Raw genomic sequence first — 72,089 nt, forward strand, 5'->3', positions numbered from 1 at the left:
TGTCTAAATCTGAGCATGAAACACGCTGATGATTGGACGACGAACATTTTATGGTCTTAGACAATATATATATATATATATATATATATATATATATATATATATATATATATATATATATATACACACACATTTAGATCACTTAACTTTTCCTGATAGCAATTACGAAGATTGCTATCAGGATGTGAAGAGACTTTCAACTAGCGTAACAAAAAAATGTTTTTGGAACAAATCGCCTACCCTGCCTTTAAAATAGTAATCCATGTGGTTTAACCTCAATTTTATGAAGCAACGCGAGTGCTTTTGTTTGCAAAAAAACCACATAATTTACCACTTAATATACAAAATATTAGCCTAATCTCTACGAGCTGTAGTATACATTTTCTTTAAGTAACGACACAAGAAATATTATCAATATTAGGCTATATTTGTGTGTGCCAACACACCGTTACACTGGCTACACTAGTCTGAACGAGTTAATCTCCTATTATATTTCACTCTTCTACTCCGGTGTGTCAGTGTGTGTGTGAGAGAGAGAGAGAACACAGATTGACGTCAGCGGTGGGCGTGTACCTGGGCGAGTAAAGTCAGTTCAACAGTTTGCGGTTCAGTCTACACTTTTCAAGCGTTTGTTCACTCGCGTGAAGCTCACGTCCGTGAAATTTGCCAGCGTGAGCGAGGACGCGTTACATCATCAGCTCACCTTTACCGCAGGTGACACAGAACACCCGGAAGAACGCGCGCATCGAATATCATACGAGTCGCTTCAGTTTCCATAAAGCCCAGAAGAGCTCAACAGATCACAGTCATGCCAGACTCAGAGCTGAAGAAGAACAAGCTGTTTATTGTGCTGATGGATGTTGTGTGTGTGCTCGTGGGTAAGTCTGATCTTTTATTACATATGCATTTCTGTCTAACATGTTCTAAGCCGAAGATTGTGAAATCCAGCCTGAGTTCACCAAAGTTCACCTGCCACCTTTAACTTCTTTTTCTTCCCATAGGATACAAGCACATCTCACACAACACATTATATCTGGGTCAGTGACATGACCATTGTCTGACATAAAAAGTTTTATGTCCCATTTGTTAATACAATATGCCCAGTGCCCAGTTATTAATATATAATATCAGTTTTTATTTGGGTTTCATGCATTTTTTTTTAAAAGTTCACACTGTTTCCTACACTTACTTACATTTACTTTATCAAAACATTCCCAAATCAGGATAATTAAAGTGTGTATATTGCAAATTCTCATGGCTACTCAATTTGACCTGAAAAAAAATATCCTTTTTAATGGAAAGGTCAAAAATAGCGAATGACTTTGTTTCCAGAAATTAAAAACATATTCATAATAGAATAATTATTTGGTATAAATTGCATTTTTAATTGCATTTTAAATGCGTCAATGACTAATACATTATTTTCTTTTTTATGAGCATAGGACTTCATCTTTCTAATTTACCTTTATTTAAGTGGCTGGTTTATACAAGGTAAATGTTGAGCAATTTAAAATCTGAAGTGTTACATTTATTTGTCTGGTGTTTAACATAAGTGATAATTATGTATTTCATGCCACTTAAAGCAAAACTACGGGAACATACCAAGGATGTAACCAAATTCTCAAGATTGGGGGGACCAAACGTAAAGTAGAAATCTGACATTGAAAATAATTCTGAATATTGTGTCTCCCTCAATAATGTACATAATGATTTACATCCTATATAATACTGGGTCTTGTTTGGTGGTATTTACGTGGCAGTACAGTCTTAATACCATCATACAATAATATGATAATACCTTCTTTTGTAATTAAATACTAACATTTTCATTACAATTAAATTATGACATGAACAAAACCTGATGATCATGTTCTCCAGCATGGTTTGAGATGTTGAGCGTCACTGGAAGAACATCTGCCCATCCATACAAAGAGTCACATGATCAATGTCACTAGTTTGCATTTGGTTAGTAACCTACAAATACGTGTATAAAACGTGATATTTTGTAGGACACTGTTTTCCAAAAAAATGAAGTCTCCATCAATCCATAGTTTTACCATCTGATAAAGAAATGATGTATCATTGCACCGTGGTACTTATTGTAACTTCTGAGCTTGTTCACACATGCAGTGCTTTATTTGAATGAATCAATCTTATGTTACAAAAGGACTGATACTCTTCATTTCCATAATTATTAGTTCAGATGCAGCAATCATAATAACTGTTGGTGACATGTTCCCTTTACTCTTCCTGCTTCTCATATGGTTTCTTTGCTACTGTAACTTTGATGTGAGATTCTGCTTTGTATTTTACCACTAACTATTATTTGAGGCAGCACATAATAACACCTGTAATATTACACCGGTAAAATGAAATGTGCAAGCATTATCTGATGCGCTCCTCTATTGAAGCATATAGGCTATATCACAGTAACAATGCTGACCTTTAGGAGTGTCTCCATGCTTAATTATAGTTGAAGTGAACAATGCCAAAAGACAGTTTTACTGCAGCTCATGTATGCTTCAGTTCCTCTGTGTGGTCTAGTAAACCTGTCCAGATGACTCAGCATAGAGTGAATCAGTTTTAATAATAATAATAATAATAATAATAATAATAATAATAATAATATGTTTATTCTATATAGCGCCTTTCAGAAAACTCAAGGTTGCTTTATAATAAAGTACAAATAAACATAGACATAAGCGATACAAATAAACTGAGATGGATAACATAATAGATAGTTACATATACGTAAAAATCTGATCATAGAGTCAATAGAGATCAAATATATGTTTTACGGTGGGTTTTGAAATCGTGTAATGATGAAAGATGTGTTGGGGAATAGAAGCGGTACAAAAAGCCCTTCCACCAAACGATGATAGTTTGTGCCTACGGATCGTCAACAGACGGTATCGGAAGATCTAAGTGTGCGAAATGGGGAGTATTTATGACTGAGATCAGAAGGATAGTTGGGGGCAAGACCATTATCCAGTGCTTTGAATGTGATGAGGAGAATTTAATTGTACTTGGTTCACTTAGCGTGAGTCAGATTTACATCCAAGAAGTGTTCATTAACTGCTGCTGACACTGCAGACTTTCTCACAGATGAAGACTGATGAGTCTCAGAATCATTAAATCTGTGCCAGTAATGGTGTAGTGGGATCTGTTTTCATTTAAAGCAATAGTTCACCCGAAAATACCAATCCTGTCATAATTTACATAAAAAAAAAGAACTATACAGGCACTGTAAACGTGGTACATATGACTTATGATAGGTTTGACTATGATGGAGGGGAAGATTTTCAGTGAATTGCAGTCTATTCCTCACACAAAGCTAACAAACTGCTTCAAAAAAACTTGGAATATGTGTGACAGTGCTCACCCACTTTATCATTTTCTTTTGCCTTGGTTCTAGAAGTATTTTTCCCATAAGATTTGTTTTTAAAGTTTTTGTTAAAAGAGCTATAAACAATGAAACAAACTAACTAATGAATCACATCATTTCAAAATTTTAGGGATACACTATATACCGGCCGATATGTTCATTTTTAATGTTATCGTTAATTACCCGATAAGAAAATTTGTCTTATATTCTAAAGCCAATAAATAATGGATTATTTCCTTCAGCTGAAACACTCCAGATGCTCACTGTTCGACATGATGGTTTTGAATTGCTTGAAATATGATTGAAATCACTTTGAAAAGGAAAATACGGTTAAGTGCAAAATGTGCAACGCAAATTTGTCTTATAGGCTACACAAAAAATTATAATGAAAACACTTTCATGAAAGAATGGTGTGAATTCTTTGTACACCCATGTTTTATCACGTTGTTACAGGATAAGCGCATCCAAAATGAAGTTACACCTTCATGACCATCTAAAATTGAATTAAGATTTATATGCCAATATATTGGTTATCGTTTTTATCATCACTTCCGCTGTTAAACAAGATTATTGTAAAAAATGTTGTAATAATGCGGTCTGACTGCTTCAACAAAAAGCGTATACCATTGATTAACAATCTGGTTTTAATGGTTTATAACTTATAATAAACAGTTCCCCTTGTAGAGAAAATAAATGGGATATTTTACTTCTGAAACTGAATTTTGGTCTTGGTTATTTGAATGAACAACAAATGAAATGAATAATCAATGAAATGAAACATTATGGGTTAAATCTTACTTTTTAAAAAAAATGTAAACAAAGCCAATTTCTTCTATAGAAAACAGAGATTGACAGTAACCACGTTTCCATTACAAATTTGCACAAAACTGTTGCGATATTTTCTAAATGTCGATAAAAAGCTATTGGCGGTGTTTCCATTAACCGATGTTATGCGACTGAAACGTAATTTTTTCCTCTCACAATAAATCATGGCGATGGATGTTGATAGGTTTACGTATATCGCAGCCACCGCACTAGACATTATTTTAAAAGGGGTGGAATAATGTCCTTTTCACAAAATGTAAAATAAGTCTTTGATGTCCCCAGAGTGTGTATGTGAAGTTTCAGCTCAAAATACCCCACAGATATTTTATAGCATGTTAAAATTGTCATTTTTTGAGAGTGAGCAAAAACGCACCATTTTGTGTCTGTTCCTTTAAATGCAAATGAGCTGCTGCTCCCGGCACAGGGGGCGGAGCTTCAACAGCTTGCACTCACACAGACATGCATTGAAAATTTCAAAAACATTTAGCCTTTTATGTTCAAACCAGATTCAGACAATGATGGAGAGACTCAAGAAGAAGTGACAACATGTAGAATGTCGTGTAGTCTCTACCAGCCGTTTGTTGTAGTCCTTAAAAAGCAATTTCTTTAAAAGCAAATATCTCCCTTTGCTTTGAACTTTGATTGTAACTTTGCAGATGTTGTTTATGCTCAAACAGCAACATTACACACTAACTAAAGTTAGAAAAGTGAAATCATAATCAACCACCCCTTTAATGGAAGGAGACTTAGGCGTGTATCCAAGGAAATGGCAAGGAAAACCCCTTATACTGGGAGCTGGTGTTTCTCCCTCATATCTGCTTCAAGGTCTTGATAAATTGTTGTTTTTTTAAGCAAGCAACATTTCTTTGTTGTTTAGAATCCAGTATTCCCGTAATACTTTTGTCTTTTATGAGTTTAATAAAGAACTCTGTTTCATCTTCTGTCCAAACATACCGCGTCATCTTTAAAGAATGATCGACTTTAACGTACGCCGGTGACCTGTAAATGCGAAAAAAAAAGTTTCCATTGCAATTTGCTAAATATTCCTTTTTTGATTGCCTGAAAAGTCACCTCATGCGAGCGTAAAAACTTTTTTGCGATATATAAGTTTTTGCAATATCGATATGTTTCCATATCGATATATTTGGGCGTGGGTGTGGCCTACAGGTAAACCACACCTGTGCCATTCAGCGGGAAGATGATAGTGTACACTGTCAGGAAAGACAAACTCAAACAAAGTGGGCCAAAATTATAAATCTCAAGCATGTGTTTGTCTGCACATTCTTGCTGCACTCTTTGCTTCTGTAAAAGTGCTGTGACGCTGCGTGTCAAGGCTTGCTGTAGAATCAGGTCAGTGCAAGTCATACGCTATTCTCTACTGTCAACACCAGATAGGGATTGCTCTCAAACCATCATACACGTGTACAAATATTTGCCTTTGTCTGGACAGACATGTAAATGTAGATGATTTGAGAGCAATCCCTATCCGGTGTTGAGAGTAGAGAATACTGTCAACTGTCAACCAGTATTCTGTATTCTACTGTATTCAGTATTCTATTGTCAATCCCTATCCGGTGTTAACAGTAGAGAATAGCGTGTGACTTGCACTGACCTGATGGCCGATTAGTGTGGAGTTTGATGCTCATACACTGAGTAGGGCTGCATGATTAATTAATATAAAAATGAAATTTCAGTTATCAACTTGCAAAGTCTGTGATTTAATTGAATATATGCACTGCGTGTTTCAGAATGAATCATGGCACTGTGTTCTTTTACACTTGAGCCTGTGTTTTCAGCATCTCAGTTCATAGTAAATGTTGCTCCACATGAACTCTGCATCTGCTCTGAGTTTGCAGATCTGTGGATCGCTTATGACATGCGTTTGAGTCACAACATGCGCCAACCATCTTCCCAAATTTGTATTGAGAAGTGGTTATAAGTGGTTATATATATATATATATATATATATATATATATATATATATACAGGGTGGGCCATTTATATGGATACACCGTAATAACATGGGACTGGTTGGTGATATTAAAGTCCTGTTTGTGGCACATTAGTATATGTGAGGGGGCAAACTCCTCAAGATGGGTGGTGACCATGGTGGCCATTTAGAAGTCGGCCATCTTGGATACAACTTTTGTTTTTTCAATAGGAAGAGGGCCATGTGACACATCAAACTTATTGGTAATGTCACAAGAAAAACAATGGTGTGCTTGGTTTCAACGTAACTTTATTCGTTCATGAGTTATTTACAAGTTTCTGACCACTTATAAAATGTGTACAATGTACTGCCCATTGTGTTGGATTGTCAATGCAACCCTGTTCTCCCACTCTTCACACACTGATAGCAACACCGCAGGAGAAGTGCCAGCACAGGCATCCAGTATCCGTAGTTTCAGGTGCTGCACATCTCGTATCTTCACACCATAGACAATTGCCTTCAGATGACCCCAAAGATAAAAGTCTAAGGGGGTCAGATCGGGAGACCTTGGGGGCCATTCAACTGGCCCACGACGACCAATCCACTTTCCAGGAAACTGTTCATCTAGGAATGCTCGGACCTGGCACCCATAATGTGGTGGTGCACCATCTTGCTGGAAAAACTCAGGGAACGTGCCAGCTTCAGTGCATAAAGACCTCAAGGCCACTGGATATTTGAAATTGCTACATGATGATGTGTTTCCCTCTTTATGCACTGAAGCTGGCACGTTTTTGGCATTGTTTTTCTTGTGACATTACCAATAAGTTTTATGTGTCACATGGCCCTCTTCCTATTGAAAAAACAAAAGTTGTATCCAAGATGGCTGACTTCTAAATGGCCACCATGGTCACCACCCATCTTGAGGAGTTTGCCCCCTCACATATACTAATGTGCCACAAACAGGACTTTAATATCACCAACCATTCCCATGTTATTACGGTGTATCCATATAAATGGCCCACCCTGTATATATATATATATATATATATATATATATATATATATATATATATATATATATATATATAATACAAAATAAGAATATATATACTTTTGTCAGATGCGATTAATCGCGATTTGTCGATTTGACAGCACTAATAATAATTTATATTTATATATATATATATATATATATATATATATATATATATATATATATATATATATATATATATTTATTTATTTATTTATATATATATATATATATATATATATATATATATATATATATATATATTTTTTTTTTTTTTTTTTCATTCATTTAAAACAAATGCAACAACAGCTTTTAACATGAATGAAAAGGAGCAGAAAGAAGTAAAAACTTATAATGTCTGCCCCCTATCAACACAAAATCATTTACAGTTCCAGTTCATTTGAGCTGTCTCATGCAGCCGTCTCTTTTTCTAAGACATCAAAACACAAAAATACATCAATAAAGTTGATCTGCTACTCCGCAGTATTATATTTCTGCAACATTGATAATTTAACATACTTCTTAAACACATAAATGGACTTAGAAGTTTTCATTTTACAATCAAGACTGTTCCACAAACTGACTCCTTTGATTGTGACACATTTTTCCTTTACAGCCGATTGGAACCTGGGTTTTGTAAAAACCTCAGTACCTTTTAGTTCATATCTACTTTTCCTCTTGGTGAATCTGTTTTGCAAATTGTTTGGTAAACTTTCCAGATGAGTTTTATACATGGTTTTTAGAAGGTTATACTCTACTAATTCAATAAATTTCAGTGTTTTTAGTTGTATGAATAAAGGATTAGTTGGATCTCTGTATCCACTTCCACTGGTAACTCTAATCCAATTTTACTTTTACAGAAAAGAGCGATTAATGTATGTTTTGCAGGCACTTCCCCACACTTCAATGCAATAGGTCAGATATGGAACAATCAATGAGTTATACAACAAAAACAATGCATTCTTATTTAGAGAATCTTTAACTTTATGCAGCACAGCTATTATTTGGGATACCTTTACTTTGATATTATCAAAATGTGATTTAGATGTGATTTAGATATTAGATGTGATTGATCACGATTAATCAATTTGATTATTATTGTTAATATTATTATTGATTTTTTTTTAAACTTCCCCCATTCCCCCCCCCCACACACACCTTTTTTTTTAATAGACAATTTTATCAACAACATTTTTTTTTTTTGCATTACAATTTTTTCCTTAAATCGTGCAATTGTAGATCTTCTGAGCCAATAGGTATTTGTGGCTGAACTCTTTTCACTTGGCTTAGCAACTGAATATCAATGTCCTAGATTCATTAATGATTCTCACGGACACCAGTCACGTCCATCTGGATCTGTATAGAGAAGCAATTGAGGGGAAAATAATAACGGTTGTTGACATAGTTGCTGATATAGAAGACGTAACTGCCACTTTCTTCATTCAGTTTGTCTTTGTATTTTCAAAGGATATTGTTCACGTTTGGCTCTGAAATTGCATTATATAGTCCAGCTCTGGAGCTAATGTTCCACGATTATGATTCACTGCCTGTTTAATATCCTGCCTTTCTAGATAAAGTTTCTTTCACGGCTCATTGGTAGACCTTTGAAGGGTTTGGTATTGGAAAATCTCTGCAGTGTTGGGATTGGCAGGTTGCATTGTTTGTGACATTTGAGCAGATGTCCACACCCCTCAGAACTTCATACACATGTAGAAACATTTCAAAGCTCTTCATACTGAAACTGGTAGTGAAAATGTGAGATTTGAAATGCTGAATGTTGTATTAAAGCCTCACTCTTAAAGGGATAGTTCACCCTAGAATCAAAATGAAGTCATCATTTAAGCTCCGTGGTGTTTCTTTTATGAACCACAAAAGGAGAATAAAAAAGTCCATATAATGGCAGTGAATAGCGACCAGCATCAAGCTTTTTAAAAAAGATGCAAAAGTATCACAGAATGATCCCATGCGACATGTGCCGTATATTACAAGTGTTCTGGGGTATAAGATTTGGTGAAAAATAATCCGAAATTTAATGTAGGACTATTATTTAATGAAATTCTTGATCTTGTCCATTGGTCTTCTCTGTACGGCTGCACGACAGCTGGTGAATTGAATTTACTTATTGTAGAGTTAATGGTATCATGAGCACTGTAATGTTTGAAGTGGATGTCATAACAAATGTCAGATGACCGAGAAGATTTTAAAACGTGCTGTTCATTCATAAATCCGTAAGATCTTTCCTTCATGCTGTGGAAATACAAACCGGAAGACATGCAGAACACATCGAGAACACATCGTCTATTAGCGCTGCAGTTCACTCCGTCCAGAAAAGCAAAAGTTGTGAGAGATAAAGAATAACAAAAGCAAAAAAAGCATCCGTGTACTTTCTTCACTGAGTCAAATATCACCGGACCGAAACTCGCTTGTCTGATGACAGTCGGATTGACAGTTGACAGATGTGAACGCGATAACTTACGACAAACACAACGGATATATTCACCTCAACTCAGAGAAGAAGGTACATGGGTTTTATTTCATGTCGGGTTTTTGTTAAGCTTGATTCCTCACAGCTTTTTGAGTCACAAGAAACGAATGAACTTTTGCTTCTTTTTAAAAAAGCTTGATGCTGCTCGCTATTCACTGCCACTATGTGGACAAATGTGAGCGATGCATTTTTATTTTTTTTATTCTCCTTTTGTGGTCCTTAAAGGTGAACTAAGTAACTTTTTTACCTTAACCGAACAGCTTCGGAGTCATTGGAATAGTTATATGACTTTTTTCGGGTTGAATGGTGGTCGTCTCGCACCCCCCAAGCGCCTGTGAGCCGAAAAACCACCCTTGCAACTTTGGGCCGGCCTCAGCGTCAGGAGACCTGATATCACGTGATGTAACGAATTGCTTTACGGCACTGCACACATACACTATCTAAACATTTATATGCTAGCCTTCTGTGTATCATACATACCTCAGTGGACACGGCTCCGTGCGTTCGCCGGCTTTCTACCGGGTAGATACTACCGGGTTTCTACCGATACAAAGCTTAATGCTAATCGGTGAAGTATCCCTTTAATTTTTAATTTTAGGGTGAACTATCCTTTTAAAAATAAAAGTTCCAGTTCCAAAAGGTGTTTTCACAGTGATGCCATAGCATAGAAGAACCATTTTTGGTTCCTCAAAGAACCTTTCAGTGAACAGTACTTATAAGAACCACTTTTTCTTAGTGTGAAGAACATTTAAAAAAATCTAAAAACCCTTTTCCACTATAAAGAACCTTTTGTGAAATGGAAAGATTCCATGGATGTTTAAGGTTCTCCATCACTGCCAATGAAGAACCTGAATTTTTAAGGTGTACAGGCAGTGAAGCTTCATCTCTATGACTTGATTTTATCTTTCCTTTTATGCATCAGCAGTTTTAGAAGAATTCGTGAGTTCATGTTTGTGTTTTGCCTCCACAGGATGCAGAGGTTAAGAAACTCTGCTGTTCTGTATTTCCTCTTCCTGTATGTCCCATGATTCCTACTGACTTATTGGAAATGCTCCGGCTACTTCAAGTATAGAATTCTCAAAGCTGACAGGATTTCCTCGACCTAATCGGACTATAGACTTTAAATAGAAGAAAATTATGGAATAAATACATTTAGTCATTACCTCACCCTCATGCTGTTCCAAATCTGTGTGACTTTCTTTTGTGGAACACAATATGAAGTATGCTGAGTTGAGTTAGTTGACATTTAGTTGCAAAGTTAGTAGAATGTCTAAAGTAGACTATGGAAATAAAGTGTAACTTTTTTAGTTTTGGGTGAACTATCCTTTTAATAGTTTAAAAAAAAAAATCTTCAAATCCTTCAGGCATGATCTGGGTCTGAGAAAGTTTGCGTGCTTCCAAAACTCTTTTGTTTGCCTCAAATATGTGAGTAACTGAGAGAAAGGTCTGTTTGTGATGGTTCAGTACAAAATGTCTGCAAAATATTGCATGAGATATTTAGTTTTCTTTCATATTGATGAGGCTGCGTTGTGAGAACGAGCTCTTGACATTTGATTTGGAGTGTTTTGTTCTTTTAGTTCTCTTCTCTCTGAATTAGTATGGGATGGACTTGGCCAGATAACATCAGATAACATGCCAAACTGATTTAACCCAAATCCTCTGATTTTCAGAGAAGCTGTTGTGCTAAATGCTTAAAGGCTCTGTATTTAATTCTTATCAGATGCTTTCCTTCCTTTTCTTTTAAGTCATGCTTCAATTTTCACTTCCCATCTGTGCACGGATGCTTAAGTCTCCCAGATCTGACAAAATTTCCTCACTGTGTTTATGTTTGTGGGCACAAATGAGCAACAAATGGCTAAAATAATTGGACATGCTGGAAGCTTTCTGTTTTTTCATGTCATGCAGTTATTCTCACTGGCTTCATCCCAATTTGCAAACTATCTATATATTAAGTAAGCGAAAGTAGGATTTCCAGATCATAGTATGTTAAAAATATCATGCCAAACTGCCAGAGGTGTCTGGATAGTGTATTATTTCTCTGTTTAGGCTACGAAGTGTGCATCAATGCAAATCCTTTTTTTCCCCTTTGCAATGACATGCACTGATAATAAATCATTCACAGTGAGAACGGGTAAATAGTCAGTTTTAAATTCATGTTGACTTAGCATGTGTGAAGTACGAGGTCTCCAAGCTTCCACTGTTTACTGTTCAAAAGTTTGAGGTTGGTAAGATTTTTTTCAAAGAAGCCTCTTATTATCACCAAGGCTGCATTTATTTGATCAAAAATACAGTTGAAACAGTAATATTGTGAAATATTATTACAATCTAAAATAACTGTTTTCTATTTTAATTTATTGTAAAATGTAATTTATTCCAGTGATCAAAGCTGAATTTCCAGCATCATTACTCCAGTCTTCAGTGTCACATGATCCTTCAGAAATCATTCTAATATGCTGATTTGCTTCACAAACATTTCTGATTATCATGAATGTTAAAAAAGTTGTTGCTTCATATTTTTGTGGAAACCATTGAAACATTTTTTCAGGATTCTTTGATGAATAGAAAGTTCAAAAGAACAGCATTTATTTGAAATATAACTCTTTTGTAACATAAATGTCTTTATTGGCTCTTTTGATCAATTTAAAGCATCCTTGCTGAAGTAAAGCATAAATTTCTTCTTCAAAACAAAAATCGTACTGACCATAAACCTTTGAATGGTAAACCCAAATGTTAATCAAAAGTTAATTATTATAAAATATTGCATCTTGATAGTTATTTATTTTAATTTTATGATGTGGTTGTATCTCACAAATGTGACATACTCCCCACGAGAAAACTGCTTTACCAGCTTAAGCTGTGTCAGGTTTAGTGGACTGAGGAATGAATGAATCAGATTATCTGGTCTGTCCTCACTCTGCTGAACACTCAGAATGCATGAAACAAAACCACAAACCACAGGACCGACAGAACGAGGGATCAAAAGAGAGCAGGAGAAGAGATATTTGGAGATAAGAAAGAGAAAGAAAGAAAGAAAGAAAGAGAAAGAAAGAAAGAAAGAAAGAAAGAAAGAAAGAAAGAAAGAAAGAAAGAGAAAAAAAGAAAGAAAGAAAGAAAGAAAGAAAGAAAGAAAGAAAGAAAGAAAGAAAGAAAGAAAGAGAAAAAAGAAAAAGAAAGAAAAAAGAAAGAGAAAGAAAAGAAAGAAAGAAAGAGAAAAAAAGAAAGAAAGAAAGACAGAGAAAAAAGAAAAAGAAAGAAAGAAAGAAAAAAGAAAGAGAAAGAAAGAAAGAAAGAAAGAAAGAAAGAAAGAAAGAAAGAAAGAAAGAAAGAAAGAAAAGGGAGGTGGTCTCGTCTGTGTGGATTAGATGTTTCAGGTTTAACTGCCATTTCTATGAGCACATACCTCTGAGTATTACTCACTCACACACTTTTACTCACTCACACACTTTCACTCTCACACACACACACACACACACACACACACACACACACACACACACACACACACACACACACACACACTAGATCAAGAACTGAAAGGTTCATTTGAGTGGAACTGTTTGAGTGGAACTTGTACATCCAAAACCTATGAGCAAACCTACGTAAACAGCAGTTTTAATACGTCATAGCAAGCAAGAAAACGGAGCTGGTTTTGTAACGGAGCGCTAGAATACCGTACACCTGAATGATCTCAGAGAGGATCTCGATGATTTATTGCTGGCTCTTCAGATCAGTGTTCTGGTTTCTGGGTTCTTTAAAGCGCTGGTGTGTTGCTGGTGTTCTAAAGAACTAGAGGATAGAAAGTTATTTGTGGAACTTTGATTGGAACAAAGGATTGGAACTTTTTTTTTTCTTTTTCAAGGTGGATCTGGTGTTTGTATAGGTCTGGTGCTTGGTTAATTTGAGTCATGTGGTTTAATTTGAAAGAATTTGTGGTTATATAATGTTTCTTTTTTCTTTTTTATGTTTTAATTATGGTCTGATGAAGAGCCGTGGAGCTTAATATTACCAATGTGGAAATGTAATAAATTGAATTATTATAATTTTCTTTTTTTTGATATGTGCCTTTTCCAAGGAATGGAAAAGGCAGAGCTTAATCCTCATTGGAAAACCTGAACATTTTGCTGAAAGACATTTATAATGTTCCCAAAATGTATATTCCAAATAAATGCGTTTGAACTTTCTATTCATCAAAGAATCTTGAAAAAATACAGATATATCATGGTTTCAACAAAAATATTAAGCAGCACAACTGTTTTCAACATTGGTGTGCAGAAGAGACTTCTGTCAATCAAATAAATAAATCGTACTGATCTCAAATTTTTGAATGATAGTATATATTTAATTAGCTATAATTAAATATACATTCAATGTTTGCTATTTGTGAACGTGATTTCTATAAAATGCTTTCTTTAATAGTCCTTCTGCTGTAATCCTGAACAATTTCCTCTGTTAGCATATTTCATTCAATCCTCTCTCTTTTAATTAGCAGACGTTTAATATTTAAACGTCTGCGTTTAAGACGTTTAATATTTAATGTTTGCTACATTCAATGTTTGCTATTTGTGAACGTGATTTCTATAAAATGCTTTCTTTAATAGTCCTTCTGCTGTAATCCTGAACAATTTCCTCTGTTAGCATATTTCATTCAGTCCTCTCTCTTTTAATCCGCAGACGTTTAATATTTAAACTTAAAGGGTAACTCTCGGCAAAATGAAACCTAGGGTCTTTTTGTTAATCTACCCGAGGCAAACTTTTGTTTAAAAGCATAATTAGAATGGAAACGCCAATTTTAAGTTTTACTATATTTTCGTTTTCAGTCAAATTGCCTTTTGAATGTGACTTCAATGATAGCATCAAAAATCACTATTTTTAAAACACTAAGAAGGCTCGACACAACATGAAACTTTGCTGGAAGTATCACCAGGGACTCTACACATGAACTCCAGCATTGAGAACATTGTTTGTGTACACAGAGTTTACTAAAAAGAAAGGTTTTGAACAACTCACTGTAGCTGTATCCGCCGGCATTTTGACAGTCAAAAATAATCGATCTCCGAATGCAACGTAACAGGGAGGAGAGTAAAGATGGAAAGCTCCTAAAGCTTAGTTCCATATAAATTCACAGATAATTTGTTGTTTTGTCGTTAGTGAAAATCAATATTGACCTTGTATTTGAAAAATGATCCTCATATGAGAAGCAATACTAAAATTCAGAGTCAGTTCATTCACATTCGGAGATCGACTATTTTTGACTGTCAAAATGCCGGCGGACACATACTGCAGAGTTGTTGAGTGAGAGTGAGAGTTACCCTTTAACCTGTGCTGAAGTGTCCATCTCGGGGTCACAGCCTCACGGTCTTCTGACCAGCTTGTCTACTTCCTCCTGAATGACAACAGCTGCAAAACAGCAAATATTCCTCCAGGGCCACTGAAAGATGTTTGTTGTTTAGTGACCCCTTTTAAAATCCTCCTCTGTCATTGGTGCAGAGTCTTTGAAGAGTGTTTGTCAGTCACTCAACCTTTAAGGAGGAGTGATGCACTGATTTACCCTCTTAGCTTCTAAAGTTCACTGAGAAGTGCTTACGATTTGTGCATTTTCACAAAAGTGGGAAGTTTCAAAGCATGCACACGTGAATAAAACCTTGTGGATCCATTAAATGCTAAATAAAGACACAATTTCTGTGTAGTAAAATATGCATAAACTTAAAGAACTAAAGAAATTGGCCTCATATTTTGCTCAAATGCATGGTTTCTAGATATGTCTCAGGATCTTTATTTAATGCAAGTCTGTTTTTTTTAGTGTTTTTTTTTTAACTACTAATAAAAATAGCAAATAGACATCAGAGTTCCTATAGTGTATGATAAGAGTGTTGACTTCTGCTCTTCCTTCTGCTTTTCTGTTAAATATTGTGAGGTTATCATCTTTTCAGTGTGCTTCCTCACAGTCTGCACTTGACCGGACATTCATTTATTTCTGGCTAAAGAGTTCCTCTAATGTTATTTCCATACATACTCGTCGACTCCTTCTGATGTTTCATCATCTTACAGTTTAAACACTGTGTCAGTATTTGTGATGCTGAGGGCAGCACATTTGACATGGCCTTTATCAATCTGAGTGAACTGACTTAACTGTTCAAAGTATGTTCTGTTCTGTCTTTTTCTGTCATTTCCTCTGAATTAGTTGGTTCATTCTTTTGGACCCTTTCTTGTCATCTCTTGCTGTTGTCTTTCAATGAAAAAGAAAGTCCTTAGTTTTTTCATTTTACTGTGCGTCAAATGTGACCCTGGATCACAAAACCAGTCTCGAGTCGCACAGGTATATTTGTGGCAATAGCCAACAATACATTGTATGGGTTAAAATTATCGATTTTTCTTTTATGCCAAAAAACATTAGGATATTATGTAAAGATCGTGTTCCATGAAGATATTTTGTAAATTTCCTATCGTAAATATATAAAACATTTATTTTTGTGAGTGAATGCAGCACAATCGCCAACATAAATGGACAACTTTAAAGGAGATTTTCTCAATTGTTTTGCACCCTCAGATTCCAGATGTTCAATAGTTGTATCTCGGACAAATATTGTCCTATCCTAACAAACAATACATCAATGAAAAGCTTATTTATTCAACTTTCAGATGATGTATAAATCTCAATTTCAAAAAAATTCACCCATATGACTGGTTTTGTGGTCCAGGGTCACAAATGTCAATCCTGGGCAATATTTAGTCCCGGATCAAGTATAAAAATGATCCCTCAAATCACACATTTTATTGAGAAAAGTTGTGCTGTTACTGTACTGAGAGATCAGACTTAAGATATGTACGGAATATCCGCGGAACAGTTACTAGTATCTAATTTTGCAAATAGTTTGTTTCTGAATATAAAAATGTCGACACAATGTAACGCACTGGTTTTGGATGAAGAGATGAGCTTGTTGCTGTTGTTTGTTATGTTGTACGAGCAGGATGTCGGAGTGGTATTTGTCCCGCCTCTCCTTCACTATGATTGGATGGCTGGGTAAAAAGTTTCAGTGATGAGCATTGCATTTTGCCCAGAGCTGAACATTATTTAACACTCAGCAACTGGAAAAAACTGAGCGTACAGCATGAAATCGACGCTCAGTGCCTCAGTGCTTTAAAAACACGGCGCTCCCATTGAAAACAGTTGGAAAAATATGCTAGCCTCTGGGAAATATGCTTGTTTTCTGAAAAAAAATAAGTCACTAAATGCTTAAAGCAAGAGAAAATATGTGCCAATGGGGTCAGAAAAATAAACCTAATTTAAAAGGGAAACAATATTATTTTTCTGACCCCATTGGGAGATATTTGTTCTTGTTTTAAGCAAAAACAAACTGAATTTGGATACATTGCTCATTGCTTCTCAAGTAAATGCATCTTAATTTGTTTGATATTTGTAATGAAAAACAAGACCCAAAATTACACTCTAAAATTTTGGGGGGGTTTTCAACCCATGTTTGGGTTAAATATGAGGTTAAAAATTGTATTAAAAAAAAAAATTAAACCAATGGTTGGGTTTGTCCATATTTGACCCAAACATGGGTTGAAACAACCCAGCATTTTTTAGAGTGTACTAAGATTTTTTTTTTTTTTTTTTTTTTTTTTTTTTTTGCAGTGTAGCAGCCACCCAGAACTTTGTAGAAGTTCCCTAGCAACTGCATTTAAAATATGCAACACCTTAGCAACACCCTAGAAACCACCCTTCACACCCTTGAAATGTGAACGAGTTTTGCGTGGTCATTTTCCTCTGTAAGTGTGTGATCTATTGGATGTGCGTTCCGCCATCACGTTTGTTTTGATATTATGCAGAGACTGTATGATATTCTCTGTGGTCAGTGTCAGCAGTTTCGTGTGAAAATGACACTGATTCCAGTCTAGAGAGACATCTAGATTTCACATGCACACGACGAGCTCGTAACTCAGTGGTTTGAGATTCGGGGTAGAGATTATCATAGAAAAACCTGTTAATATCTGATTTGAAATTGTTATTTACAGTACAAGCATGGAAAAGTCATGGAAATTAGTATAATTTTGGAGATTTTCTATAGTGAATATATAGTAGTACCTGACACACTACTGCTTAAACGTTTGGGGTCGGTAGGATTTTTAAAAAGTTTTTCAGAGAAGTCTCTTCTGCTCACCAAGGCTGCATTTATACAGTAAAACAGTAATATTGAATATGAATTTATTCTTGTGATGCAAAGCTGAGTTTTCAGCATCATTACTCCAGTCTTCAGTGTCACATGATCCTTCAGAAATCATTCTAATATGCAGATTTGCTGCTCAAGAAACATTTCTGATTATTATAGATTTTAAAAATCAGATGTGCTGCTTCATATTTTTGTGGAAACCATGATGCATTTTTTCATGATTCTTTAATGAATAGAAAGTTCAAAAGAACAGCATTTATTTGAAATATGTTGTAACATTATCACTCTTGATCAATACATTCTTGCTGAATAGCCGAACAAAAATGGTTTATTAAAGTTTATTAAACTAAGTCATGCCAAAATGATGAGTCAATAAATGTCACTTCTCTAAGCAAGTTAGAAGCTGATGCAAGAGGTTTTTTCAGTCATGGCTCATCATCTTTTGCAATCTCCCACAAAAGATTTTTATCACCTCTGTCTCAGCCAACATTCCTTCAAATGTTGTCGTGTCACTTTATCTTTCCAGAGCGGCAGCAGCACTTTCTCTCTCGCTTATGTACTTCGTTTTCCATCACTGTAAAACCAAATCTTAATTTTTTTGGCTGAATGTTGCCACATTCTGCGATTGTGAAACAAAATGAGATTTTCTGTCAAATCTGAGACCTGACCAGCTGTCTTTGTAAGTTTCTCCTTGGCTGGTGTTAAACACTGACATTATTGTGATATGATGTGTATTTTGGCATTGCAGAGTTTGAGAAGACCAATAACATGTATAATTTCAAATTTCTCTGGCCATGGGAAACACAGAACAGAGTCAAAGGCCACAAGGATAGCAAACTGTGTCCAATTGTGAATTCTTGCCTGTTTATTTTATCCAGTTTCATCCTGATTGAAACGTGAGAGCCAGATGACATTGCGACAGGCCCCCGGAGACAATAGCTCTTCTTATTCCGTGAGTTGGGATCCAATGCGAGCGCAAAGACAAACGATCCTTTGGCGCAGCTCCCGATCACTCGGCACTGTAATAACTTCAAAATATGCCTGCCATGCAGTCGATCCACTATAAGGCCAGAGCTGTGCGTGAGTCCGGCTCTTCGGGGAGGAATCTGAGATGTCGGGATTGGCAGAAACTCAACGCCTCCGTGACCTTGCTTCGGACAAACCATCGCGATGAATAAGAAACAAGCTGTTCTCAAGCTTTCTTGTGATTGTGGAGGCGTTTCTTTTGAGTGGCATTTGGATTCATTTATTAACAGTTTGAGAGTGTTTTGATAAAATCCCCTACAGGAGTTGGATGGAGGGTTTCCATTAATAGACATGCAGAAATAACAAACAAGAACTTTTTGGCCAGAAACTATTTACAGAAATGCTTGGCATTGCAACCTCAGTGCCCCATTGTACACTAACGTTCAAAAGTTTGTCGCAAGTAAGATTTCTTTTGTTTGTTTTTGTAAAGAAATTAATACTTTTATTCAGCAAGGATGCATTAAATTGACCAAAAGTGACAGTAAAGACATTTATACTGCTACAAAATATTTCTATAAAAATATGAGGCAGCATTTTCAACGTTGAAAATAATAATAATAAATGTTTCTTGAGCAGCAAATCAGCATATTAGAATGATTTCTGAAGGTGCTGCAAATCCAGCTATGATCACAGGAATAAATTACATTTTTACAATATATTACAATAGAAAACAAATCAAATCTGATCAAATAAATGCAGGCTTGGCGAGCATAAGAGGCTCCTTTCAAAAACATTAACACATCTTACTGATAATATACACTATACTAGTGTATACATAGCATAGACTGTAAAAAAATATGGACGTAGTGTCCGTGTCGTCACCCGTAGGTTTCTGAAGCCTAAAGTGGGCGTGGCCGACCTTCGCCATCTTAGCGCGTCACTCCCAGATTTATTTATTTTTACAGTCAGACAATTAGCTGAGGTAACGTGACGGCTAACAGACAGCAGACAAACGGCTAATGATGACTAATGACCACAGCAGCGGGAATCCACCTGTCACTCAAAAGTGGACACCCTTAATTATGCAGAAATTTGAAGGCTTAATATAATTTAAACGGATGAGTTATAAAAAAATTCACCCCCCTCACAGTTGTCATGAAGGGCAAAATTAGCTGTATAGACCAAAGCCATATACAGACACCAGGCTGTAAACACGTTTTTTTTTCTGCTGTAAAATGTGGCATTTTAACATGGGGGAGATACAGATTTGACTCACTTTTGACACCAGCCTCAAGCGGCCAGTCAACGAATTGCAGTTTAACTCACTTCCGTGTTGGTTTCAAAAGAGAGACGGGGAGGTTGCCGCTTGATACATAGGTAATCTGAATATGTTTTACACTAAAGTGTTGCGCTTATATGTAATCATTCAGTAGTTATTTAATGAGTGTTGCATGTTGAAGGTCATCTAACACAACTAAGGAAAGTTAAAACCAATCTAAAAAATCATCCACTTTATGTAAAGCATTTTAGATCCCAAAATCATAGCAGCATGTTCTCACTGAAAAGACATGTGAGGTGTGTTTTATACATGTCTTCTGGCACAGTTTGTTTTAGTCCAGTGGGATGTGTTCCTGGATCAGTATTCCCATCAAACTATCCTAACGCTTACCATAACCTAGCCCTAAAACCAGAGAGAAATGAACCCAGTCCTAACCCTCAAATCGGATTTATTGATACGAATGTTGCGTAGAAATCAGTGTAACTCTATGCATGTGAATGCAAACGCTTTTAGCTACACAATTTTTGATGGTTTTGAATTGTATTTTACGCTTACAACTGAGCAAGCAAGTTCAATTCATTTTAGCAGGTTAGTCCGTTTCTTTTTTAGTAACTGATCCAAAAAAATATGAGATGAAATATGATATTTGAGTCATCAGTCAACAGCGTTTACATAAGTCCCTGTTCCGCATTTTGTTTTGTTTTTGTTTTGTTGTTAAATGCATATTTAATATGAATTTATATTCATATTTAATGCTGTACTGCATAAACGGTTAACAGTATTTGAATGCAACACAAGGACATGTGGTTTAAAGTCATGTCAATATTTGAAGCACATTTAGTCAAAGCTGGAACACAATTCTCTCACAAACTAGTTTAGAAGAAAATTCCAGAAAAGATCCCATCTGGTGCAAGTTTATTTCAGGTGACATTAAACACACACACACACACAAATGAAGTGAGACACCTGTTGAGCTTGTCTTTCTGTACTAGACAGACATTTCCTGATGCTACAAAGATACTACTGTAAGCTGAATGTTATCATTTGTTGACATTTTTGAAGCACTCCGGCTCTTTTGCACGTTCTGTTTACCATCATGGCCTCATTCTGCTGGTGTGCTCCATCAAATATAACATGCTGGACATTTCGAAACCATTAATAAAATTCAAATTAATAAAAAATAAATGGCATTACAAATGTACTATGGTGTTAGCATGACATGAGATGGCAGTATGTTATATATCATTGTACCATTTGCATATTTTAAGATATTTTAGATGGTTTTACATCGTCTAAAAAAGTATTATCATGATGTATGATGTGCTTAAAAGAACACGCCGACTTTTTGGGACTTTATCTTATTCACCGTATCCTCCAGAGTTAGATAAGTCCATACACACCCTTCTCATCTCCGTGCGTGCCGTAACTCTGTCTGACGCACCCACCGCTAGCCTAGCTTAGCACAAAGACTGGAGGTAAACGGCTCCAGCTAGCATACTGCTCCCAATAAGTGACAAAATAACGACAACATTTTCCTAGTTACATGTTGTGATTTGTATAGTCACAGCGTGTACAAATAACAAGGTCACATGACACACAGCCATCTTCTTACCGTATACATACATGGGAACTATATTCAGAAGACGAAGCACTGCTACTTCTGCAGAGTGATTTACTCCAACTCTGAGCGAACTCTCTGCTTCTCACCACGGGGATTCTCAGGTGCTGCGAGCAAATCACTTATTTTGTCACTTATTGGGAGCAGTATGCTAGCTGGAGCCGTTTACCTCCAGTCTTGGTGCTAAGCTAGGCTAGCGGTGGGCGCGTCAGACAGAGTTACAGCTCGCACGGAGATGAAAATGGTATGTATGGACCAGCACTGAACGATTAATCGCACTTTACATGTAATCGCACTTAAATTGAGATGGCTTATCGCGATTTTAAAAGCGCAAAGGCTGCGATTTATTTTTTTATGTGCAGTTTGTCATTGATGTACGGCTCTGTAAACGCTGCTCCATCTGAAAGCACTGTGAGTTTGAGTCACTTATAACGCGCATTTGAAAAAACAACACGAGTCAAACACATGAGAAGCATCGATGAACCTCTTGTCCAACAACACACAACATTTAATAACATGCATTTACTCCAAACTCATTCATAACGACAGTTGAGCTCATCCTTCTGTGAGATGATGTGCCTTCTTACACAGAATAAGGCAGTCGTGTATTTATAAGTCATGTATAATCAAAGCGTTTCAATCTTCTGTTTATTCAGCCACAGTGATAGGGATTTCCTGATGCGCATTATTGTACTTCTGCGGCAGGGCATATTTATCGTGTTTGCATGAGAGTGTCCTCTGGCGTTCAAACGGGGCAGTATTTACTACCAATCAACCCCACTTCACTGACAAGCTGCGCATAAAATAATTGCCTTTGCCAAATCGCGTGCGGTTTTCTTGCGATTAATCGTTCAGCCCTAGTATGGCCTTATCTAACTCTTGGGGATACGGTGAATAAGATAAAGTCACAAAAAGGTGTTCCTTTAAATCAAATTGGTATCTTCTCTTCTGTTGATAAGAGCTTTTTAACACAAGTATGGGAAGGTGGTTGGCGTGTCTTGCGTCCCCAAATGCCTGTTAAAGCAACTTTGTGATTTGATGTTGCACTGAGCCATATCACGATTTTGGTTTGGTTTCGATTCATTTTGCAGCCCTACTTGACTGTATTGAGTATTTATAGTTTTTAGGCCACGTAAATATGGATTATTTAAATAAATTGTGCAATCTGATAGTAGCAATTAAAAGGTTATTGCTACTATCATAGCTTCAATGTAGATAACTTTTTTTATAGTACAGTAACTTCACAACTTTTTTAACGACTTTTACTGCCTTGTAGTTTAACTACTTGAACTGGTGAGAAGCTTGTAGAGTCTGAACGCTGCGATCCGCCTCCTCTGAGTTGGCAGATCCTCTGCCAGCGGAAAGTTCCTGCACATGGACTCTTATTAAAACCCCAACGCTTGAACTCTGCCATCTGACTGCAATTCTCCATCGAATCCCAGCCTCGAGATCAGTTTGAGATCTTCATCTGCTCTGTGGAAAATGCTCATCTCAGTTCTCTAAACCACATCAGTGATCTTCTCATGAGAGAGTTTCACATCCCTCAGGTTAAACCAGCATTCAGCACAAGCCGAAAGTGAGCGTGCTGATCGAAGACACCTCGATATACATTAACCGTCAGGATGCGAAAGGAAGAACTGACCCTAGATTTTTGCAGTGAAGTATTGCTTTCATTCCCGTTCCCTTCATGCTAAATATCAGAGCTGCTCTAGAAGTGCATATGTTGGGCAAAGATCATTGCGTGTTATTCTTCATGTTTATTCAAATGTACAAACATCAATTTCACAATTTGTTGTAAAAAAACACATTATAATGTAAATACACATAGCAATATGGTCTACTAGAATAGCATTCACAAACACAACTCAAGATGTTTTGCTTCATTACACAGTATTTTACACTGTGTTTGTTATATGACATGGTATTACAATTGTTTATAGTAAAAAAAAGAAATCCAAAAGTTTCACCAAAAGATATATGTTATAAAAGCTTATTTTTAGGTTTGGTCTTAAATGAGCGGTGAATGCTAAGCGAACCAGTATTATTTTCTTTTTTGGTCTGAATCAAGAGAACCGAATTACAAGTGTGAACACACCCTTAGTCTAGCTTTTACCAGGTGAGAGTTGAATTTGGAAGCAAACAAACCCTTAAAGTTGATAAGCATATTTGTTTTGCTATCCCAACAATACCTAACTATATGCTCACTATTATTACTGTTTTTCAGAATAGACCTGTGACACATTTGTTGTGAGCTGAGAACTTTTCCATTCAATTTTTATTTGTATCGCGCTGCTCACACCGTTTCAAAGCAGCTTTACAGAAAATCATGATGTTAGTGCTTAGAATATCGTTTTCAAGTCAAGTCAAGTCAAGTTTATTTATATAGCGCTTTTCACAATACAGATTGTATCAAAGCAGCTTCACAGTGTTAAATTAAAATAATACATCAATGTTTGTTTCTAGTGGAAAACGTCCACGTTTGGTAATGCTGATCAATAGTATTGTTGATTGATTAATTAAATTAAATATCCCCAACTGAGCAAGCCAAAGGCAACAGTGGCAAGGAACCGAAAAAACTCCATCAGGTGACCTAATGGTGACCTAAAACTCCATCAGGTGACATTATGGAGAAAAAAAAAAAAACCTTGGGAGAACCCAGGCTCAGTCGGGGACCAGTTCTCCTCTGGCGTTTATGAACTAGAGGTCGGATTTACCTGTAAGATTAAAAATATTATATGAATGCCTGGCTGAAGAGATGCGTCTTTAATCTAGTTTTAAACTGGGAGAGCGAGTCTGAGCAACGAACAGTATCCGGAAGACTATTCCAGAGTTTTGGAGCTAAATGTGAAAATGCTCTCCCTCCTTTGGTGGATCTGGATATCCTAGGTATAACCAAACGCCTCGAATTTAGTGATCTTAAAGAGCGCGATGGATTGTAGGGCGATAGAAGATCCGTTAAATAGACTGGAGCTAAGCCGTTTAGGGCTTTATAAGTCAGTAGCAATACCTTGTAATTAATACGGGACTTTATAGGTAACCAATGCAGTGATGATAAAATTTGTGTTATATGATCATATTTTCTTGATCTAGTAAGAACTCTAGCGGCGGCATTTTGGACTATACGTCTTTTTTTCATGCCTTATAGTTGCATTTAGCAGATTAGAACTGGGCGAAAATATATTTTACATTATGATGATACAAGCAATCAAGCAGTTGAGATTTTGCTATATATATTGCTTTATGTGAGTACTGTATGTATGCAGGTACTATATCCCTGAATGATAATTAAGTTTAAATTATGCGATAATATAAACAAGTTGAGATTTGCTATCAATCATGCAATCTGAAATAAATGCATATTTTGTCACATAAACTCAAATGTTATGGTTAAAGTGTTTAATTTGACGAAATGGAGCTGCAAAGATGATTATTTTTAAACCTGTTTCCTGAACTTCATCTTGGTTATCTTCTATATTGGTGGGCGGCTTTGCTCTAGATGACATGAATGTCTTTAAACTGAGGAAAACCAAATGATGTGGTCTCTTCAAACAAGAAGGAAGAGGGAGATTTGTAAAAGACAGATAACGATGGAAGAAGGAAGGGAGAGAAAAGGCTTTGAGTGGAAGGAGGTTGAAGGTTGTTTTTACAGTCTGACATACAGAGAGAGATCTGATAACGTGCCTTCATGATCCGCAAGGCTCTCAATGTCCTGTAATAGTGGACGGTCGTGTTCCTTTAGGACAGTCCTTCACACACATGATTTGCGAGTCTCGTGTAAAGTAACCTTTAACTTGTTTAAATCAGGGGCTGCGTTTCTGAAACTAAAGGTTCAACCCTTTTATAACAATGTTATCAGTCTGAGTCACAATGTGGCTCTGCTCACAAATAGTAACTTAGGAAGCATGTTACGCACGTTTTAAAAGTCTAGTTATGTTGCTTTTTAAGAGACCTAATCCGCTGCAGAGAATGCAATCCCAGAATGCTTTGCAACAAGCTAATTGAAAAAAAATGATGCAATTTGGTGGAAGTGAGAGAAATGTAAAATTATTAATTGAATATAACAGTTCAGTCATGCCGTCATTTGATTTCTTAGCAACGCTTTACAAAAAGCTTCCATTTGTTAACATTAGTTAACTACATTAGCTGTATGAACTATAAATGAAAAATACTTCTAAAGCATTGATTAATCTTAATTTCAGCATTTTTCATTGTTAGTTAAAGGGATAGTTCACTCCAAAAGGTGAACTTTTCCTTTAACTTTTACTGTAGTCTCTTCAGAAAATTTGGACTAAGCCGCTCAATTCAAATGGATTAGTTTTACGATCTCTTTATGAACTTTTTGAAGCATCAAAGTATTATTTGCGTAGCTGTCAATGAAGGGACAGAAAGCTCTGAAAGGTCTTCATTTGTGTTCAGAAGATGAACGAAAGTATTACGGTTTTGGAACGACATGAGGGTGAGAAATTAAAGACAGAATTTCCATCTTTGGGTGAACTAACCCTTTAATGGATTAACTAATGGAACTTTATTGTAAAGTGTTACTGATTTATTTGATACAATTTTAAGATATTTATGTCATATATGCCAGCTTGGAAGTCTAATTTCTTTTAGAATAGCAGATTTTTATTTATGTGTAATTTAATGTGCTGAAACGTTTGCTTGCTGGTGTCTATTTGTTTTTAACTCACGTGCACTTTTTGCACGATGCAATTTATAAAAAAAAAACAAAATGTTTTTGTAGACTTTTCCAGACTTGAGTGGATCAGTGTGCGGTTAGCCACCCATTTTGTTCATTCTGTGTAATTTAATGTGGAATTATTTGCATGCATACATTAAGTTTGAAGGCAGCTGCTGATGTAGGCAGTTGACATGGAGGTTAACAGTAGCTGAGCTTATAACTCTGCCTTCATTGACACTGTAAGGTTCTAATTAAAGTTTTATGAGTTTCCAACAGACGACCCCCAAAGCTCATTGTCATCCCCTCGCATCCGTTAAAAGACAGCTTTACAGTCAAAATCATTGTGAGAATGTGTGTGGTTGCTGGTGCCATTGTGTCAATGTAATGAATGTAAGCCTTTTTTTTTTTTTTTCTTTTACAGCCCATCTGGGTTTATGGACATTTCCTTTTGTGCAAGAAAAAACTTGTATTCTTTGTGTCTGAAAACAATGCATGCTTACTCAACACATTTTAAACCTTTCCCAGGATGTCTTGTTGGATCTTAAAATGGGGATTTTTCTTTCTGGAAATAGAACATGATGTATGGATGACCTACAGTAGTAACAATGCTTCGTAAATAATTATTATATATTAAAAGCCAAACATGCATTTGCCAAAAAAAAAAAAAAAAAAAATGCACTCTGACATACAGTGTTGCATTAGATAAATGTCAAAAGAAAGTTTTATTTATTTTTTGTAAACTTAAAATGTTAAATATTATATACTTGAATTTAAATCTTTAAGTTTGAGCATTTAAGTTAAAAAGATCTTTTAAATAAATATATTTAATTAGTCTTTTTCTTATTAATTGTATGTTCTTAAATTATTTTAAAACTGACTTTTCTCTAACAATTTTTACATGTTTTTCTCTCATCTTTGCTATATAATTCCTATGTGAAGCACTTGGAATTATCTTTGTGTTTAAAATTGTGCTATATGAATAAATAGTATAATAAGAATACATTTTGCTTAAAGTGTGCATGTTTTAATTTTCTTTAACATAAATGCTATTTGGTTTGATATATCTAATGCAATGACATTCACGAATTTTTAAGTGTCCAAATACTTTTAAGCGCCACATTTTGGAGCCTTTAGTCCTTTTGGGAGCACATCTTTAAACTCGTTCTGACTAAGGCTGCTTTGAACCTGTCATTTGGTCGTGTACATCTGCTTCCATGTGTGTGTGGATTCAAGTAATATAATATGACTGGACTCCAAGGTCCTGATCTTGGGAAAGTTACCGTTGCTGTGGGAATAGAAAATATGTTGATGAACTTGATGATGAAGCAAATATATTTCACTCTGCCTCAATATCCAAAGATTATTTTCCCTCGACGGTCCCTGATAAAACTGATTGGCATCTTTGCTGTCCGATGGGAAAAGAGCTGCGTGGAATATTCAGGCTTTGAGAAACATGACCAGAGTTATAAATATTCCCTCTCCTGGTTCTCATGACTTTTGATTAAAAAAAATAGTGGAGTTGCACATGTTGGAGACATAAATCAGTGCTTTTCCTGGTTACAAGATACTGTTGTGGGCATCTGTTATACTGACATCTGGTGCCATGACCCTGGCGATAATTCCCACTGGCTTCCTGTATCCGGATGGCAAGGGGAAGATTATCCAGCATTACTGAATCCACAACATGTGTTTGACATTTATGATTGGTCAATAATATCTCTTGATGTGGAAAAGTCTGTTGTACACTATCTGTGTTGATTTTCAGTTTTTTTTTCCTGCATGATTCGCAGAAGCACTGATGAACTTGAATGTCATCTGTTTCCTATTATAAAAGCATTTTTTTGTTGTTGTTCCCATGGAAAATTCAACACAAGACGTGCGCTAGATGATTTGTTTGATGTGTGTTACTGAGCCAGCCATCTGAGGCCAATAATAACGCTGTTGTTTGTGTTTCAGTGTCGATGCCATTCATCATAATGACCATCATGTTCCGGCCGTACCAGCGTGGCATTTACTGTGATGACGAGTCCATTCGTTACCCCTACAGACCAGACACCATCTCTCACAAAATGATGGCGGCCGTTACCATTTCCTGCTCCATCATTATCGTAAGTCTCCACCAATCAGACAGCTGAGCAAACCTTTAAAGGGGTCCTATTATGCTTTTTACATTTTCAGCTTTCTTTAGTTTGTAATGTTGCTGTTTGAACATGGAAAAAGGTCTGCAAAGATACAAAGCACAAAGTCCCTCCAGTTATTCTCTATATCAGTGTCACTGTTTCTGAACTTCCTGAAACCCCTCCATTGTAGTCTTGAGTTTCTTCTGGGAATGAACATGTTACAATATTCCCCATTTAAATCATTCCCGCCCAATGAATATGCAAAATAAAGGGACTTTAGTTAGTAGTGTGTTGAAACTCGCGGTTATGGAAAGGGGCGGGGCATTTCTCGCTTAAAGCAATTGACTCATTGCAAAAATGTGCCTGTGGCATCCTTTCTGGTAAATGATTGTATGTTGCTTCTTGCGCAGTTTGTGACACTTTTAGGGCCCTATTTTAACGATCTGAAACGCAAGTATCAAACGCGAAACGCAAGTAACTTTGTGGGCGGATCTAGGGTGCTATTGCTATTATAACGGCGGGATAAATGACTCTTGCGCCCGACGCAAATCTAAAATGGGTTGGTCTGAAGTAGCTTCATTATTCATAGGTGTGGTTTGGGCGTAACGTGAAATAAGCCAATCAGAGCGTCATCTCACATTCCCTTTAAGAGCAGGCGCGCTTGTTCCATGGCGGATTCCTATTATAACGGCGGGAAGCAGCGGTTCACAGCCGAGGAGACCGACGTTCTCGTCAGGACCGTAAAACACAGAGAAGTGACATTGGTGATGGAGAAACCCACCCTAATTAGCATGGTTAAACAGGCGTATAATAATTTGGGTAAATGTGTAAGCTAGATTTATGCCTATTTTTTTCACATCTTCATGGAAACAACAATGATTTCCCTCGTGTCTTTGTTAATATTTTTCCTTGTAATAATGTATGGTTTGCAAAAATGAGAACTGCTGAGTCTGTGTGTAGATGAGATAAGCAAAGTGTATGCGCGTTGTGCACACGCTACATTGATTATGGCCAAGCATGCGCACTTAAAATAGCATCTGAATGACATGCGCAATGCGCCACTGACTTTAGACTAGGTTTTTCCTGGTCAGTGGCGGAATTGTTTTCTGAAACTGCAAAATAGCACCAGGGAACGTTTGCGCCGGAACACGACTCCTCTTTGCGCTGAACTGCCCCCGGGAGCGCGAGTTCATTCCTTAACCATTTACCGACGTGCGTCTGTGGAGGGAAAAGTCCGCTGTGCGTAGGGTGCAAAATAGGAATGATATATGCATCGGTGTACAAAGTCAAGTTAAAGATAGGGCCCTTAAAGTGTAATGTCTAGTGTGCCACTAAAAGTCCATTTGATTTTCCCCAAAACAGTTGAACGTGGTAATCTGCTAATGTTTTTAATAGTGCTGGTTGTTGTACTTATGCGCACCAAGTTAGGGTTAGGGGACTCAGCCGACGTCGATGAGGAGTATAAATACTATTGAACGGGGACGACGATTGTAGACGAGAACCAGGTAGACTTCAGGTGCGAAAGAAGAAAAAAATCTACCACACACCGTTTTCACAAATTTGTGTTTTTGTAGTTTATACTGAGACGATAATGGTGTCATTCTCATAAAACCCATCTTCATAAACCCGTTTTCAAAAGTTTGCGTTTTCAGGTCCTCAAAACGCTGTTGTCATGTAAATGAACGGCCAAAACACATACAATTTTTCCTTTTTTAGTTGAAAATGGTGTAGTGCTTACAGCCCCTAAGTGTAAACAAAAGCAAATGTGAGCTAAAATGAATTTGGTGCAGGAACCATGTAATTTTAGCTTGTTTCTACAAGTCTTTGAGCTGTTTTATCATGACTCGTGTTTCACAGGACTCATACCCGAGCCCTCCGCTTTGCAATGGTGAGCTACTGAGCAAATTTACTACACCAGAAAAGCCAAACATATTGAGCTGGTTATGTGATGCAAACATCAAAATGTATCAGTTTACAAATCATGCACTATGGTAAAAGTGTTTTGAGGTCATGCCATAGTTTTGTGCAATGAACCACATGAAAATACGTCTTTATTAATCAATAATCTGCAACTGTAATCATAATTTGTGTGAAAAGGAATAAAAGTTGTTGGTGTTTTACTGCCTCCAGTGAATTGTATTTTTATAAGCGAGAGGCATGTTTTTCCATTGGAAAACATGGAATGTTATGTTGGAAAAAGAGGATAGTGACTGTGGCTGTCAAGCTTCAAAAAGGACCCAAAGAAGACCAAAAGAATCAAACTAATGTGTTTCATGCTTTTAACTCACTGACTCAGTGATTCACTGTGGTTCTCATGAAGCTCACGGGGAAGTGATTTTCCATGGGGAAGTTTTTGTTTGAAAACAACTTAAATATCTGTCTGTTCTTCACACAAATCTATCATATGAATTCAGAAGCAGAATTCAGAATATACTGTAGCACACAATTCAGTATGAACTACTTTTAATGGGTTTGACATATGTGACTTTAGTTCATAGTGACTGTTCATAGTTCACATTTTTCTGTGAACTGTTTGTTTAAGAAGCATCAAAACTGTCTAAAGGGATTTGTTGTTGAAGCACTTTTGAGAACCAACCAGTTGTAGTAATTGTGAAATTTCGGTGCTGTATTTGATTATGAAAAGATGCAGGTTGGTTTTGTATTGTGGCCACATGTTCTGAGAGAACATAGTGATTAGTTCAGTATGATTCATCAGAGTACAATTCAAAACATGAGTCATCTACATCCGACAGACTCATATATTTAGTTTTATTACTGAGAATGAACCTTAAGGCAAGTTTATTTATGTACCATTTGATAGTTACGCACTGGGGATTCAAAGTGCTTGACAAAATAATCAAAATAGATTAACATAACAGTTAAAAATGTTATATAAAAAACAATACGCCATGCTGAACTATTACAATGTACCAATATTTACTCATGCATCGTTATTGCTATTGCTCATACTTGGGGTTAAATGTCTAACTGACTAACCCTTAGAAGAATTAAGCCTAAAATGCTTCATTGTTTCCTCACTTGCAGATCATTTCCGGAGAGGCCTACCTGGTCTACACCAAACGGCTTTACTCCAATTCAGACTTTAACCAGTACGCTGTGGCGCTCTACAAGGTGGTGGGGACGTTTCTGTTCGGCGCGTGTGTGAGCCAGTCTCTGACCGATATGGCCAAGTACACCATCGGACGCTTGCGGCCCAACTTCATGGCGGTTTGTGCTCCAGAAGCGTGTAACGGCTACATGCTGGAGATAAACTGCACGGGAAGCCCTCGCAACGTGACAGAATCCAGGTACAGAAGCTGGGAACGGGAAGGGCCGGTGTCAGAGGTCATAGACTGCTAACCTCACTTCCTGTATTTGTTTATTTTTGCTGTTCACCTGTTGTTTCACTTCCTGTTTGTCCAGTACATTTGTGCTTTCTTATGCTGTGACCTTTGCAGTCCAAAGTTTTCAAAATGCCATATTTCCTCAAGAGGCTTGAAGTATAAATAGATTTGATTATACATGCAACACAAAGCATGACCAGTGTTAAGAAAATATTTCAGTTCTATCTGGGCGATTTGTCAATTAGGGGAACTTTTTAAAATTAAAAATATTATTGAAATATTTTATTATTATTATTATTATTATTATTATTTGTAATCAGAGCTTGACGTTAACTTTTTTGCTCACCAGCCACTGTGGCTAGTGATTTTCCGAAGTTACTAGCCACTCTGCATTTTCACTGGCCACAATTTTGACATGGGAAAAACTGGCATATAGATATTTTTGATTTTATCTCATAATTCGGCAGCAGGTATATTAGGCTGCTGTCACTTTAAGACCTATTATACTGTAACACATGTGTTTTCTTTCTCAACTGTTTATGTTTACTTTAAACATAACTGACTGTGTTTACGACATGAATACTCACCAAGACACAAAATAATGTCAAAATGCCGGTTTGAGCGTAATGAGCAGAGCAAAAGAACTCAGTTTAGTCCTGAGAGGGGGCTTTATGTGCCGCACTTTGGGTGTTTGAGCACAAAATCTGTGGGAATTATGCACAATATGCGCAATCCCTCGCCAAGATTCAAGCCCTGTAACAACAAATGAAACGAGTGAGTGAGGAAAGACAGGTTTGCGTGCCACTCGCTCTCCGAGAGATGAGAGAAAGCACAGCTGGTATCGTCTATCTATTCTGCTGAAAATTAGTATTGGAAGTGTTTCAGATATTTCAGTATCGATATGTATTAAAAAAAATCTATATTTTTGACAACACTACATTGCACTTAGTTTATTATTTCAGATGCCTTTTTAAAAGACTTCAATTGAAAAAGTATATTATATATACAATTCAACCCGTCAAAGTGTCTAGTAGGAGTGACTGCGTTACACGCCACTGCTGAAATACACCCGCATTTGGCGGGTTTTAATGTCCCTGTTTGTAATCCTTCAAAATATTTTAACATCATGTATCACTATATTTAAATAATCTGAGATTTACTGTTAGCTCTGAGTATTATCACCTAACTGATCAGTATTTTAGCATTTTAATTAAGAAGTCCACTTCTTTTCATTATTTTATAAATTAAAAGTTATTTGATGAACTTGCAAGTCCAAGAGTTATAAAGCTCTTTCTCCAAAACATAAAAAAGGTCATTGGCATCACACGTACCAAAATGCATTTGAAGGTCAAGGCCATTATGGACATGTGATAAATGTTTTAAAGGAGAACTCCGGTCAATTTTAACATTGAGCTAATTTTTTTGTAAATTTGGAGTGCTGTCAGTACAGAGAACAAGGACAAAAATCGGTGTTGCCTACACCGTTATCCTCTTTTTAAAATTTGCACCCTGTTGACTTCAATGGGGCAAGTTTTAAACCTGCTTTTAGCCTCTTAACATCCTTGATGTGTCATTACAAGTGCACAGGTCATGTGAGTGATTCCTTCGGAGTGAACACAGTGAATCTGACTGCAGTAGATGTGAAAGATATGAATAAAAATGATGTTATTTCAGCCAGCGCACATACCTGTATTTACATCCTGTTTTCGGCTGAAGTCCACAGTAGTCGATTGTCGAGTTCACACGCATAGGTTTAGTACGTACGATCATGCGCCCGAACTCGACAGTCGACTACTGTGGACTTCAGCCGAAAACAGGATGTAAACACAGGTATGTGCGCTGGCTGAAATAACATCACTTTTATTCATATCTTTCACATCTACTGCAGTCAGATTCACCCGTGTTCACTCTGAAGGAATCACTCACATGACCTGTGCACTTGTAATGACACATCAAGGATGTTAAGAGGCTAAAAGCAGGTTTAAAACTTGCCCCATTGAAGTCAACAGGGTGCAAATTTTAAAAAGAGGATAACTCGGTGTAGGCAACACCGATTTTTGTCGTTGTTCTCTGTACTGACAGCACTCCAAATTTACAAAAAAATGAGCTCAATGTTAAAATTGACCGGAGTTCTCCTTTAACACAGTTGACATCATTTTTTTTTTTTTTTTTTTTTTTTTGTATAGCGCTTTTCACAATACATATTGTTTCAAAGCAGCTTTACAGAAAGTGCATTTCAGAAATGTACATAGAAAAATACAGTTAATTAATCATGTATTAATCTAGGGCATAACATCGCTGGCGTCGAGTCGTCTCTTCACAGGCGTCGAGTCGTCTCTTCACAGGCGTCGAGTCGTCATCTTGAAACATAATTTGACAAAAAAGTTCCCCTAAAGTGAAGAATGACCCATGAACGTTTTGTCCTAAATGATGCATGAACTGTGAAAATGATTCTTTTTCCTCTCTCCCTCTGTTGTTTTGTCTGTCCGATCCGCCCTTCCTCCGTCGGTTCTGTTGCACCAGGCTGTCCTTCTACTCCGGTCACTCCTCCTTCGGGATGTACTGCATGTTGTTTCTGGCGGTGAGTGGTCACAGTTGTCTTCCTCTTCTACAATCATGCTGACACAGAAGACTTGTGTAGACAGATAAAGGAGACCCTCTCAGAGCAACAGGAAACATCATACAGACAATAAACTATGACCTCAAACATCTCAAGCTTTAAATCCAGATAGTATGCAATGCTTAAAGGGACCTATTAAAACAGTTTTGATTTTGTTGTTTGGGGCCTACTGGAATAGGTTTTCATATTTGAATGTTCAAAAAAACATTATTTTTCACGTATTTGACATTGTTGACATCCTGTCTCTATGAAGCCCCTCCTTCCGAAAAGCACAATGTGCTCTGATTGGTCGACTGGACCAGTGTTTCGTGATTGGACAACCGCTTTGAGCATGTTTAGGAAAAGTCCCGCCCCCTAACCATAACTGCGACTTTCTACACACTTCTAAAGCCCCTTTCACACAGCGCGATGATCCCGGGAAATTGCCAGAACGCCTTCTGTGTGAACGCAAACACGACCCGGGATTGTGGGTTGGGGACCTAGTAACATTGCCATGTTTAGTCCCGGAAGGCGCGCTGTGTGAACAAAAGCCGTAATAATGCCGTGTCGTAGTGATGCCGCTGAAGCCGGGATAGTTCGCCAGCTGTTAAACGGTACGTAATGCGCAAGTTTATGATCAAATCAGAGAAAAAAATGCACAAGCGTGGTTTCAGCTCATAAGCAAACTTAAGACGCTGCTGAGACATTAAGTCACATCGATGTCACGTGTCTTTACGGGATTTGTACGGGTTGTGTGTGAACGCACTCTCTGATTCCGGAAAATCACTGGCAGTGTGAATGAACCAAAATCAAACAAACCCGGGTCAAATCCCATGTCACTTTATCTGTGTATTTTCCGGAATTTCTGGGGCTTAACTAACTTAATCAGACCCCAGCTCTTTATTCTGCGTATTAATTATTTAAATGAGGAATATTGTGACGTGTTCGTTCCCGGAAGAAACTCAAGACTACAATGGAGGCGTTTCCAGGAGTTCAGAAACAGTGACACTGATATAGAGAATAACTCGCTTTGTAGTGACTTTGTGCTTTGTATCTTGGCATGATGTGAAAAAGCACAATAGGTCCTCTTTAAGTTCTGACATCATTTACTCACCCTCACACCTGCATAACTTTTTTTTTTTTTTCTTAGCATGAATGCTCTTCTGAATTTCTCTTTTTGTGCTGCACCGAAGAGAGAAAGTCATACGAGCTACATGAGGGTGTTCAATAAACACTTAAAGTTTTCTGGTTGCTTCACTCATGTTCCGACGTGTCTGTAGTTAAGACAAGTCATATTCAGACAAGGTGCTTTCCCATAACTTTTAAAGACTATTTATTCTTCGTTTCCTGCTGCTGAATGCACAAGGTTGAATTTCCATTTTTCTTCCCATATCCTCTTTTAAAATATTGTGTAATCCGTCGTTGTTTTCCCTGTGTAGCTGTATGTCCAGGCACGTATGGCATCCAAGTGGGCCCGCCTCCTCCGGCCCACAATTCAGTTCTTCCTGGTGGCTTTTGCCATTTATGTGGGATACACACGTGTGTCTGACTACAAACACCACTGGAGCGACGTGGTCGTGGGTCTTCTGCAAGGGGCGCTGATCGCAGTCCTCACGGTGAGTGGAATAATCTCATGATATACCAGCTTATATTTCACCCCAAAATTAAAAGATAAAATTATGAAGGAAAATGTCCTGTTGTAGAACCACTTGGATTTGTTTGCATTTTCATGATAATTAAATCCATTTAAATACCCTCCCTCAATCTTCAGGAATTTAGATTTATGCTAAAAAAAAGAGAAAAATTTGGTGAAATTAATTTTGCACTTAATTAGAATGTTTTTTTGTTTTTTCCTGTTCTATATTACAGTAATTTAATCAAATTTCTCCCCCAAAATTCTGTTACTGGTCATAAAAACAGAAAGCAGAAAGCATGCTCATTTTTTCAGCACCCATATGGATAAAATAAACTGTTTTCAATATTGTATTCAATCATTTTTTTGAGCAGCAAATCATCATATTAGAATGATTTCTGAAGGATTATGTGAAACTGAAGACTGGAGTAATGATGCTGAAAATTCAGCTTTGATCACAGGAATAAATTACGTTTAAAAATATATTCAAATAGGAAACAGTTATTTTAAATTGTCATAATACTTAACAATTTTTATTTTTTTTTAATCAAATAAATGCAGTCTTGGTGAGCATAAGAGAATTCTTTTAAAAACATTAAAAATCTTACCGAACAGCAGTGTATAAATCACTTTTTTTTTATTTTTTTATTTAGAGTGGAATATGAACTAATGGTCTATTTTGCAAGTTGCATTAAGTGTTTCTCCTCTCCGTCACAGGTGCGATACGTCTCTGACTTCTTCAAAGAGCGCCCGCCTCGCTGCCAGGATGTCGAAAACGCTGAAAACGAAGACAGCGAACGCAAACCCAGCCTTCAGATCGTAGACACGGACAGGAACAATATTTACCCCTACAGCAGGCCTGTATGAGCCTGACCTTTGACCTGTGAGGGCAGACACACAGAAACCACTGGATGCTGCACCACGTCTCGTACAGACAGCCACACACACGCTGCTGCACACACACTGTACACTGGCACTGACCGCGCTCTCTTCCACAGGACAACACTCACATTTCAGAGAGAGCAAGTGAATGCATGAACTAACACTGAATATTAGATTTTATACTCCTCTACAGACGGCTGATCGTGTTTATACCGCTTTTTGTTTTATGCACGCTCACATACGCCAAGAGCACAGATCGCCTGACATCTAATGAACCCTGAGGGACTTTATTGTATCGGAGCACAAAGACGAACTTTTTCAAAGGGAACTGGTCGTTTCCATGACAACCGCAAAACCACCGGTTGACATTTACTGACTAGATGTACTTCTGCTGTCGGAAGCGATTCTTTCGGCATGGGAAAGAAAGTGAACTTTTCTAAGTCATCAGAAGACAAGAGTTTGTGGTTCCCTGAGTAAGAAATCCAGGAAGAAAAGTATGAACATGGAACAGATGCCAAAAAAGGTCTTTCTCACATTGGTAATTAGATGATATATATATATGAAGCCCTCGATGCAAAAGCCACCTATGTCAAAAATTAGATAACAATATTGAGTGAATTGCTCTCCGCACATAGTATACGTTCATCAAATAATTTCCCTTCAAACTCACTAAATCCCAGCCTCAGCCCATTCAGAAATGCCGGTACTTGGGTAGAAACCTATACATAAGAGCCTGATTAAAATGTTAATATTAAAACGTTAGACCGACTTAGAGGCTTTTGCATCTGGATTCTTCATATATATATAACTGGATTATAGTGACTTTATTTTTTGATGTAAAGAAATGTTTTCCTGTGGCGGTAGGTTTAGGGACTTTATAGCTTTTTATAACCATGATAGCCATGACAACAATTTGGTGTTATATCCAGACACATCTGCATAGCATGATTATTTTTTATAAAATACTACTTTATTTTAATGCTTTATTTACTAAAGTCTTTATCCATGACAGCTTAGCAATCTCTCATAAGGACGGCGTTTATAATTACCACTAGCTAACCGAGGCACATGTGTGTGTATGTGTTTGTATATATATATATATATATATATATATATATATATATATATATATATATATATATATATATATATATATATATATATATACATATATATAGGCTATATATACTTTTTTTTTTTTTGGGAATTAATCTTACTAACCAACCTGTCCACAAAAGGTAACAAAAATATCAACTAGCTGTATATTAACAGCCGTCTGTCTCGACGTGAAACGCTGCTTGTAGTGTTAAAATCACAGCCAATCATAAAGCTGTACGCAGATTCTAAACCAATGAGGTTTCACTAAGGGGCGGGGCTACCCAAAAACAAAACAAACGACCATTCAAATGGAATTGCGCCATGTTGTGCATCATCATGCTGAATGTTTCCACCATAGATATGTATATATCTATAGGCTTCTGGCATGTATGGCAAGCCATTTTTTACATTTAACAGTTTGACTGTGTGTTTGCAGATATCTGTAATTCAGTTTTGCCTAGTCAAAAAGAACATTTCAGATATCCACAAAGACATTCTTCCTATGACAAATGACGTCACTTTTGCCATTCATTTGTATGGGGTTTATCATTACAGATATCTACAATTCAGTTCATGTGAATTACGGATATCTGCATCTGAATTGTAGATATCTGTAATTCTAGTCTGAGATATCGACAATTTGATTCTGACTAGTCATAACTCCAATTCAAGATATCTACTGTACATGTTACATATCTTAAATTAAGTTTGACTAGGCAAAATGACATGGCAGATATCTGTATGCAAATTAGGCCCGCATCCCACTTTAGGCGGGAGCAGAGCGTGTTGTTGTTCAAATCATCAAAATCACATAGCATCTGTTAACTGTTAACTTGTAATTAGCACTGATTTGCACCATGTGGGAGCAGCCAGAGGGCGAAGGAGTTTTTAATCGTCTTTTTAATGCTGTTAGCTATACTGTTTCATCCTGAAATCAATACCTACAGGCTATCATGGCTTTTTACTGTGGAAAAAAAAAAAGAACTAATCTGAACTAAGAACTATTTTTCTCATCTAAGGAAGTTAATGTTATTGCACTTCCGTGGCAAGTATAGCATGCATGTCAGCATCTTTATTATTAGTGTGCATCTCTCTCACGCATAAATCTTAGGTCAACAATAACCTACAGTAATTTTAAGCATGATCATAAACATAGAAATGCATGGCAAGCATTGCATGTTGCCAATATTTGAGAGACCCCCCACCCCCCCATATACATCTAAAATAGAGCAACGTCATGCACAATAATTTGCACTAGACATAATGACGTTTGAGATATCTTTAACTTTCATTCTGCCTAGTCAAAACTGAATTACAGATATCTCAATCTGCCGTTTCGACTAGTCACAATTACGTTACAGATATCTTGAATGACAATTCCAACTATCCAAAATGTAATTACGATTAGTCAGAAATACGTTGTTTATATCTACAATGTTAATTCCGGAGAGTCAAGCTTAGCTTTTAGATGTTAAAAGGGCTTGCCATAGGCATGTTATTAATAATGGCTGAAAAAAAAATCTCTTTTTTAACCTTTTATATCTCACCCATGTTATTTATAGAGGAAAAACAATTCCTATTTTATTTAAACAATTTTTTCATCCCCTCTTACCTGTTCTTTTTTTTTTTTGTTGAAAACAAAAAGCATTATTTTTATTTTAAAGTTGTTGACAATCAATCATATAAACCCTGTACAACAGAACCTGCTGTCTACTGTGAGCTTCTAATGCTGCAATTTTTTATGGACTCTATATTTAGTGAATATGAATGATGTGTCCCTCTTTTTTCTTCTGAGGAACACAAGACTCTCTGTGACTCTGGTTTAGTCACCGAAAACCAGACAGCCTTAAAATAAATGAGGACTGAGCTCATAATGACTTACACAATTAATGTGAAGAAGATTGTGACTCATGTTTACACTTTTGCCTATATATGTAAAATGCAACTATTGTTTAGTTGAATGTCCCAGAGCAATGTTGAGTATTTTTGCAGGATTGTTGTAAGTTTGTGCATATACACTACTGTCTAAAAGTCTGGGGTCAGTAAGATTTTTTTATGTTTTTGAAATAAGTTATACTCACCAAGGCTGGATTTATTTGATCAGAAATACAGTAAAAAAGTAATAACTGTTAAAATAAAAAATTAAAATAGTTTTTATGTGAATATTTGTTAAAATGTAATGTATTCCTGTGATGCAAAACTGAATTTTCAGCATCATTACTCCAGTCTTCAGTGTCACATGATCCCAATAATTCTAATATGATGATTTGCTGCTCAATATCAACATTTATTATTATTATCAATGTTGAAAACAGTTGTGCTGCATATCTGCATATGCATCCTTGCTAAAAAAAAAAAAAAAAAAATGTTACTGACCCCAAACATTTGAACAGTGTATCAGATAAGAATAGTACATTGTTGTTTTCAAAATTGGTTAGACGTGTAATACATGAGAGCATATCAACTAATGTTCATGAACACAGTATAGTGTCATGTCAAAATCAAGAGTTTGATTTTCACATTGGGAGGAAAAAAAAGTCTAATTGGTTAAATTAAAGCTACTGAACTTTTTATTCTTTTCCTGAAAATGAATAATTGTAAACCACTTATGCTTAGAGCTCAAAACATTTTTTTTTTTTTATCTAAACCAATTATCTCGTCCAATTATTATTTTGTAATGATTGGTATCAGTGACTTTATAAGAAGTTTTGATTGTATAGCATATGAATGTTGCACTTATAATTTTTTTATTTTCTTGGTATGTTTTATATTTGTTTATACCTACAATGTTCAAAATAAAAAAAATAAAAAATCATCTTTCTGCTCTCACTGTAAATAAGCTCAAAACAGAAACTTATGAAAAGTTTTAAAAACTGCTCAAAGTTCACACAGCAGATGTCTTCAATACTTTTACCTTATCAGTTGGAAACACTGTATTTTAACGTCCATGTTATCGGTTTGCTTGGCCAAGTATCAATACTACTCCTGCTTTCACTTAGTGTTAAGGGTTTGTTCAAATCACTAACATACGTGCAGTAAAGCAACTTTTCAAAATAATAAAACCCATATGAACATGCTGTAAATACATTAAGAATTTGATTTCATATTTTTGCATGTGTCTTTGATTGGATGAACTTTTGTGAAATTCAGTCAGATGCCGTTCAGCCAAAAACTCGTCCTTATCTAACACACAGAGATGATTGTACACGGGATTCATGGGAATTTAACCAGCTGAAAGTGTCACAGATATATCCAGCTGGTTTTCATCAGACTCGTGCTCAAGGACAGCGAAGGCATCTGTTGACTTCCCTTCAGCTTCAGTAACTGCATGTTTCTCTGGCTTGAAACTTCTAACAAACCTTAAATTCACATTTAATGTCCTCAAGGCAAAGTGTTCATTGTAATGCGTAAGTTTAAAATCCTTTCACGTTGCGTCTATGAATAGGTCTGACTGGTTTCAGGCTCGTTTGCCTGTTTTCATTCATGTGTCGTGGACACGTGACATCCTGCTACTATACAAGACGCTTTATTTACAGGTAACAGGTCATGTGATACAACAAAAGCACGTACGATTCCACCCAGCACACTGATTCTTCTTGGAAAAATAGGAGAAAACACCCCACATTGTTTTTTTTTTTTTTTTTTTTTTTTTAAAGCAAGATTTCCACTTTGAAATGAATCAGAGATGATCACATTAACACAAACCTACCATTCAATTAGATTCTCTTTATTTGATCAAAATTGTGTGTCGTTGTCACTCAGTATCCCTAATACTAACTGTCCTCAGAACTTCATTATGCATATGTACACACACACACACACACACACAATATCTACAAACCCCTTTGTTGTACAAATTGCATTAGCATTAGCTGAAATAATTCACTTTTAGGTTTAGACTTTTTTAAGAACTGGTCTTGTTTTCTGAATATTTATAGAACTAAAAAACATATTCCTTTTGTTTTGTATTGTGGGAAATGTTATTTCACAATCCACCGAAATCGTGATTTATAGATTTTTTTTATTATTATTATATAGCCTAGCCTATACATACACGCATATATTTTGTTTAAATCACAGCCTTCATCCTGAAATACATGTTTAGATATTGGCCCTCATTTTAAGAGGATCCTGTTAGTAGGCCTAGGCCTGTCTATAACACCAGAAAAACTAAATGTCTCTTGTACGTAATGCAGAAGCATTAGCCGGAAACTCTAGCAAATGCTATCTAGATTTCTCCATGAATATTTGTATGGACGTTTATTGTTGACACACATCGAGTGACTGACAAGAAAATTTTGAGAAAATTGAAGTAGGTTCTGCCAAAATGCAAATGTTAACATGTTAATCCAGAACAGTCCTATGATACATAAACCTTTAATTTTGCACTTCTGTCCGATATTCAAGAATCAGTATGAGGACACGACCCAAAATGTTTCCAGTGCTTCATTCTCAAAGCATTCTGGGCTGTATGACCCGCGTTTGACCGGCGATATTTCATGTTGCTGTCTTACATCAGTCAGATAAGACTGTTTGGCCACTTCATCCAAAACATTTGCTCATCTGTTAAATGATTTTAGAAGCACTAAATCTATCAGTGTTTGACGTCAACTGAGCAACACTTCAGCTTTCACATGTTTAATTGATTTGTTTTTCACAATTTGTCAATAGCATTTTGGAAAAGATAGTCAATCCATTATATTTATCTGGGGGGTAAAGATCCCATTACTAGTTCCACATGTGCTCTGATTGATTTGTTTGATTATAGCACAACCTAGTGGTTAAATCAAGCAGTACATGAACAGACTGAACGCAGTGTCCTATAAAGAGGCAGATTATGCACTTTTACAAAGTCTTGATTTAGTTTTTGGGCTCTACTAGAATAGGTTTTCATGCTGGAATGTTCAAAAAACATTATTTTTCTCATATTTGACATTGTTGCAGCTCCTCTCTTCCAAGTCTGTCAGTAACGCTCCTGGCTGTCTCTATGAAGTCCCGCCTTCTGAAAAGCACAATGTGCTCTGATTGGTTGGCTGGACTAGTGTGTTGTGATTGGTCAACCGCTTCAAGCATGTTTTTGGAAAGCATGTTTCTTTAAAATGCAATGTCTTAAAAATGTCCTGGCTGTTACATTTAAATAAGGGTTAAAAAATATCATTGATCTTTACTTGACAACAACTAGGTCTTTCCAGTGGAAGGATGACACAAATGCATTTGTTTAATAAAATGATATTTTAATCTAACTTTGTGTCCATAATATTTCTGTATTACGTGTTAATTATCCATATTAAAAAGCAATAAGGCACTCGATGTCGTGCTGTATTGTGAATATAAACACACTAACAACAACATCCTTTAACCATGTTATATTCTCAATACAGCACAGCCTCACAAACCTTATTGCTTAATTCAGTGTCATAAAGTGAGTTTTCATGTATGAACAACAAAGGCTGGTATATTACAAGCAAAAACAGCATTATTCCTCTTTGAACACTGTGTGAAACTAATGCTATATTCACTCAAAATGACAGTTTTATTAAAGTCAGGGGAAACAATGCAATGACTTTAGGGTGTTTTGAACCCTTTACTAACGGTTAAAAGCTTTTGGGGGGAAAAGTGAAACGGTGGTAAAACAGGAACACCTTAATGTCCACTTGTCTAGAAGTTTCCATGTCTTTGTTTTTGAACTCGTTTTGACAAAATTGGCAGTAAAAGCATCTCAGTCCATTTCAGTGTGGGAGATGATACGGAGAAACTCGTATCTTGACTCCATATGCCTGTCACGCTGAAAGACAAAATAAGCACAGGAGGATTACACAACAGAAAGAGAATATTATCTTAAGTTATTGTGCACTTTAGCATGGCTGGGCATGTTAAGAGCAAGACTGCGGACGCAAGTGATGATTCTGGTTGGATTTTCTGCAATATTTTACAGTTGCCATGCTTTTAGGAAACATCCAAATTAATAGCACCTAAAATCATAAACATGGAATTTTTAGGACATTACAACAAGTAAATATATTTTTTTTAAGAAGGAATTTTCTTGAAGTGATGATTTTGCTCATATAGAAAATGCATTATATTCTATTTCATAACAACAACCAAATTGTTGATATACAAATATAACACCCCCCCCCCCCCCCCCCCAAAAAAAAAAAAAATCTCAATGCTTTTTTACTTTACTCAATTTTCTTTGTCTCATTACAAAAGTAAAAAGTACTTTTTTTATAAAAGTATTTTTTTTTATGAGTTGTTGGACACCATAAAAATGTTTTAAAAAAAGTTTGAGTTTTAAATTCTTAAATGCATCAAAAAAGTATATATTATTAAAAATATACGTAAAAAAATAAATCTATAAGTATATTACATTATATAAAAGTTAAAAAAAAAAACATTTAAAATTTTATTTATATATATTTGAAATAAATAAAAAGATTAGTAATAATAAGATTTATAAAATGTATTTATTTTTTTGTACAAGTTGTTGGAAAAATTAACAAAAAATGCAAAAAAGTTTTACATTTTAAATGCATCAAAGTATATATTATTAAAATGATATGTAAAAAATTAAATAAAAATGAATCTATAAGTATATTATATGAAATAAAAGTAAAAATTATAAAATAAAACAATTTAAAATATATTAATATATAAAAATTTGCATATTTGAAATAAATAAAAGGATGAGTAATATATACTACACACACATACACACACACACACACACACACACACACACACACACATATATAAGGTTGAATATATACATTATATATGTTTGTAATTGTGAAGTTTGAGTGGCAGCTCACCAGAATATTCAGCTTGCTTTCTAATTGGCTGAGAGAGCTGTCAGACAGCTGATTGGCTGATTACGCCCGGCGTGTGAAAGAACAGATGCGGTTCGCTCAGAGTTCGGCTCGAGGGCCACGAGGACGGATGAAGGGCTTCTGACAAGGCACCTGATGCCCAGGCCCAGCGTTCAGGGGCCGACCCGGTGCATTCTGGGACTGGCCCTGTGCATTCTGGGAAGGGCGGGCTGGGGAGGGGTAGCGGCAGTCTTTCACTAGTCTCACTCCATGGGAAGGAGTGGGTCCTGTGAGGGAAACCAGACGTCAAGGTGTATATAAAGATTCATCGCTAAAAATGAATTGCAGGAGTTGGAAAAAACATTTGGAGCTGAGAGAGAGATGAGATCACAGACGAGTGGAAAACCATCCCCCGGCCGCCCACGTTTACTGTAAGCGTGAGTCAGGACTTACCTAGTGTTTGAGAACGGGAGACGGGCCGCGGGCAGAGGAGGACAGGGGTGCGGGAGAGCCAGGAGAGAGTGATTCATGGGACGCTGAAGGAGAAGGAGATCTCACTTTCTCCTGAAACACACAGAGTAAAAGAGCTGAGCCACAAACTTCTCTCTACCGTTTATTTTAGAAGAACAAACGTTAGATATGTAGGGCCCTTTATTTTTCCAAATTCTGTGTTTTCTGTTTTAATTTTGGCAACACTTTACAATAAGGTCTCATTTGTTAACATTAATTCATGTATTAACTAACATGAACTAACAACAAGCAATACATTTGTTACAGTATTTATTAATCTTTGTTAATGTTAGTTATTAAAAATCCAGCTGTTCGTTGTTTGTTCATGTCAGATCACAGTGCATCAATGTTAACAAATACAACTTTTGATTTTTATAATGTATTAGTAAATGTTGAAATTAACATTTACACATGTTAATAAATACTCTAGAAGTGCAGTTCATTATTAGTTCATGTTAACTAATGAAACCATATTGTAGAGTGTTACCTCACTTTTTCTGGATTACATCTTTAATGGTTTAATTAATTGTAATAATCAAAAAGGACATCTAATCAATTGAATGCACAACATTTTAACAATGTAAAAATGATTAATAATTTAAACAATAATAGGGCCCTATGAAATGTTTTTTTTTTTTTTTTTTTTTTTTAAATCAGTTTTATTTAATGTTTCCCAAATTCCATGTTTTCCATTTAATTTTTTTCTGGTTTAAGTTTTTAATGATTTGATTAAATTGTATTAATCAAAAATAAAGTCTAATCAATGGAATTCATACAACTTTAACAACAAAAAACAAAAAATTTAACAACAATAGGGCCCTATAATGTTTTTTATTCTTCAGAAATTCTGTATTGTCTGTTTTAATTTTTCTGGATTCTGTGTTTTATGATTTAATACAAATTTATTATCCAAAAAAGAGGTAATTTAAGTGAATGAAACTTAATTACATTTTAAAAGATTAATTAAATTGTTTAAATTAAATCTGAGCAATTACTAACATTATTTTGGCAAACAAAGTGCTGCACAAAAAAAGCATTTTAAATTAAAACACGAATGACAAATTGTGATATTGTGTGATATTCCTTAAAAAATGTAGTTTTGTTATTTATTATAATAACTTTGAGAACTACATTCAATACAACAGTCACACATTTCTGTCTTTTTATAAGTTAAACCGAACTTTTATTTTGACGGGTTGTCGTGAAGACCTTTTGAGTTTCTGTGTGTATTTGACAATAGTTTTTCTCAAATGAGATGGTGAAATGCAGGTGAAGTGACTCTCAGAGCGGCTCTGGAGGTGAAGTTCATGCGTTCATGTCCTGAAAACACCGCGAGTGTCACGCGTGCTTGATTATGTGTAGTCGACCACACTGCACCACTCATACACACAGAGACATGCAGAACATACACACTTCAGATTTCAAAAGCAGTCTTATTGTGGTTTAAAGGGTCAGTTTAAAGCCTAAATTCTGTCTGTTTATCATATAAAGCGATCGTGTCTCTTCAGAAAATTTGAACTAAGCCGCTCAATTCATCTGGATTAGTTTTACGATCTCTTTATGAACTTTTTGAACTGTCAAAGTGGTAGTTGTGTAGCTGTCAATGAAGGGACAGAAATCCTCAGATTTCATCAAAAAGATCTTCATTTGTGATCTGAAGATGAACGAAAGTCTTACGAGTTTGGAAGACATGAGGGTGAATAATTGACCCTTCGCAGGGAGTTTGATTGACAGGAGATCTGACCAATCATAATCCACCATCCGCCGAATCCGCCATTTTTGTCCGACAAAGCAGTCAGGAGAGTTAGTGGATTAACGTTGGTGGATTAGAACTTGAAAAACGTGTGTACTGACGTCTTTCCACGGTTAAAACAACATTCCTTCTTATGTTCATTCATGTTTATTTGATGCTATAAATGAACTAGAAGGAAGAGATGATCAGTTCACGAGCAACTTTAACTGAGCGATCTGTCAGACACATTAAAGAGCCACAAAACGGTATTTATTGTTTAAAAAAATGACCAAATTTGAAAGTTGACACTTTGTTTCATATCAAAAGTGACCTGGTCTGTCCTGTCTGTCAGTGCGTTGTCAGTGTCCTCTCTGCCCCGCGATGTGTTTTTCACTGCGTGAGAACATGGTGTGGCGTGAGAGCGGCGTGGCTTGTCGGACATAACAACAGTAGCTAAAGGGGGCGGGTCTTTGCGAACGGTCAATTATTAAGTAATAAGTGAACTATCCCTTTAATATTCAGTCACTAGTCCATATCGCAATTTGATTTGAAGTGAGCTTCTTTTGATTTGAGCTCTACTTTTGATTTATTTATTCAAATTTAGCCAAATTCCATGACATTCCGCAGTAAATTTGCCTTTTCACAGGGCCCAGATATGCTTGAAAAACTATAATTTACATTTAAAAAAAAAGGACCTCAATATCAAACACTTCAGAGTTCAGACCCTATCTTGTGGTGTAGTGTTAGTATGAGAGGATTCGTCATGGTCCAGTACCTGAGTGGGGCTCTTGCAGAGTCCAGGTGAGCGTGGCTGAGATCGTGGAGAAGAGGAGGCTTCCCGAGACGGGTTCTTCCGGAGGACCGGAGAGATGTTCAGCCCGTTCCCTTCGGTCGACCTGGGAGAGACTCCAGCGGGTGACACACTTTTCTGCAAACACACACGCTACGAGATGTCATCACAAACGTCAAATCACATCACATCACACAAAAGCAATACGAACTGTTTGCTCATGCAAATGTCATCTAGATATGACTCCTTTAATAGGATTATATTGACATAGTATAATTTAAAGCTTAAACAGACAAATGATGCAGGGCAATTTATGTGCCGAAATGGTTGGTTAAATACAAACCCCTTGTATGAACAGTTTAGAGATGCTTACACTTTTTTTTTCATAAGTTTCATGTTAAAGTTTGGCAAGTCTTTACAAGATTTGGAGCCAAGGCTTTTTGATATATAAAAAATATATATTTTACTTTTACTTTATTGGTTAATTACATTTTTTATTTACATTTGTGATGATGCTGTTCATCAGGTAAAAAGACTGTGAACTCTTCCTTTTCTGCTAATGTAAACTTTATGTTGTTTTAGAGAAACCTTAAACAAATACTATATATAATTATTGAAGGGAGTTTTCTATGTATAGTATGTTGCAGGCATTAAGCATGTATAATGGTCTTGGTTAGATTATTTTGATGTATGACTAACTTTGCAATACTAATTAATTGTACTTTTTTATTTAGGAAGAACCAAAATAAAGTGATTTAAAACCGATTAAAGCTGCAAACGTACGACAGCTGATCTGGGCTATTTTAAAAAAATCTAATTCCTATGCCAAACGAAGCCTTTATGACTCAAATCTATGATTTATGAGCGTGGTTACATTGTATCACAACAGTCATTAATAATTCATTAAATCAGTTTGATCAATGGTTTTTGTTCTTTCAAATAAGAAAGTGCACAAAAAGACATGAATCAAAGCATCATGACATTTCTAACTTTTTAAAGTATTGAACTAATGATCTATCAAATATTATATGATGTAATAAAGTTTGTTAATGTTACTAAAGAAAGATACCAGGTACATAAATCAAAAACTCATAAAGGCTTACATTTTTTTAACATCAACATTCATGAACTCTTATGAGGTCAGAGAAGTACTGGAAGCGACCAATGACGTGTCGTGCCTCGGAATGTTTATTGACATTGACCAATCAGCTGGAGGCTGCTCTTCAGCCACTGAATGAATGAATAACTGTATATCCAACTTTACTAGGAGAACATTTTGGTGCACCGTTGACATCCATTGTAGACATTGTATATTGCAAGAATGAGAAAGAAAGTAAGTGTATTCACACCTCTTTAGTGCCGTCTCGTCTGAGACCGTCTTCATTTTTACCGCCACTCTCCTGCAGGAAAGACACATGATCAGACCCACCCAATCACGAGCTCCTAATAATAAAAATCACTGTAATATCTCAATCGTCTCAAATGGAGACTTTGCTCAAATCTCTTAGATGTTTCTCCCAAGTTAAGATCTCACGTGTGTCTCCTCTAGAGATAGAGATACCAAAGATTTCAATCAGGATTATTATTGTAAAATAGAGCTAAAACTATTAAAAGCATCTTTGTTAACTGAAATAAAGCTAAAATAAAATACAATTTAAACAATAGATTAAAAACTTGGCGACTATCTGAAATAAGTTTAAGTTGATTCACCGAAATAAATAATTAACTAAAAACTAAATTTAAAAAAATTAAGCCAAAATAGTAATATAAAAATAAAAAAGAATAACAATGACAAACGCACATTACAAAAATTACTATTTATTTTTAAACTAAAAGTAAAAAGAAAACTGAAAATATAAAAATCAAAGCTAATTCAAAATATTCATAAAAACTATATTAGTATATAAATAATACTAAATACTAGTACTAAATAGTACTAAGTCTACTAGTCTTAATAATAATAAGACTGATCTCAATTGGTATTCAAACATTTCTCATCAAATTTCAAAACTGAATTACAGATCTTAATAGCTCTACACTCTTACTGTACAACAGCTATTGACTCGTTTGTGTCTGAAAGCTGCATTATGCCTCCCAAGCTATAAAAGAGCAACATTCCTCTGGTTTGGTGAGTGAATGCACAAGTCAGTGTTCAGGGATAAAATGATATCACGTTGAATAAATGATGAGCATTAATATTCAATCGCAGTCGGCATGTCATTTAGCTGAATATGTAAGTACAAGCGAAAATCACACAGACTTCAGGATGAACTCAAATGCATCTTAAAAACTGCAAAGCGAGGAAGGAGCATGTTTGGCCTTGGCTCGACTCACCCGCCGTGTTCGTCCCGCGCCGGTCTGGTCTGAGCCGCCCCGTTTGCTGTCCACATCAGCGTGAGAGGAGGAGGAGGAGGAGGAAGGAGGAGGAGGAAGACCCAGACGCAGTCCTGCAGAGCGATGGCCCACCGGAGAGCCACTGCCACTCTGAAATACACACACCATAATCACACACTGCTGAATGTAGCCTCAATCTAACATGAACGTGACATATCAACCCTGCTCCTCATCAGGACCACAGGAATACATCATTTCAACACATATCAACTGGAACAGAAAAAAAAAAAAAGTAAACACAAAAATTGGTGAATGAATTAAACACAGAAAATACATTAAAAACTAGTACATTTATATTTTATTCATATATGCACTGTTTTATTCTTTATTAATTTATGTACTGTCTAACTACGTTAACTAAACATATTGTGCCTGGAAAATGTAATTTGTTCAATTCGTATTTTTGTTAAATTATATTTGTCCTGTTGTAATTATCTCTCTTTAAAAGCAAAAATAAAATAAAACGACAAAAATTATGTATATTGTGATTTATATCGTTATCGTGAAATAAGATTTTGCTCATATCCCTACCCTATACCTCACAATATGATGCATAAACATTACAGCAAAATCTCTACCTGTTAGAGATTTACATAAACCATTTTTTTATGGTTATTATGAGTGATTTCGTATATGGATATTTTGAATATTTATACTGTATCACATGAGTTTAGTCAATTTCATACATAATATATATGCATGAATAATTATGTTTTCTGAATTACAATAAGAAGGAAGGGGTTGTTTGGTCCTAGACAGTTTTTTGACCATTGAAATCGTTAAAAATTCTTATTTTCATTTTTTTTTTTTTTTTTTTAATTCATATTTAATTTGAAGCTCAAATGCAAAAAAATCCTAGGCCTGTTTTTTGTTTTTGTAACCTGACAAATGAAAAGTAAAATGTTATATTGTAAGTTTATGGATAATCATTTATGCACGACTTCTGTGAAAATGGAAAACACCATCATTATATCATCGGTTGATAATGTGTTTTTACTGTTGGATGGTATATACTATTATAACACTCAGTTCTAGAAGCAAATTAAACATAATAATAATGAAAAACAATAAAAACGACTTCCATGATGATCACATCTAATGCATGGCTTTAATCATTTTTACTTCTATTCATAGATGCTATATATACAAAAATCCAATCCAACATATGAAATCCAATCAGTAGTGCAATCCTGACCGAAAACAAGACCATGCAAACACACTTCACTAGTGGAACGACCAATGGGAGGAGGATGACAACTAAGGCTTAAATACTCACCCTGTTTGGGGCTCCATCTACAGAAATAAAGAGAGACAGGCCCATTGAGAAAAGATGATCCTGTTATATTGAACATTTGCAATACATTACAGGAATATTCCAGATTAATTTCAACCTAATGTCTATGGATCAAATCTGTGGCATGCTGTCGCTTACAACGGACATTCAAAAACACAAGCAAAAAAATCACAGTATTTACACATTTTATATTATATTTTATATTATATTTTTTTAATTTGATATTATACAAAATTTACAGTATTGCATGTACAATGGAAGTCTGTGGGGCTTTCCAGGAGGTTTCAAGGGGTCATCGGATGCCTATTTTCCACAAGTTGGTATGATTCTTTATGGTCTTCATGTAAAGTTTGTAACATACTTTAGTTAAAATTCCTCAATGGTTGTGTAAAACAAAACCTTTTTACCTCCTCAAAAACAGCTCTGTTCACAGCAACCCGTTTCGGTGCATGTCTCTTTAAATGATAATGAGCAACTGCCCCCCCCCCTCCTTCCGTGGGGCGTCGACACAAGACATGTAAAGTGATGCCTTGGCGGACAGTATACAAATGGCTGAGGGCAGAAATATACTAATACGGGAAATATGCTAATGCAGGAAATATGCTAATACAGCAAATATGCTAATACGGGAAATATGCTAATACGGGAAATATGCTAATAGCGGTCGTGGGCAGAGCATGAGCAATGTGACATCATATTGCTCAGAATGTCCTTGATTATTGAGTGTTTAGGCTTTTGGAGGATTAAAAAAAGGAGTGAATGTATTTTTCTCATTGTATGGTGGTTGTGTGTCCACACACCGCAAAGACACATTTATATGCAAACACCATATAAAAGTGAATTCTGCATCCGATGACCCCTTTAAAGAGTAGAAATGAAAAACATATATTTTTACATGAATTCTTCTGCAAAATGTTTTCTAAATGATCCTTTTTGAGGCGGAGAAAAATGTGCTCTATGGAAACAGTGTCCATGTCTGATTATACATAATTTCTAATTATATAGTAAGAAAAAAGTGGTGAGGCCTCATGGGATGGTAGTGACAGTAATTTTGCATAAAAAAAATTAAGAAATACTACTATAATTACTACTATATTGATAATAAAACATTACTTTTATCATAATGCACTAATGAAAATCACCCAGAATATTCTTATTCTGATTCCATCAAATTGTTCTTCAGTGCATTTCTACATGTGACAGGATTCTCACGCACCTCTGGAGTCCAGGTGCTCGGGGTGAGTGATGTCATCTTTAGGCGCCAGGTGCGGGGGGAACGGGAAGGCCCCGGGAAGAGCCATGAGGCTGGCACCCGCTCCCAGGGTCAGTCCCGAGGGGTGTGGCGTCAGAGGGAAGCCCGGGGCATGATGGGATAGATGCTGGAACTGCTGTTGCTAGACGGGGGAGGGGAGAGGAGAGCGACAAGCTAATGTAAAACGTGACATTTTCATTCTGGAACAGCCTGGTTTTTATTTTTGTGGAATCCATGATTCACTTTTTCACAATTCTTTGTTGAATAGAATGCTTTTATTTAAAATAGAAAACTTTTGTATCATACTGTCACTCTTGATCAATTTAATAAAAAAACAACAACAACTAACTTTAACTTTTGAATGGTAGTGTATCACGGTTTGTATGACGCCGCACATCTGTTTTCAACATTGATAATAATATGAAATCTTTCTTGATATACTGTGAGGCAAATTCCTCAGTTAAAAAAAAAAAATTTAATCAAATGTACATGGGTCAATGACGTGACGGGTCATTTTTTTTGTCCAAAGGCCTTAATAATAATAAAAAAACAAATATATAACATCCAAAGCATGTAAGGTAGTACAACTTGATCTCTTTTACTGAATCCAAAAGGTTTTAATTATATTTTACTACATATAAAGGTATTTTAAAGATTTTGAAGTGTCAAAAGGTCATTCTGTAAAACTGATATAGTAAATATTTAAATGGAATAATATTGTTTTTAATAACTAAAGGAACTACAATAACACAAATATAAAGCAGATAAAGCTCTTTTTTTTTTACATTTCCCCTTTTCTCCTTTCCCTGTGCAATGTTTTACTTGAATATGTTAGAGTGTTTAGAGTAGTCCAATAAATGATTACATTTATGAGATCAGTGATCATTTATTTTAAATATTTCTTCTGTGGTACACACTATATACTATCTCAACATCAATGTCAAATCAGTTTTTAACTTTCAAATCAGTGGTTAAACCGAATGACTTTTTTGGTGACATTTTTTCCATCTTGTAAAAAATGACAAAAAACAGTGTTGATTGATTGTACAAACCACAAAATCTTATTGTTAACACTTAGGTAAACTAAAAAAATGGTTTCAAATATAGTTATATCTCCATTCTATTTTTTTTACACTTTTAAAAACCTTATTCGTCAATGACCCAAATTCATGTCCCAGTTATGCTTAAACGTTGTCACATTTTCCAGGTAAATAAACATTAGCAAAGTGATTAATGTTCTATTGTTTTAAGCCAATTATAAATCTCATTAAGCATTTTCACATTTATTTCAAAATAATAACTAAAGGATAATGCATGTTGTAGTCTTCGACAAAAACACGATTCTCTTAGCTTTTTGTTCAAAACATTGCTTTTTAATGAAACTTACCCACATTCAAAAAAGAATGCATGAAGCTAGGATAAAACAAATTTTGTTTTGGCTCTGTTCTTTTTCTTTCGATATATTGCATGTACAGATATTCCAGGGCTGCCAACTTTTGAGTTTAGCTTGGAGTGAGATTTTTTTTTGGGGGGGGGGGGGGGGGGGGGGGATGTCGATACATGTGAATGTCAAAACATTTGGTAACTAAATAGAATTTTATGAAGTTTAGTGACAACATGTTACAATGTTTACATTGTACAATGACTGGTAGGATACAGTTTTTATTATTGCTTGACAAAAATTTCAAGATTTCATTCCATTCTTGTGATTTGATTCCGATTTTGATTCAATATTGACTAATTTGGATACATGTTTATTTAAAATTTTATTTAAAAAAAGAATCTCACCTAATGCTGTAAACATAGAGGGCCCAATCTGCTGGTATTATTAAAGGTTAAAAATAACAAATTAAATTAAATATAATGCAGTTTTTGTTATAATAACAATTATTTAATGACATAAGTAAAAATATAATAAATATGTAATATAGTGCTCAGCAAAATCTCCTCTCGAGCTATTTTTTCTATTCAATTAACATGCTATGGTCATTAAATGGCTCTCCTGAGGTAAATGTAACGTTATGTGACATAATTGTTCTCCTGCTGTTATATATTGACCTCTTTCAGTGGTTGAAAAACACTAATTGGTCGATATTATGTATACTTTCAGTAAGTTGTACTGCATCTTTAAATAAAAAAGTAACAGATGATCGGTTCACGTGCACTTGAACTGAGGCGCTCAGCGATCTGTCACGTCACATTTACAAGCGCCAAACGTATTTTTGTCTGAATTTCGAAATAAAATTGACGGAATCTAAGAGCTGATAATTAGTTTAATATTAAAAGTAGCCTACCTCTTTGCTCCGCAATTTTTCTGTGCGTGAGAAAATGGATGTGTGGCGTGAGAGCGTGTGAAAAGTGTCAATTGCGTGAGTCTCACGCTCAATGCGTGAGAGTTGGCAGCCCTGTATTCACAACAAAATATTGTGAAGATGATCAAAAATGCTGGCAACTTTATTTTTCTTTTAAACGTTGGCGGAGAAAGAGTTAATAGGAGGACAAAAAGCAAAATGGACTCACCCCGATGATAGCATTGAGCTCGGCCATGCTGACGTGTTTGGATCTTTCCACTGCTTGTGCAACTTGATGCTGATGCTGCATGGACACACAGATTCAGAATGCAACATCACACATGAAGCATGAATAAAACACAAACCAGAGAAGATATTCAAAGATCAAGATGCATGCACAACCTGCTACACGACAGCACCTTTCACTGTGAAAAACCACAAACAGAGCAGATGTGCATGAGCCACAGACAGCAGGACAGCTGAAAAGAGTTGCTGTTGTCTCTGTGGCAGCTTTGATGTTCCCACAGGGCGTTACGATTACAAAATAGCCAAATCCACTCAGCGTGGCTTATAAAAGAACAGTATGAAATATTGATCCAGGGAAGAGCTGGGCGATTGGAAGCTCTCTGTTGATGACCACCTCTGCTGTAAATAATTCATGTGTAAATAGCCCACGGGGGGAGAGGATGAGCGTGTGTGTGTGTTCGCTCACCTCTTGGGACAGCAGTGGAATGATCTGAGTGCATATAGCACTGAGCCGCTTTACAATCTCCGCCTGCAGAAACAACACAAACAAACTCCCATCACACAACAGACGACATCCTAAAGACAGTCAGGCTAAATGCACTTTATTGCTTTAATAGAATTCACAGCAGCAGCTTCTACAGGAGAGGATAATTCAGCACTCTATATGTGCTGTTAGTCCAGGATGATTTCACATGTTTTGTTTTATTATATGTTGATAAATCTTTTATGTGTTTGACCGATGAATTAATAAATGTTTATACATTTTTTATAGTTTGACATCATTTAGCAATTTATTAACTAAAATATTACTTTTGGTCAAAAATTACATGCCATTTTATTGAGAGTAAAATTAATGAATATTACATGACAACATATTTACTAAATTTAAAATATGTACCTAAATTTAAAATAAAAAAACTAAAGAAAGAAATTACACGATAGACAGATAGACAGATAGATAGATAGATAGATAGATAGATAGATAGATAGATAGATAGATATATAGATAGTTGGATAGATAGACAGATAGATACAGATAGATAGATAGGTAGATAAGAGACAGAACGAACGACAGACAGACAGACAGACAGACAGACAGACAGATAGATAGATTAATAGATATTTAGACAGATTAATAGATAAACAGATAAACAGATAGATAGATAGATAGATATAGATAGATAGATACTTTCCTGACCACCCGAGGTGCTTTTAATACACTGCGTGCACTATATTTTAATACACACGCACACACACACACACACACACACACACACACACACACACACACACACACACACACACACACACACAGCTCATATATGTACACACTTCATTCAGGGCTGATCCCACTCACTCTGACCCACATACACTCTCAAATCCAGGCATTTCCAACAGATGGCCTGGAAACGAGGAGATGCAGGGGTCTTATCTGGATTAGCCCACTCTAGCGTGTGTATTTGCTCATATCAAGTAGTCAGGATTAAATCCTGCTTCAGAGTAAATACCCAACAAAACACTGAATCATGCACATCAGATGTATAGACATCCCTCTTCAAAATAACTAACACATGAAAACAGAACAACCTAGAGCTTTGTGTTAAATAAATATCTGACTGGAGGAGCCACGTTCAGAGCAGCTGTAAATATCATATATATGTATACATCATATGTATTAATGCTATATATTTAATCTATACATTTCACATATAGTTATGCTAACATGATATTTATTCTTTATTGTCGGCAATGCCAACAGTTAAAAAGCCACCTAAAGTGTAAAAAACGTTTAAAACCATATTGAAATCATGTTGATGCATGTTTAACTACCTTACATTTTGCGTTCAGAATATTTATTTTAAAGAAATGAATCAAAAGTGACAGTAAATGCATTTATAATGTTACAAAAATTCTATTTAAAATGCTGTTCTGTTGAACTTTCTATTCATCAAAGAATCCTGAAAAAATACATCACGGTTTCCACCAAAAATATGAAGAAGTAAAACTGTTTTCAACTGATAATAATCAGAAATGTTTCTTGAGCAGCAAATCATCATATTAGAGTGATTTCTGAAGGATCATGTGACACTGAAGATGTCTAAAAATTCAGCTTTGATCACAGGAACAAATTACATTTTAACATATATTCACATATAAAAACCGCTATTTTAAATCGTGATAATATTTCACAATATTACTGTTTTTACTGTATTTATGATCAAATAATTGCAGCCTCGGTGAGCAAAAGAGACGTCTTTCAAAAAAGAAAACCCGGTTCAATCTCTACCAAGCCCTTGATCATGTGGTTTCAGGATGATGGTCCTGCAATTAGTGTTAGATCTAGTGCCGACCAGACCCCATCACTCGCCCACACAAGGACACCTCGTACTGTAAATCTCATTACACAGAGATCATGCGGATCTGTAATGAAATCAGGCTGTAAATGACACATCAGTCACTCACCTGCTTCTGCATTTCAATGTTCAGCCCGTAAGACATTTCATAATACTGCGGAAGAAAGCAAAGCCAGCTCAATTACATTTAAATTACATGACATAAATCACAATCACATCGAGCTAAATGACAGAAATGCACTACATGTGTTCCCAGAGGCCAGAAATGACCCATATTCCCAGTTAAAGACCGTATTAATTGATGTCGAGCATCATTACTATCAATGCATTCGGCAGATGCCTTTATACATTTATCTATATATTCCCTGAGAATTGAACTCATGACCTTGGCATTGAAAGCACCATGTTGTACTGTTTTTACAAATGATGTTATCAGCATATGGCAAGCCGTTTCAACTTTTATTCATTTCCAGCATATGAATTGTTGATATCAAGAATAGACATTTCAACTAGTGACAGTTTAATTCTTGATATCAAAAATAAAGGTTTTTACTAGTAAGAATTAAATTTCTGATATGTGACACTGGAATTTCAACAAGTAAGTAGGGGTGTGATGGTTAGCATATAACCGTGAGACCGACGGTTATAGTTGAACACCGTCATTACAACTCTATAACCGCCAAAACCGTGTTATTAAAATATTTTTTACAAACATTTTTTATCATAGAGAATGTTTAAATACTAATTAAAAACAATTGTTAACAGTCTGTGTTATTAATGGTCTACGTCGTTTCCAACTGTATTTGATTCTTTGCCAAGCGACCGCCAATCATTTGAGATAGAAATAAAAGCTATGATATAGTGATGTGCCATCATTATGAGATTTATTAAACAAATGAAAAACATTTGCAATAATAAACATTAGCAATGAACATTTGCAATCGGTAGACATGGTTTTTACCACTTAATGAAGTTTTGTTTTGTAAATCGTCAGACATGATTTTTACCACTTCATTAAGTTTTGCTTTGTAGAAAGCCTTTCTTTCAAGCGAATTTCGTTTTGTACAAATTGTATCTTAATTTTAATAAATGTTTCATCAACCAATTGCATGTATTTAATAAATAAAAAGCAAATATAGGAGACAATATAACCGTGACATTGAGGCTCCGATGCGCCGCGTTCACTTGCATTGCATTGTGAAGTTGAACTAGAGCGCATCTCATCGTAAATGAATGAAACTCAGCGTAGGCCTATGCCTCATACATTAGCATTAAATATCTTTGCTGCATCCTTTCTAGAACAGACAAAGGCTTTCTTGCGGCTCGCATCAGCAGAGCATTGCATCGTCCATAGATCGCAAAACAATCAGCGGATGGCGGGTGGGTGCGGCTTTTAAATGTGGTCAAAAAACGTTGGTGCGGATGATGAGTTTTGTGGTAAGACAGGCACCCCCCCCCCCCCCGAACCGTCACATTTGACTCACTTCATAACCGTCACCACCAATTCTGAAACCGGCACACCCCTACAAGTAAGAAATCAATTCTTGATATCAACAATGGATTTTGAATGGCAGCCTATGGTGACATTTCACTAGTGAAAATACAATTACAGATATCAAGAATTATAGTTTTTACTAGTTGAAATTAAATTGTTGATATCAAGAATTAGCATTTTAATTAGTGAAAATGAATTAGTATTAGTATTAGTAACAAGAATTAGTATCCTGGAAATTAATAAAAGTTAAAACGGCTTGCCATAATCAGCATCTTGTTATGCTATCAATGAAATGTTGCAAAGAGCATCTTGAGCTTCAGTGAAGCAAGAAAATCTGGCAGAATCTTAAATATTTCACAAGGACATTCAAACTTTTCTGTGCATAAACTAACCACTTAATCAACCACTATATTAGCTCATCACATCTTGGAATTATGGGTAATGTTGTTGGAAATCCCTCTTACCATGATATAATGTCTGTGCATCTCTGTTTTCTCACTCGCCAACTTCTCACATTCCAGCTTTAGACTGAAAGACAGAAAACGACTCAGTTCATCTGAGTTCAAAGTCATGTGACACGTCCTCCTACAGCTCTCATTGGTCAGTGAAGGACACCACAATATCTACATAACATAATACATAACCTCTACATTAAATATGTGTTTTTCAACAATAAACTTATATTTTATTCTTAAAGCTGATCACATTTTGTAATGTACATTGATGTTTACTATTCTAAAGAAAGACTTTTAGTAGCTTTTGAAATTGCTCCTAATGAGACTATCTGGATTAGGCTAACTGGATGGCTGGCTAATAGTCTGTATCAGCTAATACTGGCGTCTCTAGTCGCTGGAGTGATTTTAGAGCATTACAGTTTGATAATCTCATTAGCTTTGCACAGGTGATCCCAACTGCAGTTCAGAGAGGAAGTAGATCACAACATAACTGAATAAAATGAACATGCAATTATAGAAAATGAAGTAAACATGGGGAGCTTTACGATTTTGCTTTGTTTTCAGGCTTCAGTTGGGCTCACATTTGGAGAGTTTGTGTGAATATTGTGATGAATCCTGTGTTGTGTACCTGTGATACTGGGCCTGGAACAGCTGAAACTCCTCTTTTATGTGGTCGAGTGTTTCCAGCACTGTGAATTTCATGCCGGCGTGGCCTGACACCAGCTGAGCCTGGAAACACATGAGCAGTGTGAGGGTCGTCACTCCAAAACAGACTATTAATTACTATTTCTACATCGTAATGGGATTACCTTTGCTAATTAGTCTGTATAGATTAATCATGTTAGGCAATCTCAGGAGAACAATACCAGGATAGATGACAAATTGTACTTTCAATTCTGTTTATTTACCATACATGATACTACTGTACATACACACTGCCTGGCCAAAATAACAAGTCACTGTTTGGATTTAAATTGGCAAATGTTTAAGAGTCAATGATTGGATCATTGTTTCAGTGATTATTATGTTTCTAGCATGTTATTTGTTTGGCAACAGTTCTTCTAACCCTAACTGATGGAGTGTGTATAGCTTTTCATTTCTTAAACACCAATGTAGGAAGACACATCATGGCCATATTCCAGGATGATAATGTGAAGATTCATCAGGCTCAAACTGTGAAAGAATGGTTGTGAGGATCATGAATAATCATTTACACACATGAATTGATGATCCTCTGAGTCCAGAGCTTAAATGCAGTGACGTCTCTGGGATGTGCTGGAGGAGACTTTACAGAGTGCTGGACTCTTGCATTGCCAATCCAAGATCTTGACCAAATATTGATGCACCTCTTGATGGAAATAACATCACAACATATATTTCCATCAAGATCTTGTATTGACAATGCAAGAGTCCAGACCCCTGTAAAGTCTCCTCTAGAGTTGTCCGACCTCGGTACCAAGTCGGAAGTGAAATTTTAAAAATGTGACTCTTTGAGCGCTGTTGAGCAGAATCGTAAACACCTCTGATTGGCCACTGTGTTCACACGTGTTCATCGGATATGTCTGTGATTGGCTACAACGATCAACCCTTTAAAAAACGTGTTGTAAATATACATCAATGACACTCTTCACCGAGTGCTTAAACACACACAGGAGCGTTTATCAGCGGAAGGCTTGTGCTTTCACACGCTTTCCCGTTTTTAAATCACTTTCAAACACTTCCGTGTGCTCTCAAATGTTCCCATGAGTTGATCATTGTAGCCAATCACAGACATATCCGATGAACGTGTGAACACAATGGCCACTCAGAGGTGTTTACAATTCCGCTCAAAGCGTCACAATTTTATTACAATTGGTACCGAAGTCAGTTCTTTTTGACAACTCTAGTCTCCTCCAGCACATCCCAAACACTTTCAATGAAAGTTGTTAAAGGTTTCACACTCCATCAATTAGGGTTAGAAGAACTGTTGCCAAACATATGCTATAAGCATAATAATCACTGCAATAATGATCATGTCATAGACTATTAAAGTCCCCCTGTGGTGAAAATCAAGTTTTTAATGTTGTTTATATGTGGTGTTTTTAATGTGCTTTAAGGCTAACCATGTGCAAATGCATTAGTCAGCACCATTGCTGAGTATTTTCTCCTTAAAACTGCAGTGAACCAAAGACAGTCTCAAAAACACACTTTGAAATCGCTGGTGTTCCTGACGTCACAAACTACCTTGTAACCAATCACGTCAATGTCTCGGTTGGCTTTAGCATATCATTAACAGCAAACTAGCAAGGAGTCTCAAGAGATGCCAGGTTATCCCGGTATATTTTTCTGTTGATATGAAAAAATCGGGTAGATTTAGCAATATAGTGGGTGTATGATGTATACGTTATGATGAACTATATGCCTTTCTCCACTGACGCTCTGTTGATTGTTAGAAGGCAGCTGTCTGACTCTGAGGTGGCGAACGGGAACATGGGGAACATGGTTCATGTAAAATTAGCAACACATTATTAGCTGTAACATAGTCAAGCCTAAGGTTAATCATATTAATTACCCTTATGTGTCCAACGCTGTAAAGAGCGATACCATTGTGCAGTGTTTACCTCAGTAAGTTGGCCGAGTGGATCTGTGAGCTGGAGTAAGTGGAGGCGGGGCTAATTAGCATATTCATATAAATAGTAATTTTAAAGATTTTAAATTCAGTTTTTGTATTTTCACTTTCACCAATAAAGACATACTATGGTAAATGTCCAAAAAAATATTTTAAAAAGCCCAACGCATATCTGTTAGCAAATTAGCATTGAATCATGGCTAGAAATCCATAGAGATACTGTGGTCCCTTTATGTTAGTACGGCCTTAACCGGAAATGAGCAATTAAATGACATTGTCACACATACATTTCACAGAGTGAATGTGCCCGTCTTATTTTATAAACCATCGGTTTGTTTTATTGGGCTTTTTCATGCTATAGTCGATGGTTTTAAACTGATTAAAAATAGGCACTGTGACACATCTGTGCATCTCTAGTGTTAACCAAAAGAAAGAAGGTGCAATGAACATGTGAACATGCAATTAACAGGAAGAAGAGAGAGCAGGCCCTTAACAAAACCTAATCTGATTATAGTAATGCATTACATATGACTAAACCATCAAGAACGCACTGACACAACACAACCACAGAGCTGTGACCCAGACAATAAAGTTCAACCGCTCACACTTAATCTAAACTAACATTGCAGGATTGCTTATCATGCTTTAGTTACATTCTGATACCGCACTCTAATACTGTACTGAATACAGGTGATGCCATTAAGAGTTTAAAACGAGAAGAAAAGGATTGTGGGAAAAGCCTGTGGCTGAATCCATCCCAGACAGAATTAATCATGTGAAATTATAAACTTAAACATTAAAAAATACCTTTAGGGGAAGTGGTAATACACAATCAAATCCTCTGATACACACTCTCTGACCATACAAAGGGGGCTTCACTGCATGGGTAAAGAGATAATTTACTGTCCTGTCACTGACAATAAACGCTTTATTTTGTCAACTTTATCAAAAACACGAGACTGACTGCAGGCACATATTCAATATTGACCTTGATACGACCCGTGATAGAAGCCAGGCCGTCACCTAACAGCACTTCTTACAAACTATACAAACTTGTTTGCTAGATCACACCAATAAATGAAGCTCGAAGCTACAACGAAATAAAATAATAACATTTTGTTTGTAAGACAGCAAACAAATGATGATGTATCGAGTTGCACAGCACTATACCTTTCACAATAAAAAAATAAAATCTGTTAGATAATGCCAACAAATGATTCTGCATGGAATTGTTTTTGTACTTTGCTTTTTGCATTAAAATAAAATAATAAAAATACAATGGAATTTTGTTTGTTAGACAAACATCAACAAATTGTGCTGTATGGAATTGTACTATGCTTTTAGCATTAAAAAAAAAAAATGAAAAAAAAAATTATATAATAATTTTTTTTTTTTTTTATCTAAAATAAAAAAAATAATTAAAAAAATTAAATTAAATTAAATTAAATAATCTAAAAAAAAAGAAAATCTAAAATAAAATAAAATTTAGTTTGTTAGATAATGGAAGTAAATTATTCTGTAATCTTGCACTATACCTTTTGCATTAAAATAACTGTTTGTCTGTTAGCAGGCACTTCTATATACAGTATTAGTGCATGCTGGGATATGGTGAAGAGCAGATATATCAATAGGACTCAGAGGCTTTGCTCAGGAAACAAGAGAGGGTGTTGTACAGAGAGCCGAGTACAGCGTGACAGAGCCATGAATTGTCACACACACTGTTCCTCTCACACCAGCCCTGAAAGAACGCAGTCATCTATCTCACACTGTTTACTGTGCAGGGCACTTTCAGACCAGAGATAGACACGGAGAGGGGGAGGAATCACAGAGCCGTGAATAACCGTAGGCTGCTGAAATATTCAGCACATGTGGCACAAACACAAGAGCAGTAACAGCCGTGTGTGTGCAAACGACACATGAACCTGCTGCGTTCCCAATCCATGCTTCCTGTGCCGATCACTGCAAAAACAGGAGAGTTCGGGAGGGAAAAAACAAGCACATCTGTTGGGAGCGATCGTCTCATTCCAGAAGACTGCATCCGTACTGTACATCAGCTCTGATGAGCGGCTTGTTAAAGCCTCGATACACAATACTGCTCTGATGAGAACTGACACCAACACACACACACACACACACGCATGCAGCCGCTGACTTTATTAGGGATGTTCATTTTACATCCTAATTTGGTGCCATTAATTATCAAAAAAAATAGCAATAAAAAGTAAGGCAGAATTAATGCACATTTATGCAATACATCAGGAATTTTCTTATCATTTGTGAGATTCAAGCTTGAAGCATTATAAATATATATATATATATATATATTATAAATGTACAGCGCATTTATGCATGTTCTGCAGTCAGTGCCGCTACATGCAACATGTTTCACTTAAACACATTTACAGAGAGCAGACGGCACAGAATGAGTTCAAAGTTTAACTTTTTAAGTTGAGACAATTCTTGAAAACAGTGTTGATGTGCGAGACCGAGAGCAAAACTGTTAGGTGTGTCCTAAATGGCCAAATCCATATGTCTGACACTGAATTCACACAAACATACAAATAATAGCGCAGACTGAACGCAAAAACACAGTTCCTCTCTCTGATATTTGACATCTCAATAGTGAAAAATGTATTGTAGGTCAATGATGTCTCGAATGATCTCTATTTGTGGGATTTCCTCAGTAAATATGGAAATATGATATTAGTGTTGTTAGCAACTCACACACTGAGATCTACACTCATGCGAAAACTCCATCTATAATAAACAAAGCTGTCTACACTTCACAATGAATCTCTTAGGCCTGTTTACAGCTGGTGTTAAGATGCGTTTCAGTCGATCGGATCACAAGTAGACGAGGGAGACATTGCCGTTTAGACCTGGTGTTTTAATCCGTCTCTTTTGTCCACTTTCAACCACTTCTGTCCTGAATTCTTCGAGGGGAGGGTCTATGGACGGGTAAATGTGTGGGTTTTTTCATATCTTTCGATCTTATGGACAAAATAAGCTCACGCAAATTACATATGAACGTGCCAGGAGACAACAGAAAAACACACGGAGAGCATCAGCTTTAGTTTCTGCTCTGACAGCCGCAAGACCAGCCGAACGCTGTGAGTGTGTGTTAGAAATCAGGAATGGAAAGAGAACATTGTGCTTGATACGTTTTTTGTCTCCAAACTAAACTTGGGTCTCCAGCCGAACAAAGTTTAAATCCCGTCTGGCTAGAGCTCTTCTCATAATGTTTACGCATTAGGTCAGTAGACGGTCTTTTGCAGCTGTTCAAACACATTCAATCACATGAGCGTTTACACTACGAAAGCAATCCGGTCGAATGTGTCTTCAACTACCTCTGGAAGTGGTCGAAAGTGGACAAGCTTAAAACATTTTAGACCCCGTTTACAACTGTATTTAGTGTCGTCCACTTGTGATCCGATCGACTGAAATGCATCTTAATACCAGGTGCAAACAGGGCCTTATTTACATCGTTTTTACACTTTGCTGGTAAAAAATTAAAGGATTGCAGAACTCTAAAGCGCACTGTGAACCAAAACTCAAACACCTCTGATTGGACATTGCATTCACGAGTTCAACAGATCCTTCTGTGATTGGCTACAATGATCAACGCTTCAAAAACACGTAAATAGAAACCTTTGACGGACTTCACAGAATCAGCGGGTACCAAATACACCTGGTATTACCTGGACTGCAGAAATGCTGGTATCATCAATTTCTTTAAATTTCAGTACCGACTTGGTACCAAAGTACCAGTACTTTTGACAACCATGTACAGGTATGTGATTGTGAGGAATTGAACTCTTAGAAATGTCTGAGGTACTGTGTTAATATAAAGGAATTTTCTGTATTGATTTTTCACAGGTATTTTACCCGTATTTTGAATTATGCATTGCAAAGTGTTTTAGGCTTAAAGGGGTCATCGGATGTCCATTTTCCACAAGTTGGTATGATTCTTTATGGTCTTCATGTAAAGTTTGTAACATACTTTAGTTAAAATCCCTCAATGGTTGTGTAAAACAAAACCCTTTTTACCTCCTCAAAAACAGCTCTGTTCACAGCAACCCGTTTCTGTGCATGTCTCTTTAAATGATAATGAGCAACTGCTCCCCCCCCCCAGCAACCCCCCCCCCCCCCCCCTTCCGTGGGGCGTCGACACAAGACATGTAAAGTGATGCCTTGGCGGACAGTATACAAATGGCTGAGGGCGAAATATGCTAATACGGGAAATATGCTAATACGGGAAATATGCTAATACGAGACAGTTCGTCAGCGATCGTGGGCGGAGCATCAGAAAATCCAAACGGCTTGATTATTAAGAGTGTTTAGGCTTTTTATGGATTAAAAAAAATGTATTTTTCTCATTGTATGGTGGTTGTGTGTCCACACACCGCAAAGACACAATTATATCCAAACACCATATAAAAGTGAATTCTGCATCCGATGACCCCTTTAAGAAAATATCTGTAAATATCCATTTTTCTACAGTCTGCTAATGTTCTTCTTTTGTAAGCCGCTTTGGATAAAAGCATCTGCTAAAAGCATAAATGTAAAAAGTAAATTATCATTAATTCAATGAATTAGTCATCATTAGAATTAGTAATCATCGTTAACACTAATTAATTGTTTAAATGTGCATGTAAAACTGACAGGGTAGGCCTTTGAGAGATGTTAAACCCGGTGTGTGTGCAGTTTTATATGTTCAGTGTTAGAAGAGTGTGTTAAAGACATATCCGATCATTAACACCATCAACGTAAAAACAGTAAATACAGCACAGATGGTGAAAGATGCAGGCATCCTCGCACACATTTACACGCGCATATCTGTCATTCACACACGTTCACACTGCACTGCTTCAATGTCTGAGGCCGCTTACATCTGGTATTAACGTCACACTCGAGAGCGATCCGATCACAAATGATCTAAGCAGAGTGCAACAGTACGGTTCTAAAAATCACATTAATTTTCCAGAAATGTATTATAATAAAATATGAGATCCACCAAAAGAAAAGAGCTCAGCAGTGCCGTCCTTTCCCGAGAAACATTGAGAATGGCGTGATCCAGTCTCCCCGCACTTTAAATACACCTATACATAAATATATTTGCATATCTAAGTATTTTCAATAAACTAAAATGTTGTTTTTATAATTGTAACTGTATAAGTTGTAGTCTGAGCAGTTTTTCCACTGTGAGACAGACTCCTGGTAGCAATCATTAAACAGAGATAAAATGTTTTAAACAGAGATAAAATCGTTAAACAGAGAAAAAATATTGTCTTCTATGTATTTAACTTCACTTATTTTCTATTTGTTTTTAATGTATGTTGTATTGTATGTATTGACTGCCATTGTGTTTTTTTGTATTTAATTTCACTTATTTCTATTTGCTTTTAATGTATGTTGTTTTGTATGTACGGACTTTGCACGTTGTCCAAGACAAATTTCCCAGCGATGGGACTAATAAAGTATAAAGTAAAGTAAATCACTAAGTTCAGTGATCTAAATGTATTTATATATGTATATATCTCGCGTGTGGAAGAAGCAGGACCGTAAAATGTTCGTCCAATCATTGAATTCGGTTCGAATGCAATGATACGATGTTCTTCCTACCTGTCAACATATGCATTTCCATACCTCACGCAAACATCACAGCGCGTTTCATGCTCAGAGTTAGACAGACGCCAGTCACAGAGAGCCACAAACAAACAGCAGGACCTTTTACAGTTCCTCCTGAACCAAAACAACCAGCTTATGCTGCGTTCACGCCAGGGGCGGCGCTAGGGCTGGGCTAAGGGGGCTTAAGCCCCGAATGATTTTAGTAAAGCCCCGAATATTTTGTTACCATAGAGCAAAACAATTAATCAGAAAAACAAATGTGAATAAGATTACAGATGCCACGATTACCTAATCATGAAAAGTGCATATTATAGTTTTATTTATATTTTCCCCTTTGCATTAAACTTACGACGTGCGTTTGCAGCGTTGAGCATTGTAGCCAATCACAGACATGTCTTTTGAACGCATCGGCCAATCAGAGGCATTTAAATGAGTCGCTGTGCTGAAGATGTGTTTTGCGCGAGCTCACCGAGTTCTACACTTTTGAAAACCTGTCATTATTATTGGCAATAAACTTAAGATGCAAATAAGAGATTCACTGCAATGTATTTGATATTCTTGATGCTGCTTTGATGCACTTCATTACGCACCGCTCTAAAAGTTCAGCGGTCTAGCTCATCAATGTGAAAATGATTAAAGAAATGAAGGAATGCCTGGTAAAATGTAAGTAGATAAACATTTAATATTTGACTGTTTTACAATAGAAATGTTCAACTACCGACAGTATCCGGTGACGCAAATTACTCAACTTGTTTTATTTATTTATTAAATTTTGCCTTTTTGAATTTAAAATATGATATAATTTCCTTGATTAATTTAGAGAGAATGAATGCATATTTAAAAATAAAATATTATTTGCAAATAGTTACAATTATTTCACTAATACAATAACCCTTTCTTTTTCTTTATTCCCTTAAATCGCTTTTATAATTAATTCCTTTAAATACAAATACCCAATTTTATTTTGGGCTAAAGCCCCGAATATCCACTGACCTTAGATCCGCCCCTGGTTCACGCCATAACTACTGTCATTTGCAAGAGATGGAAACCCGTGACGTTATACTCAGAGCGTTTCGTGACTCAATCTTTATGCGTTTCATTGGCAACACCATCAACGCTGAAATGAATCTGCAGCAGTCAGGTGGTACAGGTCAGCGCTCTTTAAGTTGTTTATGTTATGTTGTTTATGCTTTGAGACACAAGGTAGTTTCTCGTGACTCTTTTCTTCACTCTGCTGTGTGCAGGGCCGTTTCTAGGCATAGGCAAACTAGGCGGTCGCCTAGGACGCAAACAGCTGGGGGGCGCCAGTGAGAGCCCCCACCCCATCAAGAGATTTTTTTTTTATATTGTATTATTATTATTAATTATATTGTATTATTATTTGCACTAAGTGCCTGTCTTTTTGGCAAAAAGACGCCCACCACTAAATATCTACAGTGGCATCTGGGCGTGAGGTGCTTGAAAGTAGCTTTTGACGCGTTCGGTTCGACCCGAGTTCGAATCCGCCTTTAGCCGATTTTCCCTTTTCCCAGGACATGAGATGTACAATTTATAGCCTAGCATAAAGGTCTCTAGCGTTATATTTTGCCAACGAACTAAAATCGAAACCGTGATATGGCTTTGTGCCTTTATAAAACAGCACAAGACTTTAATTAAGTATCCTATAGGCATTCTGTTTGTGCTGCGTGATTTAAAGAGAAGTGCGCACTTTGCTCACGCGATCAGCATGGTGATCTGGTGTTTTCTCCAAAATAAAAGCTCAAGGGTTTATTTCTTGCAAGTGAAGAAATTAGGACAAAAGTATTGTAATTTTCCTATACTATAATAAAATATCCTTTTGAAATATTTTAATTTATTTTTTTATTTTAATTTATACAGTACATTTATAGGCTGTATGGATTGTGCATCATAGGAATACTTATATAAATCATAAACACCAGTGATAATGTAATGTAGACTTGAGACTCTATAACTAAAAATATGTTTGAGCCCTCTTTAATGTCCAGGTACAAGTCAATGCTTTTTCTTTGTTCTATGTGCACAGTTCATGGGTTGAAGCCAGTTGAAGCTCTTAATTTTGAGCTCTCAAAGTGCACCAGATTGATGCATTTAACCTTAAAATGTAAAAAAAAAAATCTTGCGGGGGAGCATGCCCCCGAACCCCCCTAGTGGGACAGAGGTCTACCCAACATAGTTTTACAAAATCTTATGGGAAAGAACGATCATTTATGAACTTTACTCCGTCCAGCATAGTTCAACAAAAATCTTGCCTAGGGTGCCAAAAAGGCACGCTCTAAAGGGAGGGTGGGATCTCATGCTTTCAAAGCTAGCTCGCCTCTCTGAAATTGCCTACCCTACCTTTAAACAGAGTAACTAACTACCAACAGCAAAGGCCTGCATATTCAACTGTCAATCATCTGTTGTGCTTAAAACAAGTGTAAAAATTTGGAACAAAAAATTGGAAACAATTCTCAGCTGTCCACTTGTGATCAGATCAGATCAATTCCATATATTTATAAAAACTATAATAATAGTATCTTAATGATACTAAGATAACGGTGGATGTGAGCCAGATGTTAAACCCAGGTGTAAAGCAGTCATGAGCGTCCTGTATCAAGATCCGACAGGGTTTCGAGAGCAGACAGATCATCAGCGGCCCAGCAGGCATCCGCTGTAGCAACAGCACACACAGTCATAATATATCACCACATACTGTCCGCTAAACACACGGATATAAACAGCACACGCTAACAAACCTAACCACATTTGCACACTCTCTAAAGGTCATTCATTATGCACACTGAAACTCCTCACTTTAAAAGCTAATGCGAGCTACCACAGAAACTGGGTCTCCATGGGCCTGTAATAACATGCCATCATAGCAAAGGTAGCTTTGAAGTGCAGCTCAGTGTGTGTGTGTGTGTGTGTGTGGTATCGTGTTGCCCAGTGATGATGATGGAACATGACATTTGCAGCAGAGAGTGGGGTGGCCTGGATCCATATGTAGCAACATGCAGCAATAACTCGAACAAACCATTCATTCACCCGTCCGTCCATCCATCTGTCCATCCCTCCTCCACACACAGCAAACTCACAAATCTCTCCGTTCATGAATGTCATTCTGCAGCATTTCTGCCTTGAATCATTTCTCTTCTTCTGCACATGAACATCTGCCCATCTCTCTCTCTCAATTCAAAGAGTTTTATTGCCATGACTGCTGAATAGGCAATACTGTAGACAAGAATATGGCTCAAATGAACATTTGTGCATGTGAACTTTATATAATTGTGTTTAAATGTGTGTCAGCTTGAGGTGGAGGGCTTCCCCAACTGAGTTTTGGTTCCTCTAGTCTTAAGGTTTCTTGAAAGTAGATTAATGTAGAGTTTCATAAAAACAAACAATAATAGTACAGTAAAAATACATATATGTGTGTGATACAAAATATCAATACTTATTCATAAAAAAACCATTACAAATATCAAAAGTAAAACAAAACTCTACAATCTAAAAGTAGGCTATATTTAATAATAGGCTCATTTCTAGGCTCTGTGACTGTAATGGCTATTTTCGCAGCCCGTGCATCAACTGAACCCATAACGCTGTAATTAACTCTTCATCGTGACCTTTACCCTGACCCTAACACTAAACATAATGCACGTTAAAACGGGCCCTCAACGATCCGCTAGAAACGATCTGTAAAGGAGTTCATTAGGCTGCGGTACCTGGGGTCTTCCGTGCGGATACATCTGTTCTGGAGGTCATCCACGGGGATCTCGATGGTCAGGATCGAATCCGGAATCACCGTCCGACACCGAACCCCCACCCCCCCCGTGCGCTCACGCTGCGTAAACCCGGATCTCTCCTCCGCTCCCCGCGCTCCAAGCGTTCTCGAGTAACCTTAGAATTTCGAGGTATCCGATGAAAAGTTTAAAAACGTTCTATTCGCCTGGATCGAACGCTCTTCCTCTTTATGACGCACAGTTACGGCGCGCTACAATGTAACAAGATCATCCTGTGCGGGGCGCGTGCACGCAGAGCGCGCGTCGGAGATCAGAGGAACATAAACAGCGCTGACCTGCGCGCACACGCGGTCTGAATAATCTAAGCGAATCGGTTCGTTTGAACGATTCACTGATTCATTTGAGTCTCCTTAACATGTACAATAGTAATCACGGTTTCCGCCAAAA

At 36.3% G+C, this 72,089-nt stretch overlaps 2 protein-coding genes across 4 annotated transcripts; one reads left to right on the top strand and one right to left on the bottom strand.

The window, feature by feature from the left end:
- Nucleotides 1-609: 609 nt before the first annotated feature.
- Nucleotides 610-37,925, top strand: plpp2a (phospholipid phosphatase 2a). Its single transcript, XM_079876849.1, has 6 exons — nt 610-878; nt 28,328-28,479; nt 31,537-31,799; nt 34,359-34,416; nt 35,874-36,050; nt 36,785-37,925. The coding sequence occupies exons 1-6, from the start codon at nt 809-811 to the stop codon at nt 36,932-36,934; spliced, it is 870 nt and encodes a 289-aa protein (XP_079732975.1). The 5' UTR covers nt 610-808; the 3' UTR covers nt 36,935-37,925.
- A 5,540-nt stretch (nt 37,926-43,465) lies between these two features.
- tle2c (TLE family member 2, transcriptional corepressor c) lies at nt 43,466-71,920 on the bottom strand. 3 transcript variants are annotated; one of them, XM_079876846.1, is made up of 14 exons: nt 71,625-71,920; nt 60,295-60,395; nt 59,676-59,739; nt 57,826-57,870; nt 55,829-55,891; nt 55,346-55,420; nt 52,790-52,961; nt 51,556-51,572; nt 50,220-50,369; nt 49,235-49,285; nt 47,871-48,038; nt 45,307-45,417; nt 44,857-45,140; nt 43,466-43,832 (listed from the first exon to the last, which is right to left on the bottom strand). In XM_079876846.1, the coding sequence occupies exons 1-12, from the start codon at nt 71,646-71,648 to the stop codon at nt 45,307-45,309; spliced, it is 1,041 nt and encodes a 346-aa protein (XP_079732972.1). In that variant the 5' UTR covers nt 71,649-71,920; the 3' UTR covers nt 43,466-43,832; nt 44,857-45,140. The 3 variants fall into 3 exon arrangements, with proteins under 3 accessions (XP_079732972.1, XP_079732973.1, XP_079732971.1); XM_079876847.1 differs by having other exon boundaries at nt 47,871-48,023; nt 52,790-52,967; XM_079876845.1 differs by having other exon boundaries at nt 52,790-52,967.
- Between the last annotated feature and the right edge of the window lie 169 nt (nt 71,921-72,089).

Source organism: Squalius cephalus (assembly GCF_949319135.1).
Source record: "Squalius cephalus genome assembly, chromosome: 7".
Classification (NCBI taxonomy): Eukaryota; Metazoa; Chordata; class Actinopteri; order Cypriniformes; family Leuciscidae; genus Squalius; species Squalius cephalus.

Bases quoted from the DNA above. Each gene is read 5' to 3' on its own strand.
- plpp2a (XM_079876849.1), top strand. From the start codon at position 809: ATGCCAGACTCAGAGCTGAAGAAGAACAAGCTGTTTATTGTGCTGATG. The intron at 31,800-34,358 runs GTACAGAAGCTG...CTGTTGCACCAG, and splicing joins CGCAACGTGACAGAATCCAG to GCTGTCCTTCTACTCCGGTC. The intron at 34,417-35,873 runs GTGAGTGGTCAC...TTCCCTGTGTAG, and splicing joins ACTGCATGTTGTTTCTGGCG to CTGTATGTCCAGGCACGTAT.
- tle2c (XM_079876845.1), bottom strand. From the start codon at position 71,648: ATGTATCCGCACGGAAGACCCCAG. The intron at 52,968-55,345 runs GTGAGTCCATTT...TCCCCCGTCTAG, and splicing joins AGCTCAATGCTATCATCGGG to CAACAGCAGTTCCAGCATCT. The intron at 45,418-47,870 runs GTACTGGACCAT...TGTGTGTTTCAG, and splicing joins TCTGCAAGAGCCCCACTCAG to GAGAAAGTGAGATCTCCTTC.